The sequence below is a fragment of the Gossypium hirsutum genome, chromosome A04 (genome assembly GCF_007990345.1).
Source record: "Gossypium hirsutum isolate 1008001.06 chromosome A04, Gossypium_hirsutum_v2.1, whole genome shotgun sequence".
NCBI classification, from domain to species: domain Eukaryota; kingdom Viridiplantae; phylum Streptophyta; class Magnoliopsida; order Malvales; family Malvaceae; genus Gossypium; species Gossypium hirsutum.
In genome coordinates this window covers 968,426-1,040,514 of record NC_053427.1, presented here as the reverse complement: position 1 = coordinate 1,040,514, position 72,089 = coordinate 968,426, and the positions used below count along the sequence as shown (strand labels likewise).

Here is a 72,089-nt window from a genome sequence, read left to right as displayed (position 1 = left end):
TTGTATTTCGGTCAATCCTATGAGATATAACTCATTTGATATTAAAGATGCTTAAGGCTTAGAGGTGATGGTGCAGATGCATCTCAAAAGTGGATCACCATTTCTTGAGTTATATGTGGAATTTTCAAGACCAAATGAAGGATTTGTGACTTCAACATCTCTTTCTGTTCGAGAGGCAAGAACAATCGAAAATGTTGATAGTACAATCATTCTGTTAGAAACTTCTCATTATGATATCTAAGAATCATCAATAGGAAGACACTCATCCGTCTTAGCCTTAGATTTTAACCGTTGAAGGCAGAACATCGAACCATCGGGTTTTGGTGGTAGAACAGAATACATGACCCCTGCACGATACTCAGTTGATGGATGGGACATGCACTTCGGTAGGTTGATGTTCAACGCTAGGAATACTTATTCTGGTGGTTGGCAATTGATATGTGATTTTGGACGTTCCAAAACGTACACGAGAAGGGATGATGTACTCCCTACGATGTCCATTAGCGAGGGGACCTCCAAAATGGCAGATGCTGATGGGTCAAAGAATGAAGATGGTAATGAATCCAATGTAGATCTACCCCGGGAGCCCGATGTCAACAGTTTAGAAGTTGTATTATTTTTTGAACTAGAGGTTGTTCCAATTGAACCTGAAAATGATGAAAGGTGTGAAAATAAAGAAGAAAAAGATCCACGATTCATGACGTACTCACCGTCAGCCCACATGCATAATGTCGATCTTTTGACTAAGAATGCATTTGATTTTACAGAACTACCACACAGGAGGCCTGGCCACAGAAGTGCATTATTGGATTCGGGTGATTTGGAAGTGGGCATGAAGTTTTCCAGTAAAGATAGTTTTCTCATAGCATTGAAGCGATACAACATCAAAAACAGAGTTAACTTCTATGTGGTTAAATCCAAATTTGAGAAGTTTGAAGGGAAGTGTATAATGCGAACGACAGCTACTCATGGAAAATCATGGCTTCTGTTAGGAAGAAGATGGGGTTATGGATGATTAAAAAGTTCACTAGTCCGCATACATATGTTGCCTCTAGTACATTATTACCGGGTTATTAGGGTTTTATTTATGGTTTAAGGGTATTTCGAATTAATTTGATGTACTCGTAGGGTTGCAGGTGTTTCACGGGATTATCTGCAGTTGGATTCAGATATGATCGTGGGCCTAATACTACCGTTGGTGAAAGCAGATCTAAGGATTAACGTGTTGATTTTAATTTCCAATATTCATAGCCAATTCAACTACACACCTTAGTATTGCAAGGCATGGATAGCTAAGCTGAAGGCCTTGGAGAATATGCATAACAGGTGGGACATGTCATACAACGAGGTATAGCAGTGGTGTCAAGTGCTAGAGTTGCATAACAGATCTTGAAACAGGTTTTGCGTACTACAACGATCGCTTGCTCTGTAGGTGTTTGATAATACTCTAAAATGACATACTTTTATATATTAATTACATATATATATTAAGTATGACCCTACTAATTTGGGATTTTTATGGTTTTTTATCTTGTAGGGATTAAATTGAAGGCAAAAGGAAATTTGGGGCAAAAAGAGTAAAATTAAAGACAAAATGGGTCAGCATGCGAAATAGGAAAGAAGTTGTGCTGAAAATACAAAGTGCGAAATACTTGGACCAAAAATTCAAAGAAGAGATTTATGAACAGAAGAGTTTATTTAAATTTTAATTTTAATTTTAGGATTATTGTTAGGATTATTATGATATTGTTTAGATTTAATTTCAAATTATATCTTTTAATTATCTTTTAGAGTTTAAATAGGAACAAGAACAAACTAGGTTTTCTATGTACTATAAATAGAGGATAGAATAACATAAATATTCACTCATCACTTTTGTAAAAAACTCCTTCCCCTGAAGGTTTTAGCCTTTTTGCTTCTTTTCTTCTCCAATAGAATTTCATTCCATTACACTTATGTTCTTTTCCCAAAAAGCATGAGCCATTAAATGCATCTAACTAAAGGTTATCAAGACTCTTCCAAAAGATTTCATGAGGCTTAGAATCCGCACATAGCCTTCTCAATGAGTATTCATCATTTGTCCACATTATGGGACTGACGCTTCTGTCCATGTCCTTCCAAAAGTGATCTTTTCATCTTGTGCAAGGAACGGCCACTTTGTATGTTTTGGGAAGGTTGCACAACCGGTTCGTTAACGTACTATGTCAGAGGTTGTCAAGCCCACTAGACATAATGGCGTGGCATTCACCAATGAAAAATGAGGATCTAGTGTAAGACGGTCCCACAAAAGTGACAGTTGGCGAGAGTTAGGTTCCTCTAAATCGTAAGGCTAAAATCTAAGTGAAGCTGGTGGTCGTAGGTGTCCTATTCCACTATAACTGGCTTATTCTATCATGAGAAGGATCACCTAAAAGCTTAGGATTGAATGCAAGAAGGATCGAGATAACCGAAAGCTAGGATCTCTCAATCGGAAAACCCCTTTTTCTCAAATTTTATTTTTTTCACAATTGCAATTTCTATTTATTTAATTTTGATTCATCAATATTTTTAATTTTATTTTATTTATTTACGATTATGCCCAGATTTCGAGGAACAAGAAGTTGTAGCAATCTAGTCGCTGAGGATTTGACCTTAGTTGTAGCAATCCAATCTTTGAGGATTTGACCCTACTTTCCTTAAAATATTATCTTCGTTATTTCATAGGGATAGGTTATTTTTTGTGCTTTCAATAACACACCAGTGTTGAGTGTTCAAACGTTTGTTTTGGACTTTCAAGTAATACTGGGATATATTTTAGTACTACAAGTCGTTGGTACAAATAGATGGTACCTTCATATTTGGTAGATATACCCATCGACTGTTGTTGGCTTTGGCACAGGATGGTAATTAAAGGATCCTTCAAATTGCATTTGCAATACCACCGGAGAAGAAAGCAGACAATTGAGATTTCTTTCTGTTTAGGTTAAGGAGGCATGCCTGCCCTTAACCTGATATTTATGTGTCATCTCAAATTGGGGAAATAGAATACTGTCCGCAATTAAGTAACAGGGAAACCTTTGGGATTGCACAGACCATCAGTATTATTTACAGCACATTACATCCAACTACTACTAGCAATATAGGTTTACCACTGAGCAACGACAAGTGACCAACATGGGTATCTAATTGCCACCAATATTATTTGGTTTGTATTATTCCATTTCTATTTTTATATTTTTTATAGTATGTAATCGTCACTATGCATTTATATTGATAGGGTATGTAGTCGCCCAAGATGACTATAAACCTACTGTAGGGTTGGTAAGTGTACTTAGACCCCTGATTGACTGAAATGACTGTTATACCCTTATATGATATAAACATCTATATTACTGTATATCAAGATATACTGAATGCATGTATAACATCATGTTTTGGCATGACATGTTTGTATGTTGCATTGCATTGGGTTGGGGGTTTATATTATTCAGAGGAAGTGCACTGAAAGGCCTCGAGCCTGATGTACTGGCAGCTCAGCTGCATATTACTGTATAGTGCCGCATTCGGTACTACTTGGAGTGTAGGGTTGGGTGGGTTGATTCTATCCCCACATGGAGTGTAATGTTGGACGGAGATGGTGTGTAAAGGCTGGTTGGGTAGGATTTATTTTATGACTATATAAATATGACTATTACTATACTGAGATGGGCTAAGGCCCAAACTGGACTAACACTATTATTGAAAAAGGGCTTGCGCCTAGACTGTGATTATCTGTATGCTATCTGTTTTTGTACATGGGGATTACACATTGAGTTTTCGTAAACTCACCCCTTTTGTTTGACTGTACTGGTAATCCCCAATCATAGGCGGATCGGTGCAGTGAGGGACTCAGAGGTGGTCATACGATCGCATATATTTTCGTACTAGATTATGATTTTAAGTATTATTGTTTGGGGTATTTTTACTGTAATAAGGTCATTATAGATTTTTACTTTAATTCGGGATTTGTTTATCGTTGCTTATGATTTATAATCACTAGTGGTAAGGAAACATAGGTTTTCAAAAGTTACAAATGTTTTTTTCCAAAACACTCACCACTACGTAAATCGTTTTAAAAGCTTCCACAAATTATAACGACTGAGGGATAAATGTATAATGTTTTGGAAACAATAACTTGATTTAGAGATACTATAAGATAACGAAAATTGTTTAAAAGGGGAAAAGGTTTACCAATGACTTATTTTTCAAAAGCACTTTCATGTGACATCGCCAAATTCGGCCATAATGTCTAGGCTGGGTTTGGGGTGTTACATCTCCGGTACTGCACCCAAAAGTTCGTAATATATGCTTCCCCAATCAGCAGACCCCAGTGACTACTGATTCGTCCATGGGTAACCACAATTGTAATTGCACGTCCTCTAGAGTGATAGTATACTCACAGCATGGAAGATGGAATGTGTGCGTATCAAGTTTCCACATCTTCACCAACGTACATATGAGTTTTGAGTCCAACTTACACCATCAGCCTAAGTGGGCCACATGCAAAAAACAAGCTTCCATCAGGTATGTTTCAATCAACGGTGATGGAGGATCGGGTAGATTATGAATATAGCATTGTAAAATTTGATATTCTGCCTATTTACATAAAAATTATAAAAAATATTAAGTTCAATTATAACTATGAAATAAAAAATTTAAAAAATTAAAAATTTATTCTTACCATTTGCAATTGATTGACGGAGATGTGCTTGCCATCGAGACAGATTAGAGACTCGACCATTGCTAAATATATAATTGAACATGAACAAATTTTTAATAAAAATATAATTTCTTGATAATAATTTAGATAAAAAACAATAAAATTTGAATTTAGGAAAAAATGATATTTTTAATAAAAATAATAAAAAATAATAATTTAGATAAAAATAATATTTAGGAAAATAATTTGAGAGGCTTTTGAGAATTGTGAAAAATGTGAGAATTTAAGAATGAATTGTGAGAAATGTGAGAAATTTAGGAGAGAATTATGTGAAAAATTTGCGTGCAGGAGGGGTTTATACTTTTTTTATATCATTGGGGTATTTTTTTACCGTTGGATTCCAACGGCTAATTCAAATAATTGTTGGAGTTGACCGTTGTTGGAGCACGAGTAAAAACACGCATACATAAACCTGATGTGAAAACATTTAACTGGTCGTCAGGAAAAAAAAAGGGTAAATTACACCAACAGTCACCTAACTTTGGGGTGGCTGACAAAACAGTTACCTAGGTTTCATTTTAATCACTCAACTTTCGAAAAGTTACAAAACAGTCCTTTTTGCCGTTTTCCGTCACAGACGTCACGGCAAAGTGATGTGGCAGGTGACGGCGTCATTGCTGTCAAAAAATCATCTAGCTGGCCGGTGACTCACTTTAACAACCCTCCCAGCACCATTTTAGGGCTAGAGAAAAAGAAAAAGAAAGAGAAGAAGAAGAAGAAAATTACTGGCTTCGGGAAATGGGTTAGATGATTGTAGAAAGGGACGACGCGAACCATAAAGAGAATGGTTACCTGAAATGAGACAATGAAAAGGAGCAGCCCTAGAATGAAAAAGGTTGAAGATGAAGAGAGGTGGAGGAGCTATTTTTTTTTAGGAGAGTATATAGCGGCGCTGCTGGAGTTTGGAGGCATTAAGACAGGGTTTCTCAGCTTGTTGAAGAGCATTCTCCATTACAAAATATGTAAAGCAAGCAAAAAGTTTGATGTAGAGTCGAGGCTTTGGTAATGGGAACACCCGATAAAAGATTAGCTAATATCTTAGAAACCCCATTTTATTAGGAATCTTTCTTGCATTACAATTCAGTCGATTGAGCTAATATCTAATTTCTTGGGCATATAGTACCAATGTTGCTGCTTTTGGTGTATAAAACCCTACTGTACAGAGAAACCTCCAAATGATCCATTGACTTGATGAGAAATCCTTCTCTAGCTATGGGGGAGAAACAGATTCAAAGAAATTGGTGGGTCGTTCTTGTGAATGCAGAAGAATTAGATGAGTTCTCGAACAACCGCAGACATCTCCTTCAAGCCATTGGTACTGCAGACAGTTCCATAGTTTTCAGTAGTCCAAAGTTGCAGTTCTAGAATACCCGTAGTAAGAGTTAATATTGGGAGGATTGGCGACCGACTTTCGTGTTTCTAAAATTGCTGTTCCCTCCATTGATAGTATTTATGTTGTATTGTTTGTGTTCTTTGTAAATGGCAAAGGTCTGCCTGTTTGTTTGTAAGCAGCTGTATCATTGTGTTGGTAAAACGACTGTAAACCTATCTTGTTCTTTTTTGTTCAATGAGCTTATGTACTTAATTTACGTGAAAAGGGCGGATTCAGTAACTGTTCTTCTTCTTCTTCTTCTTTTTCTTCTTCTTCTTCCTCTGTTAAAGGGTTTTTTTTAAGTTTTTTTTTACTTTTTTCATCCAACGTGGCAAGTTAACTGGCCACATCAGCTAGTTAACTTGCCACATTAGTTGTTCTGTTAACACACTAACGGAAATTGTTAGTCAGTGACTGTTTTGTCACTTTTTTATAACGTTAGTGACTGTTTTGTTATTTTTCAAAAGTTGAGTGACTGAAATGAAACCTAGGTGACTATTTTGTCAGCTACCTTAAAGTTAGGTGACTTTGGTGCAATTTACCCAAAAAAAAAATGTTGAACTAAACGCGTTTTTCTGTACTTCCCCAAAAAACAATGCCGGCTGAAAACGTTTTAGTTTTTTCGTACCACTCTCGTAAATTTTAAACAAAACGTCCCATATAATTGATTTTGGAAATGGGACTTTTCCGGTGAATTAGTCGTAAGAGAAACTACAAAACAATTTCTGAGAACGGAAGTAGACGCGTCTTTGACGGTTTGGCTGGACACCCCGACGACAAGTCAACTACGAAAGCTAAACATATTGGTCGATCAACAACCACAAGATTTTCTCGAAAAGATAAAAAGGAAATAATTTTTGAGTGCTTCAGTACCTTGTCTATCTCTAAAAATAATCGCATTTCTTTATTTTTCTTTGCCGTTAATTAAGAGTTCAAACATGGCAGAAGCTTTCTTGTCCGCTATTGCAGCAACGGTACTGGAGCAAATAGCCACCGTTGTGTCAGAAGAAATTCGCATGGCCTATAATGTCCGAAACGATATCGAAAAGCTCAAGGAGACCATGAGCCGCATTCAAGCTGTGCTTTTGGATGCTGAGCGGCAGCAACACGAAAATGAAAGCTTACGCCGCTGTATGTGGAAGCTTAAAGAAATCTTTTACGATGCTGAAGATGTAATTGATGATTTCAAGTGTATATCTCTTCGAGATCAGGTCGCCCATGATCACAACATCAGCAAAAAGGTGCGAGCTTTAACTAAAGTACCTGGTCGTCCGTCCTCTTTAAAACTGCCTGGGAAACTGAAAGATATCAATAATAGGCTAAATGAACTTGCTACTGAGTGGGACAGCTTTAATCTGCAACAATGTAGGGAAAACCGACATGATTTTTACACAGAGACCCACTCTTCTGTTAATTCTTGGGATGTTTGTGGTAGAGATGAAGATAAAGAGAAAATTGTTCGTCTTTTGATGAAACCAAGTGAGGATCAAAATTTCCCTGTTGTCTGCATTGTTGGAATTGGTGGACTAGGGAAAACTACGGTGGCTAAATTGGTATACAATGATGATAGAGTTATTTGTTATTTCGATGTGAAGATATGGGTGAGTGTTTCAGGGGAGGAATTTGATCTTCCCAGGTTGCTCAAATTGATGATTCGCTCAATAAGTAAAGAAGAAAAATGTGATACTTCCACGGTTGAAGCCTTGCAACACTGCTTGAGAGATATTTTGATTTATAAGAGCTTTTTGCTTGTTCTTGACGGTGTATGGAGTGAAAATCAAGCAAGTTGGATTCATTTAAGAGATTTATTGAGTTCAATGGGTGGTTTGCCTAAAAGCAGAATCATTGTAACCACCCGGAGTATGAAGGTTGCTTCCATAATGAGTTCAGTTGAACCTTATGAGTTGAAAGGTCTCCTTTTCGAAGATTGTTTGATTTTGTTCAAAAAATGGGCTTTTAGAGATGATGATGAGCAGCAACATCCAAATCTCATGAGAATCGGGATGGAAATAGTGGAAAAATGCGAAGGGGTTCCTTTGGCAGTGAAAACATTGGGAAAGCAACTATTTACGAACACTAGAGAATTTGATTGGCAATTTATAAGAGAGTGTGAAATATGGAGGCTGGAGCAAAGTAAAGATGATATTTTACCAGTGTTGAAGCTCAGTTATGATCATTTGTCATCTCATTTGCAACAATGTTTTACTTTATTGTCATTGTACAAAAAGAACGAGATTTATCATAGTCATGAAGTCATCCAACTTTGGATGGCAAATGGACTGCTTGAGCAGCCAAAGGAAGAGCAAGAGTGGGAGGACGTTGGTGATCGGTATTTGAATGAATTGCTGTGGAGGTGCCTTATTCAGAAGGAGAAGGATTATGGCAATTATTTTACCTTCAAAATGCACAACCTGATCCATGATCTTGCATTATATGTGTCTCAAAAACAGTGTATAACAGTGAAATGCGATCCAAAAGCTGTTGACAAAAATGTTCGGCATTTATCCTTTTGTGGTAGCAAGCTGCTAAGAGTTCCAGAAGCCTTGAAGGATTTCAAAAATGTTCGAACCGTACTCGTCCAAGAAGTTTCAGAGGAATCAAAGAGAATTCATGAATCCATTATAGATCTTTGTGTCTCCAATTTCAAGTACCTACGAGCACTTCGTCTACGTTGTTATTCACCATTGACAACTCTACCCAATTCCATTTGTTCCTTGAAGCACTTAAGAGACCTCGACTTGACTGGCTGTCGGAGTATGGGGAAACTTCCGTTTTCTTTCTACAAGCTTCGTTGTTTACAAAAGCTGAAAATATCAGGTATTCCTTTGAAGTACTTACCTGATAGAATGGAAAGCTTGATTGAGCTTAGACATCTAGAAATAACTATTAAAGCTAAGCATTTGAAAGAAATCCGGGAAGGATGTTGGACTCGTCTTCAACACTTGGGCTTGATTGAGTGTGATAACTTAGAATGTTTACCTAAAGGATTGCAATATCTCACATCACTTCGAAGACTTGATCTCGTTAGTTGTTCTAAACTAGTCTCATTACCACGAAGCTTGATATTTCTAACCAGATTAGAAGACCTACATGTATCTTCGTGCAAAAAAATCAATTTACAAATGGAACCAACGGAGTTTGATGTTAAACGCCCTCAGTTGAGCCTCAAAACTTTATCCCTCTGGGATTCCGATGAGTTGAAAGATTTTCCACGATTGCTTCTTCAAGGATCTTCTTCCACTTTACAACAAATACAAATCAGAATTTGCAACAATTTCGAAGTGCTTCCGACATGGCTAAGGAATCTCACTTCACTTCGTAAACTTGAGATTCTTAATTGCCCGAAATTATCGGCTCTACCGGAGGGAATGGAACGGCTTACCGGGCTTAGGCAACTAACAATTAAACAATGTCCAAACTTGAGCATAAGATGTCGACCATATGTTGGTGCAGATTGGCGCAAAATCGCTCACGTACAAGATCGTGATACTCCAGAATATTAAATAAAATGATGTTTGAGGTAAAGTAGTAAAGTTTTAATTTCTCTAACATATTTTTTTTCATGGTAGCTCACAACCAAGCATCATGGAGAAATACTTAAGATGCCTATTTACGGATGTTTTACTTAGACTTGCATTTAAATATGCATCTCTTTCTGTCAATATATATATATACACATATATACCTCTCAATTTGTTGATACTTATTTTAGTTTTAAAACATTGCATGTATCAAATGTCAAGATGGATGAATCAGTCGAAGGTTGAGGTAGGATGGAAGACTTCTACTTTATCTCAATTTAGATTTCAAGTTGTGAAGATTGGAACTTTTAATTTGTAATGTTTGTTTGATGCATTGAATTCAAAAGTCTAAGTATACTATATATTATACTAATAATACTCTAAAATGGCATACTTTTATGTGTTAATTACATATATATTTTGAGTATGATCCTACTATTGGGCTATTTATGATTTTTTTTATCTTGTAGGGACTAAATTGAAGGCAAAAGGAAATTTGGGGGCAAAAAGCGTAAATTTAAAGACAAAACGGGTCAGCATGCAAAATAGGGAAGAAGTGGTGCCGAAAATATAAAGTGTGAAAGACTTGGAGCAAAAATTCAAAGAAGAGATTTATGAACATAAGACTTTATTTAAATTTGAATTTTATTTTTAGGATTATTATGATATTGTTTAGATTTAATTTCAAATTATATATTTTATTATCTTCTAGAGTTTAAATAGGAATAAACAAGGTTTTTTTTGTACTATAAATAGGGGATAGAGTGACATGAATACTCACTCATCATTCCTGTAAAAAAAACTCATTCCCCCTATGGCTTTTAGCCTTTTTGTTCTTTTTATTTTCCAATAAAAATTCATTCTATTAAACTTGTGTTTTTTTTCCCGAAAAGCATGAGTCACTAAACTCATCTAGCCAAAAGTTATCAAGGCTCCTCCAAAAAAGTTCATGAGGCTTAGAACCTGCACTTAACCCTTCTCAACGGGTATTCATCATTTCTCCGAATTATGAGACTGACGCTTCCGTCCATATACTTCCAAAAGTAATCATTTCATCTTGTACAAAGGTGATCGCTTTGTATGTTTTGAAAAGGTTGCATAGTCGGTTCGGTAACTTACTGCGTCAGAGGTTGCCAAGCACAATAGACGAAATGGCGTGGCATTTTCCATTTAGAAATGATGATCTAGTGTAAGACGGTCCCACAAAAGTGACGATTGGCTAGAGTCAGATTCCTCTAGATTGTAAGGTTATAACCTGAGTGGAGCTGATGGTCCTAAGCGTCCTCTTCCACTATAACTAGTTTATTAGTCATGAGAAGGATCACCTAAAAGCCTCTGATTGAACCAAAGGAGAATCGAGATAACCAGAGGCTGAAATACCTCAAATCGAAAAACCCATCCCCTTAACTCTGTTTCTTTTTACAATGGCAATTGCAATTTCAATTTGTTCAATTTCAACTTGTCAATATTTTTAATTCTGTTTTTTTTTTTATTTTCGCAGGTGAACGTTTTTCTTGGGCACCACTTCGCCCAGGATTTGACCCTACTAATTGATTACCCTATTAATTGTTTTTGGGTAAAGTTGGATATAGTTGGCATTCTATAGGATAGATTGTGTACAAATTACTTTGACTATATGCATATTAGCTTTCGACACATTTTTCTTTGAACGTTTCGATGAGTGTTGGGTACACCTTTTACATTAGTTATACCGATGAACGTTAGGCGCAATTTATATACTTCTAATGTTTCAATGAGGTATTGGATGCCAAATTGGTATGTTGGTTGGAATTTGTGTATCCGTTTGAGTCTAAGTTAGATTAATAAGTATTTAAAATGTAAATTGGATCAATAATGTTTGAATTGAATTGATAATATGATTTGGTGATACAAATGAATATTGTGATATACAAATAATGATAGCATGTGCAAGACCATACAAACTAGTTATACGAGCCCAGAGGGCTGATACGAAAATAATATGAATCAATAAATTTGAGAATGAGTTGAATTGAAGAAATGAGAAATTGGTATATTGTGAAATGAAGATATTTGAACCTTATAGTTGAATGTTATAATATGATATGTTTAAATGTAAGCTTTTGGTATGAAAGTTTATGTGTAATAGTTAGATATTGATCTTGAATTGATAGTATGCAATTGGTTAATGTTTTCATTATATTGACTTGAATCATGAAAGTACCACAGAGCTTTATTGCTCAGCTTACGGTTTGTTTATTTCGTGCGCAGTTGTAGGTGGACCTCAAAGTCGCGGGAGGTGAATTCAACATCTAGTTGCAGCTCTCAACTCAATAAATTTTGTATAGTTTTTACATTTTGATAAATAGAATATACCTAGGGGTGAACCGATTTTTAGGTTGTAAATGGTCCATTTTTACGTAATTGAGTAATGAATTGATGATAATGTAATGGTTCACACATGGCTAAGGTCTTTTTGGTCTTGAGATGTATAATTAAACTTGTTGATTGTGTTGAATTGCGATTTTGGGGTCAGAAGACCAATTATATTTTATTAAATGATAGGTTAAATAAAAAGAGATAAGACTTGAAGGAATCTGTTTCCATTGTCGCGGCACCACTCTTTGGATGTGCAACACTATCCTTCATCATTTCAGTGCCTCATGTTTGATGTCACAATGTCTACTTACTATCTTCAAGGTCATGACACCTCACCATAGGAGTTGCAACTGCAACTCGAAACATTTTGTAAACTTTGCATTTTAATCCCCAAATGGTCTCGAGTTATCAAAATAGCTTTTGTAAGCTTAGATAAACCTTGAACAAGATTATGTACTATAATACGATGATGTAATGAACATGTTTGTCACATCTCAAAAATCTAGTTTGTAGAATCGGGTTAGTAAATCGGGGGCTGAGTTAGGTATCGAAAATTAGGGTCATAAGTGGGTAATTAAATAATTAAAATTACATATTTGGGTTTTATTTTATTAACTACTCAAAACAAAATGCAATTTTGAGGTCTAATTTGAAAAAAATGAATTTTAATTTATTTAGGACCTATTTGGACAAAAGGGAAGAATTACGACTGGCCTAAAGGGCAAATTGCCCAATTTTTGAAAATTGGTCTTCTACATAAAGCCATTCACGTCTTCCCCTTCTTCTCAGAAACCCCAAATCATTCAAAAAAAATTTCAAAACCTAAAATTAGGGAGTTCTTTCAAAACCAATTCATTAGTCATGAACTCGTCTTTAAATGTTAATTGTAATAGTTTACATGTGTATAACTTTCGATAGTTGTTGTAGCATCCTATTACTTGGGTCTGGCGACCGGACCGGGGTAAGGGTGTTACATTTACTGTTACATTTGATTTTAATGCCATTCCACCACTGATTGACATTTTAAAATGGGTCCAATTGTTTAATTGGTCCCTCAATTAATTAACAATCTATAAAAATTAAATTTTACAACTTTTACAATTTAATCTTTGTACTATAATTAACTATCAAATTAACAAAATTAAGAGACCAAACTTCAATTAACCTTATGCTAACCTCATAAATAAAAACAAAAATATTTATAGGCTCAAACATTGAAAATGGGGTTCCAAAATCCTTATTTCCAATACAACTAAGAAATAGGCTGTTACAATTTAATTAACTTTAACTTATTTAGTTTATCCACTGTTAACATCACCAACCACTAACACCCACCTTGACATGATCTAATTGCTATTTTAGATCTTAAACCATTTTTTAATTAAAAATCTATAGCGATTGAACTTTACAATTTAGTCTTTGAACCTTAATTAATCACTAAATCGACTAAATTACCTATTCAAAATTCAATTCACCTATTTAATAAGTCCGTGATTACCTTTATTTAATATTTATGGACTCGATTCACAGAAATGGGATCCTGAACATGCAATTTTCAACACCGCTAAAAGCTAGGTCGTTACAATTTCAATCAGTTTGCTCATTTCTAATTAGATTAGGGAAATGTTTAGATTATATACTAATATAAGTTATCTTTCTGTATTACGATCTGACCATGTAATATCGCTTAGTATTAGTTAAATGCTAGATAATTATTGAGTTAATATTTGCTTTCATTTTGTTTTTCATGCAAAAACCATTGAGTACAAGATACAAAGAATATTAATGTAACTGATGAATATTTTAGTAAACCAATTTGTTCAAAAAAAACAAGTACCTATAGACAAAAATGCTACATTAAGGGCACTATATCCCAACAGTTTTAAGTCCGTTAGAACGTTGGTGGTGGAGCTCTCTTATCGACGACGGCTAGGGTTAGAAGAAGAAAGGAGAAAAAAAAAAGGAAATAGGGAGAAAAAAAGAGATAAAAAGAAACTAAAAACAAAGAAAAATGAATAAAGAATAAAAGAATAAAAGTAATACTCCATGGGAAAAAAAATTAAAAGAAAATGTCACTTTAGATTTTCATTTGAGATTTTAATAGAAGTGAGCAAAATAATTGAATCATGTAGCGTAAGTGCTTAAATTGCAAATTTATTATTTTAGGTGCCTAAAATAAAATTTTTTCATAGTTGAATGATTATCTATGTAATTTATCTGTTTAGTTTTTCTAAATAAATTTTGGAAAATTTTCATTTCTTCCTTGAAATTTTTAGAAAATCTTAACTAAGCTCTCCAAAATATTTGAAAATTCTTATTAATTAGATAAAAATTTTAATTAGACCCCAAATTTTTTTTAAAAAAATTCTGTTAAACTCCTAAAGAATTTGAAAACTTTACCAATCTCTCAAAACTTAGTCCTACGATCCGTCACTTTGAAGGAGTATAAAAAACCATAAAAGGATATAAAAAATTATGAAAAATACTAAAATTATTTTAAAAAAACCAAAAATTATGAAACAATTTGTTTTTATGAATTATTATTTTATATACAGTCAGTTAAGTACAATTTATTTTTAGGATATAATAAAATAATAATTAAAAAATATATTTAGTATCATTCTACATCTATACTTATAGTGTGCACAGAAAAATTTCTATTTTTTTTAAAAAGAAAATCTAAAACATTATTTTTTTCAATATTCCAAAACGTCTCGTGAGATTGCAGTCAGCGAGAGAAAATAACCGTAAAAGTCAAACCGTTAAGCTCCGTTGGCGCGTGGCAAAGAGAAGAAGAGTGTGAAGACGCCACGTGACGTGAGGAGCCAGCTAAGCAAGGTGGGCAAAAATTAGTACGGAAGTAGTACAATGGAGTAGCACCACATCCGTGTATTTGTTGAGGCGCCAAGGGAAGGAGGAGAGGGATATCATGGGGTCGGGCAGTCGGGGGGCTTTAGGAATTTATTTATGGGTAAATTGCTTTAGTAGTGAATAAACTATTAATAATTTTTTTATCACTTAACTATTAATCTAATTATTTAATTTTTTTTCTTTTTAGTTATAATCTTAGTAGTTTTAAAAATTGCTATAATAATAATTTTAACTTTTGAAATTTATATATTATATTAATTTAATCTTAATTTTAAAAAATTATATCTGTCAACATTTACACGTAAAAAGTTAAAATAATATTAGTTAAATTTGATTGAAAATATAAAAAAAAGAAAGAACTTAAAAATTAAAGATAATACTTTTCATATTTTTTAACTATTTTAAAATTAACCTTCAATATGATTAAAAAAACAAAAAATCAAATTACGCGATTGTGTAAATGTTTTTTTTAAATGAAAACTAAATTGATATAATTTATAAATATTGAGGTTAAATTTATTATTATACAAAATTTTCATATTGTAGTTGACCCTTTATTTATGTTAAGAAATGGCTTAAAATTGGTAGTGGATTGTTGTTGTTGGTAGTGGGTTGTTGGTGGTAGTGGATTAGTGGATGGTTGTTGGTGTCCATTTTCAACCACAAATCTTTGCCAAAGTTTTGGACAATTATGTCCTTGAACTCTCTTATAAATAGAGAGGTTCATTAGCCATATTCATCATCCCAAACCAAGAGAGAGCAAAGCTTGTTCTTTGAAAGCTAGGATTTTAGCTTTCGGGTTTTCTATAGGGGTTGAGAGTTGTGAGGTTCTCGGGTTGTGTCTTGAGTGTAAAACACTTGTAATCTTCATCTTGTTATAGTGAAATTTCTTTTCGCCTCTGCCCGTGGACGTAGGCATTAAAGCCGAACCACGTAAATCCTTGTGTTCACTTTATTTTTCGTTCCGGTCAATTTACTTGTAGTCATATCGGAGTTCTCGAATCGATCCTTTCCGCAACAAATTGGTATCAGAGCGTAGTTGAAGGAGTGATAATATTTTCTGAATTGCCCTGTGACTGCAGCTTTGTCTGATCTTTCACATCAGGAAGAAAATATTATCATTCATTCAAAGGTTCCAAATTATGGCTACAAGTGTTTCATCGACAAAGTATGATGTCGAGAAATTTACCGGGAAAAATAGTTTCAGTTTATGGCGCATCAAGATGCGGGCAGTGCTGGTTCAACAAGGATTGCTAAAAGCATTGTCTGGTAAAGATAAATTACCAAGCACGCTTTCGGAAGAGCAAAAGGATGACATGCTAGAAAGAGCACATAGTGCTATTCTGCTATGTCTAGGAGATGAAGTGCTACGAGAAGTAGCGGATGAGAAAACCGCGTCCGGTTTGTGGCTCCGGTTAGAGAGCAAGTACATGACGAAGTCATTGACGAACCGGCTCTACCTCAAGCAAAGACTCTATGCCCTGAAGATGGAGGAAGGTACACCTGTTTCCCAGCACCTGGATAAATTCAATTCCATTATCATGGATTTGAATAATATCGATAACAAAATCGATGATGAGGACCAAGCAATAATTGTTTTGTGTTCTTTGCCTCCCTCGTATGAGAATTTTGTTGATACAATGATGTACGGTCGTGATGACCTGACTCTAGAGGAGGTGAAAAATGCCTTAAGTTCCAGTGAGTTGAGGAAGAAAATCACTGGTAAGGTGGTCGAAAACAATGAAGGCGAAGGCTTGGTTGCTCGAGGAAGATCCAAGGCAAAGGGTGGAAGTTCAAGTAAAAGCCATCCTAGATCGCAGTCCAAGAAGAGAATACAGTGCTACTACTGTAAGAAGTACGGGCACATGAAGGTAGATTGTCCGAAAAGGAAGGAGAAATCAGAATCACAGGAGCAACAAAATGATCGTGCGAATGTAGCTGATGCAGATTCTTCAAGTGATGCCGAGATCGTTCTTGCAGTATCCGACTCTTACGCTGGTGGGAGATGGATTCTTGATACGGGAGCTACATTTCATATAAGTACTTCGAAAGATGCATTCTCAACATACGAGAAGCATTCTGGTTCAGTACTAATGGGAAATGACCACGCATGTCAAGTCATGGGGATTGGCACAGTTCGTATAAAGATGTTTGACGGTATTGTTAGAACTCTAACTGATGTTCGGCACATTCCAGAAATGAAGAAAAATTTGATCTCTTTGAGTACGTTGGACAAGAAAGGCTTTCGGTACTCTGCTGAAGGTGGAGTTCTCAAGGTATTCTCGGGTGCTTTGACTGTGATACGTGGTAATTTGGAGCGGGGCCTTTACTTCCTCGATGGTTCCTCGGTTACAGGTGTTGCGGGAGTGTCATCATCAGATGATCTAGATTCTGACACCACGAAGTTATGGCATATGCGGCTCGGGCATATGAGCGAGAGAGGCTTATCGGTGCTAAGCAAACGAGGATTATTGTCTGGGCAGTGTACAGGAAAGTTGAATTTCTGTGAGCACTGCGTCTTCGGTAAGCAGACTTGGGTAAAGTTCAGCACTGGGATTCACAAGACAAAAGGCACAGTGGATTACTTCCATTCTGACCTTTGGGGGCCTTCTCCGACAATTTCTAAAGGTGGTTACAGATATCTGCTTACCTTTATCGATGATTACTCGAGAAAGGTTTGGGTGTATTTTCTGAAGAGCAAGTATGAGGTTCTCATCAACTTCAAGCAATTTAAAGCTTTGATCGAAAATCAAACAGGAAAGAAGATCAAGCGATTCCGGACGGATAATGGCTTGGAGTTTTGCTCAGGTGAATTCAATGAGTTCTGCAAAAATGAAGGAATAGTGAGACACCGCACTGTTCGTCGAACACCACAACAAAATGGAGTTGCAGAACGCATGAATAGAACTCTCTTGGAGCGAGCTCGTTGCATGCGATCAAATGCTGGGCTCGGTGAAGAATTTTGGGCTGAAGCTGTTAATACTGCTTGTTATTTGGTTAACAGATCTCCGTCAACAGCTATTGAGCTGAAGACTCCTGAGGAAGTATGGTCTGGTTCTCCTGCTGATTACTCTGGTTTAAGAGTGTTTGGCTGCCCTGCGTATGCTCATGTAAATGAGGGAAAACTCAAACCGAGGGCGAAGAAATGCATATTTCTTGGATACGGCCAAGGGGTGAAAGGATACAGGTTGTGGTGTCCTGATCCGGTTTCGTCCAAGTTCATCATCAGCAGATATGTGACTTTTGATGAGTCATCCATGCTTCGATCCACCACAAATTCCCGGGAAAAGGAGGAGTCAGATAGAATGGGAGATCACGGTGTTGATAAGCAGGTGGAGTGTCAGGTGGACGCTCCAATTCCTACGGAAGGTACTTCAGTCCAGGATGATCAAGTTGAGGTGCAAGATTCCGATGAAGATGAGTCACCTCAAGAAAAACCATATAGCATTGCCACTGGAAGAACGAAGAGACAAATCAAACCAAATCCGCGTTACGCTAATCTGGTGTCTTTCGCGCTCAGTGTGGCGGAGTCCATTGGTATAGAACCTTCCAGTTATAATGAGGCTGTCACGTGTGATGAGTCGGCACAGTGGGCAATTGCTATGAGTGAGGAGATAGAATCTCTTCACAAGAACCATACTTGGGAGTTGGTTAAGCCGCCAAGTAACCAGAAGATAGTTGGTTGCAAATGGGTCTTCAAGAAAAAGGAAGGCATCCTAGGGGTTGAAGCAACTAGATTCAAGGCACGATTGGTTGCTAAAGGCTTCACTCAGAAAGAGGGGATTGACTACAATGAAGTTTTCTCCCCAGTCGTAAAGCATTCTTCCATTCGTGTATTACTTGCCATGGTGGCCAAGTCTGATCTAGAACTTGAGCAGCTTGACGTAAAAACGGCGTTCTTGCATGGTGAGCTCGAGGAAACAATCTACATGCGTCAACCAGAGGGTTTTACAGTTCCTGGTAAAGAAGACCATGTCTGTCTATTAAAGAAGTCTTTATATGGATTGAAACAATCCCCAAGGCAGTGGTACAAGCGGTTTGATAGCTTCATGATTCAGCATGGTTACACAAGATGTGACTATGATGCTTGTGTCTATCATCGGAAGCTCTCAGATGGTTCGCACATTTATTTGTTGCTGTATGTTGATGACATGTTAATTGCTTCCAAAAACATGTCGGAAATCAACAAGTTAAAGTCGCAGTTGAGTGGTGAGTTCGAGATGAAGGATCTGGGTGCTGCCAAGAAAATTTTGGGCATGGATATTCACAGAGATCGCAAGGCGGGCAAGCTTCGTGTGTCGCAGAAGAACTACATTGAAAAGGTTCTTCAACGCTTCGGCATGGATAAAGCGAAAACTGTGAGTACTCCGTTGGCACCACATTTCAAACTCTCTGCAGAGTTGTCACCACAATCTGATGAAGAAAAGCAGCAAATGTCTCACATTCCATACTCGAGTGCAGTTGGAAGCGTGATGTATGCAATGGTTTGCACTCGTCCAGACATTTCACATGCAGTTAGTGTGGTCAGCAGATACATGAGTTGTCCTGGCAAGGAACACTGGCAGGCCGTGAAATGGATTCTCAGGTACTTGAGAGGTTCTGCAGATTTATGCTTGGTATATGATCAGAGTGACTGCACTAGCAGTGTCACGGGCTATGTGGACTCTGATTATGCTGGAGATCTGGACAAAAGAAGATCTCTGACGGGTTATGTTTTCACTTATTCTGGAGGAGCCATTAGTTGGAAAGCTGTGTTACAGTCTACCGTAGCCTTATCTACGACTGAGGCGGAATATATGGCGTTAGCAGAAGCAGTGAAAGAAGCATTGTGGATGAAAGGTCTAGTAAGCAGTTTGGGTTTACAACAGGATTTCACTGTTGTATTTTGCGATAGCCAGAGTGCCATACATCTGACTAAAAATCAGATGTTTCATGAACGGACCAAACACATTGATGTCAGATATCATTTTGTTCGGGAACATGTTACGCAAGGTGACATTGTTATCAGCAAGGTTGCTACCGAGAAGAATCCTGCAGATATGTTAACTAAGGTGATCCCTGCATATAAGTTCAAGCATTGCTTGGACTTGATAGGTATTCGGGATTGATTAGCGCCAGAGAGGCGTTTGGAAGAGGTGATCCAGTTCGAGGAATTCACTATGATGTTCAGCTTGGTAAATTTCAAGCCAAGGTGGAGATTTGTTAAGAAATGGCTTAAAATTGGTAGTGGATTGTTGTTGTTGGTAGTGGGTTGTTGGTGGTAGTGGATTAGTGGATGGTTGTTGGTGTCCATTTTCAACCACAAATCTTTGCCAAAGTTTTGGACAATTATGTCCTTGAACTCTCTTATAAATAGAGAGGTTCATTAGCCATATTCATCATCCCAAACCAAGAGAGAGCAAAGCTTGTTCTTTGAAAGCTAGGATTTTAGCTTTCGGGTTTTCTATAGGGGTTGAGAGTTGTGAGGTTCTCGGGTTGTGTCTTGAGTGTAAAACACTTGTAATCTTCATCTTGTTATAGTGAAATTTCTTTTCGCCTCTGCCCGTGGACGTAGGCATTAAAGCCGAACCACGTAAATCCTTGTGTTCACTTTATTTTTCGTTCCGGTCAATTTACTTGTAGTCATATCGGAGTTCTCGAATCGATCCTTTCCGCAACAATTTATATAGATTAAGAGGGTTAATTATTGGTTAACTAATTAATCAAACACTATATATAATAAGACGATTCCACTTTCAACCACTTGGTTTTCATTTTTCTCTGCTCAAAATGGAGGATATTCAAGACTGAAGGAGTTGAGTGAGTACGGCCTTCCCTTTTCTTCTTCTTTTTCTTTTCATTTTATACTATAAAATTTGCATTTAACTTACGTTATTGTTAAATATTATCAGACGGTGAGCGGTTTTCCGAAGGCGGTTTTCAGGTTAAACTTGTATGTCTTTGAACTTATCTTTTCATTATATGCAGATTTGCTTTTCAGGCTTAGCTTCTGTAGCTTTTATTTGCTTAGTTTTTTGTACGGATATTTCTTCACTACCTTGTATTTTCTTTACATTTTCTTTTATCTTCTTCATCTACTTTCTCTAAGTAGGATTTAACGTCATCTCGTCATTTTTGAATGCTATTCTTGATCTTCTTTATTTGTTTTACTTAATTATTTTATAATAAACAATAGGTTAATGACAACGTTAGTTATACTTAATCGGAACTTACATAGGATTTCTGGTAACAGAGTTCTTGATATATATAGACACACAAATGAGGTCTATTTTCCTGTCTCAGTTTATTTGCTTTGTTAGGGTTGTTGATGCCAGGGCTTCTCGTTTTGCTTCTTTAGACTTATACATGAACCCATAACTTTTTCCTTTCTGCAATTGTAAGTAGTCGGTGTTAGATTTTAGTTCCATTTTTTCCGTGGAAAACGCTCTTCGCTTTCTTTCCCATTTTTATGGTATTAATCTCATTGTTGCTTTTTTCTCCTGTTACAGTTATCGTCATGGTTCGAAAGAAGGGAACTGATTCTGCTGGAGGCGAGAGCTCTAAGTCCCATGATACTGGAGTTGGCAGTGGTCGTGGTTCCCAAGGTCCTCCACAACAACTAGGCAGAGGTGAAGGTGGAGGAGGATACTCCGTTGGTGGTAGAGGTTGGGTTCCACAGTTACAGCAACCGAGTCGTGGAGGTTATGGTGCTGGTGGACCCTTTGAATACCAATCTAGAGGAAGGGGAGGGCCTTCCCAGCGAAGAGGTTATCGTGGTGTTCGGGGACATGGTGGCTATGGTCGTGGTTGATCAAGACATGGCAGTCGTGGAGTACCTTTTCCTAGTGGACCATCTCGGCAGCATGTTCCTGAGCAGCACCAAGCGACTGAACCTTTTGAAACTGCGGTAACTCCTCAGCTTAATCCATCTGAGGCAGGTTTGTCATCCAGACCACCTGTGTAATGGCCTAAATTCAAAGTTATCGGAACAGTGGTTTCGTAACCACAAATCCGATTTAAAGATAAATTTATTTCAATATTTTTGCATGAAAATTGATATGATAGGAATATCATATAAAAATATTAATAGAAAAATTTTACCAATTTAGTGGTTAGTTAGAAAAAGAAATTATTGAAGAAATTGAGTAAAAACAAGGTATCGAGACCTCTATCTCGTAAAACCAAGTCAAAAATAATTTTATAAATATTTATGAAATGTTAGTGATGTGGTATTAAAATTTCGTTAGGAAATTTTAATGTTTGGGTAGTCAATTAAATGAAAAGGACTAAATTGTAATAGGTGTAAAAGTTGCTAGAATGATTAAATACCTTAAGAGTCTAATGAAAAAGTATTTAAGAGGCAATTAGACCCAAAAGTTATTTGGGCTGGACGGCAAGGGTATGAAATTAGTAGAAAAATTGATAAATTAAGGGTAAAATTAGAATATTGCAAAATTAACTAAATAAAGCTAGGACTAAATAGAAAATATCTAGATTTCTCTTCATTTCTTTTCAACTCCAGCAGCTAAAAACGCCATAGGAGGGTTATCTAAGCTGGTATTTCATAATTTTTGCACCAAGTGAGTTAATCCTTGCCTTTTTCTTGTAATTTTTGTGTTTCTAAGACTTTTACAACGAGGTCCTACTATTAAATTCATTAGTTTTTGATTTCATGGATGAAATTAAGTCACCATGGTTGAGTGCTGTAATTTTATGATGAAATAGAATGAAATTAAAGCTTTAATCTGTTTATGAGATGATTTTATTAGGTAATTTCAATAGAAATTGATTTTTAAGACCTAATTGTGAAAATGCTTGGAATTAAAGTCTATTGTTGAAATTATGATTCTTAAAGGTTGTAAACTAGTTTAAGGTGATAGAATAAAATATTAATTGAGAAAAATCAGTTCAATTGAGAGGCTAATTGAGTAGGGACGAAATTATTATTTATTAAAAGCTTAGGGGAAAAATGGTAATAAACAGCTTGCACAAAAACAGTTTGAACAGCAGCAGTAGACTAATTTTGAAAAATCACCATAAATTGTAGAAATCTAATTAGAAGATGAAAAAATATGGAATTAAAGTTTATTGAGTCTAGTTTCTCATAGAAGAAATAGTGTAAGCAATGGATTTGTAAATTTTGAGATATAATGAATTTTGTGAGACAATGTCAGAATGAATTCAGGTTCCCCTGTTCTGACTTTGAAAATTCATAAAAAAATTGAATAAAAACAATTAGGGGCTTAAATTTATATGTTTAGAATCCTTAATGAGTCTATTTTTAAGAGAAACAAACGAGAACATCATTTGAATTCTGTATGAAGAGATAATTAATTTTTAGTGAAGAAGGGTAAGAACTATCGACAACAGAACAGGGGTGACTTTAAAGAATAAACTGTACTGATTGGATAAACCAAAAATTCTGAAAATTTTATGGTAAGAAGATATGTGAGTCTAGTTGCAGGGAAATTTATCGGATCCTAATTTGGAGTTCTGTATCTCAAGATAAAAATAATTTAGTGACTTTGACTCAAGTAGACAGCTTTGAATGAACTATAAATAATAGTTGAATTATAGAGAATGTTGCATATGAACATGAAATGTATTAAATTGATAATTAAATTTATTTATTTAGATCCAGAAGATTCAAATACGAAGCTAGATCGAAGAAAGGAAAAAGTTCGGGATTAGTAGATTTTTTTGTTTACAAACAAGAATCAAGGTAAGTTCATATAACTTGAATTATATTCTTAAATGCTTGAGATTGTATATTATTGATTTGAATATCATTTGAATGTTCGTTTATGAAAATTTATGAAACATTGATATATTTGATAAAAGGAGAAGAAATCCCGGTTGAATGAAAGGAAAATTCGATGGATCTCTGAAAAGATATTGACGGTAAAAAGGATCTAGCCCGGACGGGTGATCCTATCCTGATATAGCCCTATTGAAGAATATGTGTAAAATGGATTTAGCCCGGACGGGTAATCTGAATTAGGGTTTGAATTTAGCCTGGACTTGTAATTCAGATCCAAGCTCATTAGAGTAATTGTCGTTGCAGGGGATTTAGCCTGGACTGGTAATCCCGACAATACTCTATGAGTTTATATTGCAGGGGATTTAGCCTGGACTGGTAATGCCACTGCAAGGTTGAGGTTCGCAGGAGTGTGCTCTCTGAAATGGATATGTGCACATATGAATATTAATTGACGGACCCAGAAATGTACACTAAAAGTGTATCTCTGAAAATCCATCGAAAATTCCAAGAAATTCAACGGGATAAATATGGAAAAATAACAAGGAAATGGAAATTATGATATTGATGAACTCATCAATCATAGTATATATTATTAGTACATGGAAATTATTGTACTAACTTGAATGTTGAGTTTGTGCATATTAGGGTAATAACGCATTGAATGGATATATGGATGTTTATTGTATTGAAAATATTAGGTAAGTATAATTCTTGTTACATGAGCTTACTAAGCACAAAGTGCTTACCCCGTTTCCTTTTTCCCTGTTTTGTAGTGTTAAGAACTCGGAGGTCGGATTTAGTCGAAGACACATCACACTATCAACCTCAGGACTTCGGTATATAAAGAAACTTTATTTTGGAAATCAATGGCATGTATAAGCTAATAAAGTAAATGATTCTGTGAAATGAATGTAGAGTTAGCCATTGGTATGGTTAACAAACCTGGTTTTGGATATGTGATGACGTTATTTTATAAATATGCATGAATTTATCTTGAAAATATGCTGAATTGGATTGGTTGATTTGGATTGGTCTCTATATAATATTGCAGGGAAGGTTAGATATCTGTAAAGGGATTATATTGAGTTTTTCTATAAAAAAAATTAATTCGTAAACTCCGGTAATACCTCGTACCCTATTCCGGCAATAAATACGGGTAGGGGGTATTACAGCCTGAGCATGTACCATTGACAGAGCAGTTTCAGCATCTTTCCGTCAACCAAGAAGCTAGCCAAGCAATTCAGCCAGCCCCACCTCCGAGCAAGCCATTGAGGTTTCCTCGTCGGCCAGGATTGGGATGCGAGGGAACAAAGTTCGTAGTCAAGGCGAATCATTTTTTTGCTGAATTTCCAAATAAAGTTTTGTACCAGTATGACGTGTACTTACCTACTTCATTGTAAAACTATATTACAACCTAACTCGATACTTGCGAACACCGCCTCAATTCCATAATTTTAGTATCAGTATTCACACTTTGAACATTAGTACGTCCGAAGGTTGCCAGTCAGCAAACAACAACACCAGGATTCACCACTAGATACGTTAAATGTCTACTTTAATACCAATTATTGCTACCTACAGTTGTTGTTTTCTTAATATGAAAACTTCTTGACTTCAGTGGCCACTATGGCTTGACACTGTGAAAAAATGTGCAAACAAAAACAAAAAACACCAAGGATTTATTTACGTAGTTCGATTTCCCTATGTCTATGGGGCTTAGCTCAATTAGTAATCCCACTATCTTTAATCCACAATACATCAAATGGTCACACTTTATCACTCCCCAAGTATATATAGAGAACTTACCTTTGAACATAAATACTAAAACACTCACCTCCAAATCTTGCCCTTGAGAACTTGGGCAATAAACACTCAATAATGTTTACAATATAGTTTGCACTCTCTCAAAAAATAGTTCCTCAATGAATAGATTCAATTGCTCTCAATAAATACTCTTACATAACCTAGCCAAGCCTCAAGTATAATAATCAATCTGAACTACAAACATAAAATCTAAGTGAATACAAAATATAATAACACCTTCAAAACAGCTATTACAACATCAATATTCAAAGCACAATCAATTAAATATATGCTTTTCAAATTCAACAACACAATCTTGATTTGATCTCCACATTCCAAGGGTTGGATAGATTCAGTCGAATCCAGTCCAATATTCAAAGTTCAAATTTTGGTTTCCATAGATTGACCATAATATCTTCAATATAACAACACGTTAACATGTCCTAAGATTTTCTTTATTAAATTGAAAACTCAAATAAGACAAATAATCAACTAACTTAGTGACAACATATAATGGGCATTGTCGAATGCCACTCAATTTCATTCTTCACATCTTGCCTAATCATCATATATTAATTTATTGTGTTTTGTTCTTGTTTCTAATAAATTTCTTAATTGGATGTTAATTTAGTGAGGAGATTTAAAGGAAAAAAAAAGACTTCATATCAAAAAGACTTTTCTTAGTAGAAGATAGAATAATTTATAAAATCAACACATCAATCACATATAATATATGATATCAAATAAATTAAAGTCAATGGACAATATTCATACGAAAATAAAAACGCAGGGGGAGGAAGCTTCCAATCAGTTTATTTATAGATAGAATGGTGTTTACAACCTTCACCATTCTAATTATTAAGTGGAGACGTTCTTATTTATTCAAGTATTCGTATTTATATGTATAAAAAAGGTATTCCTATTTAAAAATCAAGCAGCTAATTAATTAGACCAAGTTGCTGTTGCGTGGTCAAGATTTTTTTTTTGTTTTTAATATTATTAGGGAGAAACCAACCAGGTATTACATAATATGTTTTCGACAATAAATTATTTCCAAGTCTGCTGGATTTCTCAGCATAAATGTTTGTGTTTTGTTAATGAAAATGAAGCAACAATTCTACTAGCTTTCATCTACATTTCGCCCCAGAAATTATAGTAAAGCAGAGACAATGAGAGGATTATCGGTGTTGTGTTGGATTCTGATCATCTGCGTCTGCCAAGTAGCAGTGCGAAGCCAATACTACTCGGACACCCTACCATATCAACCCAGGCGAGTTGTGGTCACCAATCTTCACTTCTATATGCACGAATTTACGGGCACTACAGCAGTCGTGCTAACCCAAGCTAACATCACAAGCAATAACTCATCAGTGCCATTTGCTACCCTAGTTGCCGTTAATGATCCCTCAGGACTGGTCCTGAGCCTGACTCAGAGCTGATTGGAAATGTTCAGGGTATTTCCCTCCTAGCCGGATCAAATGCATCGAGCACGCAGTACATAGAATTTGGATTCAATACCGGTAAGTTTAACGGCAGCTCTCTAAGCGTATTTTCAAGGGGAGACCCTGGGCTTGCGGTGGTCGGAGGAAGAGGACAATTCGCGATGGCAACAGGGACTGCACAATTTAACCCTATCCTTATAAATGCCACCAATGTCATTATTGAATTTAACTTTACTGTAGTTCATTACTAAGATGTTATTTACAGATACAATCCTCTTGGATTGTGAAGAATCATATGATTCTGCTCCACTTGATTAGAATAAATGTATGAGAAATACATAAGATTATATTATTAAAAATTAAAATTCTCATACTTCATCATTGTACTTTATCATTATATTAGAAATAAATATTAGTTTCTTAGCTACAAAAAGGACACCAATAAATGTATCTACTCAGTATTTATCTTCATATCTAATAGAGGTTGGTTTATGCAAAAATTTGGAAATTTTATTGATAACGAAACAATTATTATATGGTGTCAAATTCAAATATTACAACAAAAGCAAGTTTCTGGACTATTTGGCGTTGACTGCAACAAAGCAATCATGAAAAGTTAAAAGTACTTAATATGGGCATTGGTGTGTTTGATTCTTTTGCCCTTGACATGTTTACTTTGCTCTATATATCATAATAAATATATTCTTATGTTGAGATGAAATAATCTTGAGACTTCAATTCCCAAAAAAATGATCCAGATAACCAAAGTTTGATCAAAGCCAGAGAGAAAAGTTTTATTATTTTTATTGATACCAAATTTTGTCCAAGTCGATAAATCCAGATTAGGCCTCTAACAGATCAACAAATCATGGCATAATGCCAAATTTTGCAATCGATATTAGATTTTTTTTCAAATTATGCTGTTATTATTTTCTTTTCCCTAAATTAACTCTCAACCTTTTGTAAAAATCAAATTTGACCATCAACCTTTTAAAAATAGTTAAATTATTGTGTTTTTAATGTAAATATTAATTAAAATGTTAAATTTTTAAACATGATAGCGATCATAGCAATCCATATGTTTTTCATGCTAATTTTATGAAATTTTCTGAATTTTTTTCTAACTTTTATTTTAATTTATTTTGAATATTTTATAACTATGAAATTATTAGTTGACTTGGCATATTAAACAAAAAAATGCCCATGTCATACATGGATTCCCACACCAACATTATTAAAAAAATTAATGTTTTAGTCAACATTTTCATTAAAAAATAATTTAACACTTTTTAAAAGGTTAGTGACACAATTTAGCTCAAGAAAAAGAGCCCTATTGAGAAAAATTAAACGTCAAGTCTAATTTTGACATTATATTATAAATCAACATTTCGAACTTAATTCAAGTCTCAATTAAATATTTGGGGTTAAATTGAAATTTCAAATTAAACTAAGCCTTTGATTAAATTTTTCAAAAGTTAAATCACAGCAAAAGTTAAATTTGACTTCCTAATCTCCAACCATAGACCAAATTTGTTGAAATGTTCAGCTTATTACAATTTCTTTCATATAAAATTTCACTTTTAGTTTTATAACAGATTCATAAAAATACTCTTAACTTGTAAACTCAAACAGTCAACTATACTATTTTAGTGTAAAATATTTTTCTTGTTTTGAAGATATTGTTTAGCAATTGACATTTATATTATTTAAAATAATTTTATGTACATGAATAAGATTATTTATTTGATGTATTATGCGTTCTTCTTATACAATTTTATAATTGTTAGACATAGTCACTCCACCCTTGCAACAAGTAAAACCCACCTACCCTCTAAGATCACTCTGTTGAACAAAGCTCACTCACATCGGATTATAGAAAGGAGCAAAGTTGCCTATATAGGAACTCGTCTAGTTGACCTGATGAAAGCCACGATCATATCATGTTGCATCTCACCACACTGCAGCTAAAATGATGTTTAGCGGCAATCCCTTGCGGTGTTTACAGAAAAAAGGCCATCATATGAGCATGATATAGTGGTGTTTGCCCAGAAAACACCGTTAATTCACTCACATCAGCCAGCGATTTTCAACATTGCAGCCGGTAACACATTCGCACTAAATATTATATATGTCACTGTTTCTCGAACAATCGCCAGACATATGGTGGCGACCAAGTCTCAAACGCTGTAATTTATACAATTGAAAAATATAATTAACTTTTAAATTTTAATTTGTATATATTAGGGGCGTTTTAGTGAATGAATTGTGACTAATTTTGTTGCTACCGCTGTTTTTAATGTCATGGGAGACAATCTCATCACCTGTAAAAAAGGAGCCCAGGTGTAGTCGAATAAATTATATTAAGCTCTAATTACATATTTTATTGATATAAGAGAGAGATTAAATGCTAACTATAGACTAATTAAAATAGATTAAAATGGTTTCCCAAAATAAAATGGTACATTTTGAATATAGAAACAAGCATAAAAAAGTAATAGGGAATTATAGTATTTTAGTAAGGATTAAATATAAAATTGGTACTTGAACTTGTTCACTTCTCTCAGATTGGTATTTACTGTTTTTTTTGTCCTAAATTGGTACCCGAATTTTTTTCCGTTAACTAAATCGATACCAGAATTTAATGCCATTAAGTTTAGGACATGTGATAGAATAAGATTGTGATACGTGGCATAAATGACATCATGGTGATGTCATAATTTTAAAAAACTCTTTTTAAAACTTTTATCCCTTTTTTTTATGTTTCATTTTTTTTTCATTTCTTTCTTCTTCTTCTTCCCTCAACCCAAGTTTCTTCTTCTTGTTTGGCAGTGACAATCAACAATTTTTTTTCCACCAGTCTTTTCCTTCCTCAAACTTAAAATCTCTTCTATTTATTTTTTTTTCTATTGGTTTCTCGAGAAAAAAAACCCAGATTTTTTATTTTTATTTTCTGCAGATACACTTGAAGAGATTGGAGGGAACTTTTTGCTGGTTCTGATAACTAATTGTGAAGATTTCTTTTTATTTTGTTGAAGTTTTGAGAATATGTAAGAAAAATGGTGAACAAAGTTCAAGATATTTTGAACTAGTTATGTTTTGATTCTTTTTTGGAAATAATTTTGTCTTTCTTCAAAATTTCTTATATGAAATACATTTGGAAGACAAAAGAGCTATGCAAGAAATTTCAATTGGTCAACTTTTTCCTCCACTTTTTCATTTGCTCTGATTTGTTTTCACAAACATTAATGCCTAATATTCACCTCTTTTCTCTCCCCATTATACCCTCAAACCCCAACACCAAAACCCCCAAATTCACCCATTAGCTTCCATTACAGCACCCTGCAACAACCTTCAAAATCAAACTTAGTCCCCACTCAACTATTCAATTTAAACCCTCAAAAACCTTTTTGAAACAAGTTCCATGTTTGCCCAAAACAAAACCTATCATCGTTCTCTATAAACCCAAAATGCCTCTTTTTCCAAACATATATTGAAAAGGGTTTTGATTAAACAGAAAGAACAAACAGAGAATAATTAGGAAGAAGAAACAAAGAAGATTTTGATTAAAAAAATTCAAAGTTTTTTAAATTTGAAAATCCAAGAAAAAGAGAAATGAAAGGAAATGAAGGAGATGAAGTTGGAGAAGCCAAAAAATCGTTGACTGTCACTCTAGTGCCATTTTTAGGCCGAAAAGGCGGCCAACCACTGGCTACGACGAGGCAGCAACTTGGGTTGACGGAGAAAAGTCAAAAGAAAAAAAGTTTTTTTAAATTTTTTTAAAATTATGACATCACCATGATGTCATTTATGTCACGTATCATAATCTTATTCTGCCACATGTCCTAAACTTAATGATATTAGACTCAAATACCGATTTAGTTGACAGAAACAAAAAAAAACCCCATAAGTACTAATCTGAGAGAAGTGGAGAAATTCAAGTACCAATTTTATATTTAACCATTTTAATAAATTTACTTCTTTATCTAAGACACCCATTTAACTAATTAAAATCATTGCATATTTTATTGTGTGGTTAAATAATGAAAAATATTATTTATTTTTCTCATAAAATGTTCTAGTAAAAATAGAGGCAAATTCATATTTTTTTTTGTTAAAAATGACGGATTGTGTGTCCACAAAGAAACTAGGGAGCATTTTGATATAATCCCAATACAACTCTCGCTTAATTGCCAAAAGTTTTTAGAAGGCTTCCAAATTGGCAAAAGAGTAAAATTTGTTTTAGTCTTGTCAAACTACATAGGGAAGAGTCTACATTTGTCACGGGTTGCAGTTCAAAGCCCGTGACCATCACACCAAATGCATCCAATGGAAGTCTATTGGTTAAGCGGGGATCATTTGACCCACAAAGACAAGCCCGATTCAGTAAGCTGTTGGAGAAGCCTGTTAGATTGAAGCCTGGATAGCCCAATGATGAAGATATGACAACATAGGCTATCTTGGTAAATATGGGAACTAATCTTAGAAGATTGATAGGAATCATATCTTGTAAAGCTTAGATTAGATTTGATATTATGTAATCCTGTAAATCTCTAAATTTAAGGGATAGGCTAATCTCGTCCATCAATGTAATTTGATCTAGTCCGTCAGTTTTGGGGGAGTTGAACTATAAATAGAGATCCTCCCCCCCACTTATAGGCTTTCAGTTATTCTTTTGTGGCTTCTTTTGACATAATTGCTTCCGCTATACAAATTGGTGTCTTGGAGGAATTCTAAAGAAATCCTCACTTGTGGTGGTTAGGCTGACTTAAGTGAGTTTGGAACGAACGGATCGCCTAAGGCTGCATAGATCTCATGACGAAAGATCTAGCCCTGTGACACATGCACCTTGCTCCGGGTGTACCTTGAAAACGATGGCTTGCATCCAAGGTCATTCCTTGAGCATGATGGCCAACCAAAGTTTTTCAAAGGGCCATCCCCAAGCGCAATTGTTACCCAAAGTCGTTAGAAGGCCTCCAAGGGCCATGTCTCTGCCCTTTGAGTATCCGACGACAAATTTACCTAAGTTGTCAAGCTACGTTAGGAAGAGGCTAGACAACCTTTGCTCCTAGTATAATAAAATCATTTCTTATTTTGTGTTGGTTGCCATTGCTTGAGCCCACACTCAGCACAATTTGAGGGTACGAGGATAGTACAGAATGTCGTTAGGATGAAATTCTTGAACGATTCAAATCCGTCTCGCTTAAAGCACATATACTTTTCAGAAAAAGTTTATTGCTATATCTCAGTCTAGATCGAAAAAGAACCGTTATGTTGTTTACTATTCTTCCAAAATACTAGATCCAACCCAATGCAATTAATGCACCAAATAAAAAAACACTTTTGTGAATTTTGTTTGCTTCAGATAAATTTCATTCATGTTTATTGGGCACTAAAGATATATTTTTTTTCTGATCTTGCAACCTTGAAATTTTTACTAAGCAAAACCGAGACTAATCAGATGGATCCTTCTTCTTCAAGAAATTGATCTCGAAATTAGAGATAAAAGTGGTTGTGAAAACTCAATGGCTGACCACCTGCGATTGCCAATTTTGAAAGATCGTTCACCTTTAAAGGACAAATTCCTGGTTGAAAACCTCTTCTCCGTTCACAAAATCTATCCGTGGTTTGCAGAAATGATAAATTGCCTAGTAACAGGTACACTCCTCACTAAATTAATTCGATCTGAAAAAGATAAAATTAAGTGAGAGGCTAGATATTATATCTGAGATTATCCATACTTGTGGAAACACTATTCAGATAAGGTAATTAGAAGGTTTGTGCCTGAAACTAAGCTAAACTCCATCTTATCATTCTGTGATTCTTATGCATGTGGCGACCATTTTAGTCCTAAATGAACTACTCATAAAATTTTAGAATGTGGTTTATTTTGGTCTGTGTTATTTCGTGATGCTTATACATTCTGCAAAACTTGCGAGAAATGCCGAAGGTTAGGTAACTTAAGTCGCAGAAATCTAATTCCATTAACCTCGATTTATTTTTGGAAAATCTTTAACGTATGGGGAATAGAATATTTCATGAGCCCTTTTATGTCCCATCCTTCTCCTTAATAGCCTCTACTCGTCTACATGGGAGTATTCCTAACTCCCTTACTTTTCAATATTTTCATTTCTACTTACATTGAGGACAATGTGGGCTAAGTAAGGGGGATGTGGTTGCTTATTTTTTACTGTCAATTTTTTCTTTTTTGCTGCTATTCTTGCATATCTACCATTGAATGGGCTGGGTTTTTTTTAATCATTTCGTGCCGATCGACCATTTCGTGCCCACGACTAGGCCTATAATCGTTACATGCCTTATATTCCACTTCTTCGTTCATGTTTATATCATTTGACATTGGTTTGAATTTCTACTATCTTTACTTCTTAGTCATGTAGATGTATTGTAAATGAATACTCTTGTTTTGCACTTGAAATTTGGTGATTGATGGAATGACGTTTAGATACTTTTTGTGTGCTAATGATCACTCCATGGATATTGGTGTTTATTAAAACTATTTTGGACACTGCTATGTGACAAATGTTGCTCAAATTTCTTTCTTCTTGAAACAAAAAGAAAAAAAAATTGAGAAAGAGAGGTTAAATAATGATGTTGGTGTCTTAACAAGTTTGGTAATTGTTGATTTTCATGGAAATTAATTAAACATTGGATGAAACGATTGTGTGTGCTTAATTGGAAAATATTCACATCTATTGCTTGGATTGGAAGTCTTAAGGGCTATAATTTTATATACATTCCTATTCTAACGAAATGGCTTTTGAAAGGCAATAGCAGGGGTTAAGCATTCGGATACCTTTAAAGTATGGTGGTGAGAGTGTTGAAGAGAACGAGAGTATTGGCCTTTATTTGATTAGTTGTTTTATTTCTGCTGTTATGTATTCAGTTAAAAGGGATTTTGCAGAGTTAATTTTATTGACTTTGGTAGAGTTTATTGTATGCTGCAAGTTTTTGAAACTGAAATAGCTTGGATTCTCCATGGCCTTTTTCTGTAATTGTTAATGATTGAGAGAAAAATACTAAGTGTTAATTTCATTTTAAAAAGGTCGAAAACGTGGATCATAGACGGCTTGAATTTCAATTTCAGTATAGACTCTTTGGTTTTCTTCTTCATCTTGTGCGCCATTGACCTTGCTACTATTCTGCCAACTTTCTTTTTGTTTATTAAATCCTATTTATTTTTATTTCGTATATTTACTTAAGGTTGATCAATTCCGGTGATTGAGTTGTGAGATACGAATTTATATTTAATCCTTTTTGCTTTAGCATTCGGGTTTTTTTTTTTTTTGCATTAAAGATAGATAGGATCATCTCACAATATTCTTTTTGGCATTATTTCGAGAAAGGCCCTTGTACGGTGTTGAAAATAATAGGTAATTGGTAAAAATTAGTTTGATTTGTAATTGTCGAATTAATTTATCAAAGAACAAGTTGAAGTGATTCAATTAAGAGTGTAGTTTGGTGACACCACGGGAATTAGTAATCTTATTTAAATGATTCACACAATTTAGATAATTAATTATAGTTGAGTTCTTCTGTTGTACGGAAGCGTGTGAAAGAGTAAAATTATTGTACTAAAAAATCACACTAAGTTCAATTCCCAGGAAAGAGAGGTGGATCACGAGGATCACTTAATTACCAAGTCTTTCCTAGCTAGAATATCCCTCTATCGTAATTTAATAGCACAATAAATCACTACAATCACACTCACAAAATATGAACAATAAATAGTAAAGTACACCAGAATTTTAACGAGGTTCAGCAAATCTTGCTTATGTCCTCGGGCACTACCAAATATATTTCACTCCAAAACACAAGTGAAACTTTACAAATAGGGAGAGAGAACAATGCCTTAAGTAGAGAATCGCAAATGTGGGATGATGAGAATGAGCAATGGTTGGCCTATTTACAGTTGAGGTTCAAGGGCCACCTTGCAAAGTCCTTATTCACTTAGGGACCAAAAATTTCTATTATCCTATGCCCAACACTAAATAAATATTTGGTGCCCATAACTTTGACCTTTCCAAGGTATGGGTAGGTATGGGAAAGGTATGGGCAAGGTATGGGCAAGGAATGGGGTATATTCTAATAATCTCCACCTTGAAGATTTGATTAGGATAATCTTATCTTCACACAATTCTTTCTGCCTTTGACAACAATACTTGATAGTGCCTTCTTCAACTGTTAAACTTGCAGGATATTGATCAAGTTCAAACAATGTTCGAACTTGGTTGCTGTTACTACCTTGGTCATCATATCTGCGGGATTATCTGCAGTCTTGATCTTCTGAAGACAAATTTGCCCTTCTTCAATAATTTCCCGCACAAAATGGAATCGTAAGTCGATATGCTTTGTACGTGCATGATAGACTTGATTCTTTGCTAAATGAATAGCACTTTGACTATCACAATACACGTTAATATGCTCCTGAACCAACCGCAAGGTTTTAGCCATACCTTGCAACCAAATAGCCTCCTTTACAGCCTCTGTTACAGCCATGTACTCGGCTTCTGTGGTTGACAACGCAACTGTAGACTGTAATGTAGACTTCCAACTTATTGGTCCTCCAGCAAGTGTAAATACATAACCGGTGGTTGATCTTCGCTTGTCCAAATCACCGGCATAGTCAGAATCAACGTACCCAATAACACCTTTACCAAGTGTATTATCCTGCTTGAACAGTAATCCAACATCTACGGTCTTCTGAATATACTGTAGAATCCATTTCACAGCTTGCCAATGTCCTTTTCCAGGATTATGCATATACTTGCTCACTATACTAACTGCCTGTGAAATGTCGGGTCTTGTACACACCATTGCATACATCAAGCTACCCACTGCATTAGAATACGGAACTTGCAACATGTATTCTCGTTCCATATTCGTCGAAGGAGATAGTTGTGCAGAAAGCTTGAAATGAGAAGCCAACGGGGTACTTACAGGTTTTGTCTGCTCGTTCATGCCAAACTGCTGTAGTACCTTCTTCAAATACTGCTTCTGAGACAAGCTAACTCTATCATGAGCTCTATCTCTCCATATTTCCATGCCGAGAATCCTTTTAGCTTCTCCTAGATCTTTCATCTCAAACTCGAGATTGAGTTGAGTCTTCAATCTTTCAATCTCAACTTTGCTCTTAGATGCTATTAGCATATCATCAACATATAAGAGCAAGTATATGAAAGTTCCTTCTTGTAGCTTCTGAAAATACACGCAATGATCAAATTTACTTCTTGTGTACCTTTGCCCTTTCATGAACTGATCAAATCGCTTGTACCACTGCCTCGGAGATTGCTTCAATCCATAAAGTGACTTTGTCAGTTTGTAAACCCAATTTTCTTTTCCAGCAACCTTGAATCCATCTGGCTAAGTCATATAGATTTCCTCTTCCAAATCACCGTGTAAAAACGCGGTCTTCACATCAAGCTGAACTAGTTCAAGATCATATTGCGCAACCAAGGCTAGCAAAATCCGAATAGACGAATGCTTCACAACTGGAGAAAACACTTCATTGTAGTCTATTCCTTCTTTTTGAGCATAACCCTTTGCTACCAATCTAGCCTTGTATCGAATTTCATTTTTACCAGGAAATCCTTCCTTCTTTGCATATACCCATTTGCATCCAATTGCCTTCTTTCCCTTGGGCAGTGTCACCAACTCTCAGGTCCTATTTTTATGAAGAGACTGCATTTCTTCATTCATTGCTTGCTTCCACTTTACACCATCAGGGTTACTTATTGCTTCTGTGTAAGTAGAAGGAACATCATCATCTGCAATTGGAAGTGCATAGGCCACTATATCATCAAAGCGAGCAGGCTTACGAATCTTTCTTCTTGGCCTCCTATATGCAATTGAATATTATTGTTGTAGAGGTTCTTGGGTAGGAACCTCTTCATCATTTGTCCCTCCAATATTAGCTGGATCTCATTAACCTTTTCAAGCTCCACCTGCTGCAAAGTACTACTGGTTTTGTCATCCTTTTGTGAATTCTTGTACTTTAACATGGTTGATTCATCAAAAGTCACATCTCTACTGAAAACAATCTTCCTTGTATCAGGACACCAGAGACGATATCCTTTTACTCCATCAGTTATACCCAAGAATAATGCTTTCTTTGCTCTTGGGTCTAACTTAGATTCTTTTACATGATAATATGCAGTGGAACCAAATACATGTAAAGAATCATAATCAGTAGCAGATTTACCAGTCCACATCTTCATAGAAGTTTTTTCATTTATTGTAGCTGATGGCAAACGGTTAATTAGATGGCACGCATATATAACTGCCTCAGCCCAAAATTCCTTGCTCAATCCAGCATTGGACAACATACATCGAACTTTCTCCAGTATAGTTTGATTCATGCGTTCTGCCACCCCATTCTGCTGTAGTGTATCCCGAACAGTGAAGTGTCGCACAATGCCCTCATCTTGGCATACTTGTAGAAATAGATCATTTTTGTACTCAGTACCATTATCTGATCGAAGTCGTTTGACCTTTCGACCAGTCTGAGTCTTCACCATCTTCTTCCATTTCAGAAATGCATCCAAAACTTCACTTTTTATTTTCATTAGATACACCCATACTTTTCTTGAATAATCATCAACAAAAGTAACAAAATAGTGCATACCTCCCAAAGAAGCCACTTTGGTAGGTCCCCGCACATCACTGTGAATGTAGTCCAGAATTCCTTTCGTATTGTGAATTGCTAGACCAAATTTTACCCTCTTTTGCTTTCCCAGAACACAATGTTCACAGAATTCCATTTTGCAAGAATTTGCACCTTTCAACAAGCCTTGCTTCGCCAATGTCTGCAAAGCTTTTTCACCAGCATGTCCCAATCGCATATGCCATAATCTGGTAGCCTCTGAATCTACATCTTTTGTAGAAACTGTTGATGTTGATCCAATAACTGTACTTCTATTTAAAAAATACAAGTTATTTCTTCTTGTGCCTTTCATCACCGTCAGTTGCCCAGCTACTACTTTTAGTAATCCATCTCTCAAAGTGATTGTGAGCCCTTTAGATTCTAGGGCCCCTAATGAGATGAGATTTTTCTTCAGGCTAGGTACATAGCGAACATCTGTCAAGACTTGGATTGAGCCGTCGTGATTCTTCAATTGGACTGTACCTACTCCCATTGTCTTACAAGTACTATCATTGCCCATAAGAACAATTCCACATTCTAGCTCTTAAGACTAGAAAACCAGTCCTTATTAGGACACATATGGTAAGTACATCCTGAATCCAAAATCCACTTATCCGTTTGACATGCCATTGCCATGCCAACCAAGCTAAAGTCTGACTCCTCATCATGCTCCGCTACACATGCATTAGAAATAGTCTTGCCCTTTTGTAGCTTAGGACAATTCTTTTTCCAATGTCCTTTTTCACGGCAAAAGGCACATTCATCTTTGGCGGGTCTCCCTTTGGACTTTCCACTTCTACCAGATTTGCTGCTGTGTGAACGACCTCTTACTGTTAAGACTTCTGCAGTTGCATCTCTATGATCTCTTTTATCTTTCTTTCGAGTCTCAGATCTATAGAACGCACTACAGACTGCATTAAATGTGATCGTGTCTTTCCCATTAAGCAATGTGGTGGTAAGATGATCATATTCATCAGGAAGGTAATTCAACAACAATAATGCCTTGTCTTCATCTTCAAATTTCTCATCCAAATTTAGCAAGTCTGCTAAAATTTTATTGAATGAGTTTACATGGTCATTCATCGACATACCGGGTGCATACGTGAATCGATAAAGTTTCTTTTTCATATAAAGCCTATTTTCAAGACTTTTCGTTGGAAACTTTTCTTCCAGTGTATCCCATAGCTTCTTCGCTGATGTCTCCCTCATGACAGAGTTCTTCTGCTCTTTGGCCAAACATAGGCGGATTGTACCACACGCCTGTCTATTGATCTTGGCCCACTCCTTGTCATCCATCTTGTCAGGTTTTTCTTCAAGGGCTATATCTAGCTCTTGCTGACATAAGACATCTAGGATCTCACATTGCCACATACCAAAATTATTGGTACCGTCAAATTTCTCTACTTCAAATTTTGCATTGTCATAGTAGTCCTTGCTGATGACGATGCTGCTGCCATCTTTCTCCTCAATCCCAACTACTGTATACGTGAACAGTACCGTATACGTGAATAGTATCGTATATGTGAATAGTACCGTAAATGGTCGTATTCCCTAAGTACGAAGCTGGCTCTGATACCAATTGTTGTGCGGAAGCGTGTGAAAGAGTAAAATTATTGTACTAAAAAATCACACTAAGTTCAATTCCCAGGAAAGAGAGGTGGATCACGAGGATCACTTAAGTACCAAGTCTTTCCTAGCCAGAATATCCCTCTATCGTAATTTAATAGCACAATAAATCACTACAATCACACTCACAAAATATGAACAATAAATAGTAAAGTACACCAGAATTTTAACGAGGTTCAGCAAATCTTACTTACGTCCTCGGGCACTACCAAATATATTTCACTCCAAAACACAAGTGAAACTTTACAAATAGGGAGAGAGAATAATGCCTTAAGTAGAGAATGGCAAATGTGGGATGATGAGAATGAGAAATGGTTGGCCTATTTATAGTTGAGGTTCAAGGGCCACCTTGCAAAGTCCTTATTCACTTAGGGACCAAAAATTGCTATTATCCTATGCCCAACACTAAATAAATATTTGGTGCCCATAACTTTGACCTTTCCAAGGTATGGGTAGGTATGGGAAAGGTATGGGCAAAGAATGGGGTATATTCTAATATCTTCTAATTTGTAAGGCTACCAAGGAATTAAATCCTGGAAGATAATTTCTGAGTTATTTACTCAATAAAAGTTAATTGTCGGGTTGTTCTCATCATTAATTTACAATTAAAACTAAATTGATGATTTAATATGTGAGAAGACATTGGTAGTATGTGATCCATTTTGAAACCCAAGTTTATTTTATTTAATTTCATGTTCACTCTTTATTTACTATTTTATTTCTAGAGATATTAATTATATCAAACAAACATTTGTTTGCAGACGATAAAATAATTTATAAAATCAACACATCAATCACATGTAATATATAATATCAAATAAATTGATATTAAAGTCAATGGTCAATATTCACACGAAAACAGAAACGCTGGGGGAGGAAACTTCCAGTCTTAAATAATTAGACCAAGATTCTGTTGCGTGATCAAGATTTGTGTTCTTTTTAATATTACCACGGAGAAATCAATCATGTATTGGGACAATAAATTATTTCCAAGTCTGCGGGATTTCTTAGTATAAATGTTTGTGTTTTGATAATGAAAATGAAGCAACAATTCTGCTAGCTTTCATCTACATTTCGCCCCAGAAATTATAGTAAAGCAGAGACAATGAGAGGAACATCGGTGTTGAGTTGGATTCTGATCATTTGCCTCTCCCAAGTAGCAGTGCGGAGCCAATACTACTCAGATACACTACCATATCATCCCAGGCCACCTAAGGTCACCAATCTTCACTTCTTTATGCACGAACATACGGGTGTTACAGCAGTCGTGCTAACCCAAGCTAACATCACAAGCAATAATTCATCAATGCCATTTGCCACCCTAGTTGCCGTTAATGATCCCCTCAGGACTGGTCCTGAGCCTGACTCAGAGGTGATTGGAAATGTTCAGGGTATTTCCCTCTTAGCCGGATCAAATGCATCGAGCACGCAGTACATAGAATTTGGATTTAATACCGGTAAGTTTAACGGCAGCTCTCTAAGCGTATTTTCAAGGGGAGAACCAGGGCTTGCGGTGGTCGGAGGAAGAGGACGATTCATGATGGCAACAGGGACTGCACTATTTAACCCTATCCTTATAAATGCCACCAATGTCATTATGGAATTTAACTTTACTGTAGTTCATTACTAAGATGTTATTTACAGACTCAGTTCTCTTGTATTGTGAAAAAGTCATATGATTCTGCTCCACTTGGATAGAATAAATGTATGAGATTAACATTCTTATACTTCATCATTGTACTTTATTATTTTATCACAAATCAAGTTTAAATTCTTAGCTACAAAGAAAGACATGCAAATATATTTATTCAGGATTTAACTTCATCTCTGATAAAGGTTGGTTTACGCAAAAGATGAGAAAACTTAAATTTGCTCAATATATCAACCAAACAATTATGAAATGGTGTCGAAGTCAAATATTACAAGGAAGCAGCAAGTTTACTTTGCTCATGAGTTGAGATGAATAAATCTTGAGACGTTGGAATGACTTCAATTCCCAAGAAATGATTCAAATCACCAACACCTTTACTGGAAAATCTCTCCACCAAAGTTTGAGCAAAGTTAAAAAGAAAACTTTTATTATTTATATTGATACAAAATTTTGTTTGAATCAATAAATTTGGATTTAACTATACTTAAGCCTCTAATTATCAATATATCCAAGCATAATGTCAAATTTAACTCTTAATATTTATATTTTTTTTTACTCATTTTGGTTTTTATTCTTTTTTTTAAGTTAAATTTTAGCCTCAACCTTTTTAAAAGGGTCAAATTTGACCACCAACATTTAAAAAAGAGTTGAATTTTTATTTTTTTAATAGAAATACTTATTAAAACATTAAACTTTTAAACATGACACCCGCTTAGCAATCTACATGTAGTTAATGCTAATTTTATGAATTTTGATGAGCTCTTTTTTATAATTTATAATTTATATTTTATACTTTGAATATTTTATAAATTTTAAATCATTTGGTGAGGTGACATACAAAAAACAAATTGTCATGTTTGTATAAAGTAAACATCATTAAAAAAATTAATGATCTTACCTGCACCAGTATATGGGACACTATTTGTCACACTGAAAGCATCCCGAGTGAGATGAGAAGTGGCCCTTGAATCAAGAAACCTGACATGCTTTCCAACAATAGCAGCATTCACAGAAGCAGAAGAACCATTAGTAGAAACAAAAGCACCTGCTACATTCTATTTGTTGTCATCATCAACATCACCCATTGAGCAAAGATTAGCACTTGTACCTCTATGGCCTGCATTAGGCTCAAGAAAACCAATAAAAGAAGTATCAAAACAATAATAGCACTTTTGTATACTGTGCCTAATTTTTCCACACAAATGGCACTAACATCTGTTTGAAAAATGGCCTCTGCCTTGACCTCGATGAAATGAACCTCCTCTGCCTTGATATCTAACTGAATCAGACACACCTTCTGTGGGTTGCCGATAACCCTGTGCACCATGAGAATTGGACTAACTTGTGACAAGATTAACAGTGAAGAGTCCAGCCATAGCACCTGACTTCTGCCTAGCTTCATGATCAATCAGCATCGAAGACAAAGCAGGTACATCATAGGCTTGCCTGCTACTGGTGATTAAGGTGACCATCGAATCAAATTCACTAGGTAAACCATTAAGAATAGCTGCAATATGCTTTGCATCAGATATCTTTTCTCCACATATACCAAGATTACCCTTAATCAATTTAAGTTGTCTCAAATAATCACGCATGTTTTGATCCCCCTTCTTTTGAGAGTATAAAGAATACCAAAGATTCATAATCTTGGTAATTGTTTTAGCAGAATACAACTGACCAATGACTTCCCAAATTTCAGCAACCAATTAACACATGACCAAATCTGGTAAAATCTCAGGACTGACAACAGAAAGTAACGAAGATGCTATGACTTTATCTTGTTTATTAAATGAAACTCTTTTCGGATTTTTAACTAGATTACCAGACTCATCAGAAACAAACTCAAGAGGTATAGCCTGAGTACCATCAATGTAAGACTCCAAACCATAACTCTCCAAAGCAAAAGATACCTACTATTTCCACAAAGGATAATTGATTTCATCAAGCTGAATATTGATATTCTTGTTAGTGAAGTTCTTGGAAACATTGGTGGAACTGCTACAAGCAACTTCTTGATCTTCTGCCATCACGAATTTCAAGGAAAAAAACTTTGTTGAAGTTGGTCAGTATGTCGCACTAGGATCAACAAGTAGCAGGCCATGCAGCCCTAGCCTAGCAGATCCAGTTGAAGAAACTGTTTCATTTTGTTTATTTTATTACTCTAAGTTGCTGATATGTAATTTAGTTCAATTTTAACTTGTTGCTGATGTATTTGATGTAATTAGGTAGTATTGAGCTGATAAATCAGCTTGTCAAAGCTTACGAGCAATGTTCAACAAGTTTCAATGTAACTTAGTGGTGTTAGGTGATAGTTTAGGTGAAATTTGTTCATTTTAACTAGCTTATGTCTAGTATATGTATTGGCATTACGCTAACTTCAATTGTTAATGAAATCATCAGCATTTTCATTCATATATACTCTCTTTTCTGTTCAAAATTTTCTTAAGTTTCTTAAGCAAATTCAGTTGTTTACTGTGCAAGCCTCGAGCCTTGAAGCTCAAGCTTCTGTCAGCTTTGTTACTTCTTCCAGATAAGTTGCTCTCAACACCAAAAATTGGTATCTAAAGCTATATTCTTAGTGGACCTGTCTTATTTCAACTTTTAGAATAATTGCTTCATCAGACTTCTCACCAGCTGCACCACCAGTCTTCAATGGAGAGGGATATCACATATGGGTGGTCAAAATGAAGACCTACCTGCTGGCATTCGACCTATGGAAGGTGGTCAACTCAGATGTTGAACCAGCACTACTCAGAGCCAACACAACAGTGGCTCAAATTAGGCAGCATGCTATGAAAGGACTAAGAGGCACAAGACCATGTCCTGTATTCAAAATTGTGTGTCAAATGTGATTTTCACAAGGATCATGGCATGTAAGACACCAAAACAAGCCTGGGACAGATTGAAGGAAGAGTTTCAAAAGGTAGAGAGGACAAGGCAGCAACAGTTACTGAATTTGAGAAGGGATTTTGAGAATTTGAGCAGTATTCAGATAGAATCATGGCTATGGTTAACAGTATAAGGCTCCTTGGAAAGCAATTTATTAAAGCAATGATAGTGGAGAAAGTAATTTCAACCTTACCTGAAAGGTATGAGGCAAAAATATCCTTCCTCGAAGACTCAAGGGACTTGGCCAGCATCACATTAACAGAGTTGATTAATGCTCTTTATGCACAAGAGCAAAGAAGAGCCAGTAGACTGGAGGAACACCAAGAAGGTGCCTTACAAGCCAAAACTAAAATTGCCTCGAGCACCACTGCTTATAAAGGCAAAAAGACTTGGAGAGACTAGTCTAAGTCAGAAGCTTCAAGAAAATGGGACCAGCCCTGCAGACATTGCAAAAGACCTGGTCATCCAGAAGCCAATTATTGGTTTAAACTAGATGTACAGTGCAAACACTGTAAAAAGATGGGCCATGTTGAAAGGGTTTGCAAAAATAAAAGCAAACCAAGGCACCACCATCCACAACAGCCAAAGGCTAAGGCTCGAATAGCTGAAGAAGGCAGTGATCATGAGGAGCAAGTCTTTGCAGTCTTTTGCTCAGCTGCTCAGGAGAAAGTTTTAAATGGATGGCTCCTAGACAGTGAATGCACCAACCATATGTCACCAGATGTTGCCATTTTGAAGTCATTAGATAGAAGCTATAAAACCAAAGTAAAAGAGGCAATGGGCACTTTATCAAAGCAGAAGGTAAAGGGGATGTGTTGATATGCACTTCCATAGGTAACAAACTCATTTCAAATGTGTTGTTTGTGCCTGATATTGACAGAAACTTACTCAGCATAGCTCAGTTGCTTGAGAAGGGCTATACTATTGTGTTCAAAGGCAAGCAGTGCCAAATTAGTGATCCAAGTGGATCTATGCTTATGACAGTTACTATGGCTGATAAAAGCTTTGTTGTTAATTAGAATGAAGCCTCAAACTCATCATATGCAGCTTCTCTAGATGAATCCAAGCTTTGGCACCAAAGGCTTGGTCATGCCGACAATAGATCATTGGACTAGTTAATCAAAGGAGATCTTGTTGAGAACTTCATCAACTCATTTGAGAAGGAGGATGTTTGTGAAGTATGCCAGCTAGGAAAACAAGCCAGGCTTCCATTTCCTTCAAACAAAGCCTAGAGAGTCTCAGAAAGGCTGCAGCTTTTACACGCTGATATGTATGGCCCCATGAAGACTCAATCATTAAATAGCAGTAAGTATTTCATCTTCTTTATTGATGATCATTCCAGATTTTGCTGGATTTTCTTCTTGAAGCACAAATCAAAGGTCGCCTCAATGTTTTGGAAGTTTAAGGCTGCTGTTGAAACTGAGACATGCTGCAAATTTAAGACCATAAGGTTTGATAATGGAATTGAGTACACCTCAACTCAGTTTCAAGCCTTTTGTGATGAAACAAGTCTCAAACACCAGCTCACCAACACTTACACATCTCAACAGAATGGTGTAAGTGAAAGAAAAAATAGAAGCTCACAAAACACCATTTGAGGCCTGGTTCAGGTTCAAGCCATCACTGGCTCACCTAAAGGTCTTTGGTTGCATATGTTATGAACAAGTACCAGCTGTACAAAGAGGCAAGTTGGATAAGAAAGCTCAAGCAGGCATTTTGGTAGGCTACAGCACAGTCAAGAAGGGCTATAGAATCTTGGATCCTTCAACTAACAAACTGCTTGTCAGCAAAGATGTTGTGTTCAATGAAAAAGCAAGTTGGAATTGGGAGAAGAATGAGCCAGAGGTAGTTACTGAATACCTTGTGGCAGATCAGACTGAGGTTGATCAAAATGGTCCTGAAATGGACATTGATGATGAACCAGTTAGGGGCACAAGACCATTGGCTGATATTTATGAAAGAGCTCAGGTAGCCATAATGAAACCAAGTTGCTTTGAAGAGGCTGAGGGTCATGAAGGCTGGAAACAAGCAATGGCTAATGAAATCAGCATGATTGAGAAGAACCAAACTTAGGAATTGGTTGAAAAACCAGCCAATAGGAAGATCATTGGTGTGAAGTGGGTCTATCGAGCTAAACAGAATGCTGATGGTAGCTTGAACAAACTAAAAGCTAGGCTAGTTGTGAAGGGTTTCAGTCAAAAATATGGTGTAGATTATCTGGAAACCTTTGCACCGGTGGCCAGACTAGACACCATCAGGCTGCTGGTTGCCTTAGCAGCACAAATACAGTGGGAAATCCACCAGCTTGAGGTCAAGTCAGCATTTCTAAATGGATTGCTTGAAGAAGAGATTTATGTTGAGCAACCTCAAGGCTTCAAAGTGGCAGATAAACAAGACATGGTTTACAAATTGAAGAAAGCTTTGTATGGCTTAAAACAGGCACCAAGGGCCTGGTACAGCAGAATCGATGGCTACTTGGTCAGTTTGGGGTTTGAAAGGAGTATTAGCGAGCCAACTCTATATGTCAATAAGGAAAGAATCGAAATTCAGCTCATTGTATCCTTATATGTCGATGATCTATTGTTGATAGGAGGAGACCAAGCAATGTTGGCTAATTTTAAAGCTAAAATATGGAGCTGCAGTTTGAGATGTCTGATCTTGGAAGAATGACCTATTTTCTTGGTATGGAGGTGTCACAAATTGAAAATGGAATATTCCTAAGTCAGAAAACCTTTGCCTCCAAAATTTTAACCAAGTGCACCATGCAAAACAATAAAGCAACAAGCACTCCTATTGCTATGGGAGAAAAGCTGTCGAGCCAAGTTATTTCTAAGCAAGTTAGTGAATTTGTCTATAGGAGTCTAGTTGGTTGTTTACTATTCCTGACTGCCACTAGGCCAGACATCATGTTTGGTGTAAGCTTACTCTCAAGGTTCATGCATTGTTACAATGAGAAGCATTTTCAAATAGAAAAAAGGGTGCTCAAGTACATCAAAGGTACCCTGAGCTATGGAATGCTATATAGCAAGGCTGAAAGCCTAAGATTGGTTGGCTATATTGACAGTGACTGGGCTGGCTCGATGGATGACATGAAGAGCACCTCAGGGTATGCTTTCACCCTTGGTTCAGTCATCTTTTGCTGGAGCACAAAGAAGCAAAGTATAGTAGCTCAATCAACTACTGAAGCTGAATATGTTGTAGCTGCTGGAGCTGTGAATCAAGCAGCATGGCTAAGAAAGATCTTAGCTAACTTGAATCTACATCAAGAGGGAGCAACAGAGATAATGTGTGACAACAAATCTGCTGTTGCAATTGCAAAGAATCTGGTTTTTCACAGAAGAACAAAGCGCTTCAATATTAAGCTTCATGTTGTTAGAGAGATGGAGCAAGCTAGAGAAGTGGAACTGGTTCATTGTAGTTCTGAAGAGCAACTCCCTGACATTTTAACAAAACCTCTTAATGTGTCAAGGTTCAATAATTGAGAAAACAATTAGGAGTATGCAACATGCTAGCCAAGGAGGAGTGTTGAAGTTGGCCAGCATGTTGCACTAAGATCAACAAGCAGCAGGCCATACAGCCCGAGCCTAGTAGATCCAGTTGAAGAAACTGTTTCATTTTGTTTATTTTCTTACTCTAAGTTGTTGATATGTAATTTAGTTCAATTTTAACTTGTTGTTGATGTATTTGATGTAATTAGGTAGTATTGAGCTGATAATCAGCTTGTCAAAGTTTGCAAGCAATGTTCAACAAGTTTCAATGTAACTTAGTGGTGTTAGGTGATAGCTTAGGTGAAATTTGTTCATTTTGACCAGCTTATGTCTAGTATATGTATTGGCATTATGCCAACTTCAATTGTTAATGAAATCATCAGCATTTTCATTCATATATACTCTCTTTTCTTGCTTCTCTTTTCTGTTCAAAAATTTCTTAAGTTTCTTAAGCAAATTTAGTTGTTTGCTGTGCAAGCCTCGAGCCTTGAAGCTCAAGCTTCTGTCAGCTTTGTTACTTCATCCGGATAAGTTGCTCTCAACACCAACAAACTTTCAAAAAACCAGCTCAGATACCATATTAGAAGACTAGAAAAGAGATGAATAGAGAAACCAATATTGTATTTCATATTACAAACTTACACACAAATAAGCAACCATATATTTACAGGAAGAGAATCAAGAAAGTATGACAAAGATGAATAATTGTAGCTAACTAACTAACAGTCTAACAGATCGAGCCAACTATATATTTACTGCTAACACACAGAGACATTTATTTCTTTCTTTTATCTATTTCTTTTTTCTTTTGTTTAAAATGTTGTCGAATCTTCTAACACAATATGAGATGACAACTCAAGCACCCCACCACGGTTACACAATTCAATAAATCTCTAAACAACCATTTTTCTCTACTTATGACACCGTGATTAGAGTAATTTATTGACTTGAAATATCACTCGACCTTTTAACGTGAAGTGAAATGACAATCAAAGCACTCCATGCATCCCGGTTACTCAATCTGTCACAACTCACAAGTTCTTACTCATAATTTAAGCTGTCAGTGAAGTATTCTTTTTTTTTCCTTCTGTTTTCTCTTCTTCTTGATCTTCTTTTTTTTTTTTTGTGTCGTTTTTTCAAATGAGCAATTTGTCTAAGCGAGTACAGAAAATGTCAAATTCCATGAGACATGTATTAGAACACAATTCAGTTCCAAATTTAACAAATTCCAATAGAGAATTGCAAGAGTGTGGAAGATTTAGGCAAGATTGCAAGCCTCACATTCTCTCTCGGATTGATTAGTGTCCCCAAGCCAGAATAGAGTTTTAGTTACTCAAGAAAAAGAGAAAATTTGACAGAACGGTGGTGGTGAATTCCACAAACTGCTTTGCGCAAAAAACCAAGAAAATTGATTAGATCAAGCAGCTAATTAGACCATGTTTCTGATTTCTAATAAATTTCTACATTCGCTGTTAATTTCTGAAGGAGATTTAGAAAAAAAATTTCATATCAAACAAACATTTGTTGGCAAAAGATAAAATAATTTATAAAATCAACACATCAATCACATGTAATATATAATATCAAATAAATTAAATTCAATGGTCAATATTCAAACGAAAACAGAAACGCTGGGGGAGGAAACTTCCAATCTAAAATAATTAGACCAAGTTTCTGTTGAGTGATCAAGGTTTGTGTTCTTTTTAATATTACCACGGGGAAATCAATCATGTATTATATAAAATGTTTGGGACAATAAATTATTTTCATGTCTGCGGGTTTTATCACTATAAATCTTTCTGTTTTCTTAATAAAATTGAAGCAACAATTCTGTAGCTTTCATCTACATTTCGCCCCAGAAATTATAGTAAAACAGAGACAATGAAAGGAACATTGATGTTGAGTTGGATTCTGGTCATCTGCCTCTCCCAAGTAGCAGTGCTGAGCCAATACTACTCAGATACACTACCATATCATCCCAGGCCACCTAAGGTCACCAATCTTCACTTCTTTATGCACGAACATACGGGTGTTACAGCAGTCGTGGTAGCCCAAGCTAACATCACAAGCAATAATTCATCAGTGACATTTGCCACCCTAGTTGCCGTTAATGATCCCCTCAGGACTGGTCCTGAGCCTGACTCAGAGGTGATTGGAAATGTTCAGGGTATTTCGCTCTTGGCTGGATCAAATGCATCGAGCACGCAGTACATAGAATTTGGATTTAATACCGGTAAGTTTAATGGGAGCTCTCTAAGCATATTTTCAAGGGGAGAACCTGGGCTTGCGGTGGTTGGAGGAAGAGGACGATTCATGATGGCAAAAGGGATTGCACTATTTAACCCTATCCTTATAAATGCCACCAATGTCATTATTGAATTTAACGTTACTGTAATTCATTACTAAGATGTTATTTACAGACGCAATCCTTTTGAATTGTGCTCCACTTGATTAGAATAATTGTATGAGAAATATATATATATCTTTATATATATGATCTGATTAAAATTTATAATTCTCATGTTTCATCATTGTACTTTATCATTATAAGAGAAATAAAGGTTAAATTCTTAGCTACTAAAAATGATACATAAATATATCTATTCAGTATTTATCTTCATCTCTGATAGAGGTTGATTTACGCAAAAATTGGGAAAGTTTGTTGATAACGAACAATTATTGTGTTGAGATGAATAAATCTTGAGACTTTATAATTGTTGGTAATGCAAAAACTATTTTCAGAATATTTTCGGTTGAAGCCTTTTTAGGGGCGAAAGCCATAATATTCTTTTAGGGGTCAAAATAAAATTTTAATTTTTAATAGTCTATATCTTTATAATTTTTAAATGATTAAATTCAATTTTTATAATTTTAGGGGATAAAAGTGAAATTTTAGTTTTGCTAATTTAAAATTTTAAAATTTTTTAAAGGGACAAAATAATAATTTTCTATTTTAGAGGGAGCCGGCCCCTGCCAGCCCCCTTGGATTCGCCTCTGGGCCTTTGTTATTTTTGGAAAATAACACTACTATTTTATCATTTTGTCCCTTCAGAAAACAATATAAAAGTTGGTCCTCCTTCTCATTTTACACAACACAAGCAAACAACAGTCCTCCTTTTTCTCTCGTTTGTTTCTTTTAGCAATACCAGTTGTGTTTCACCTTTTTATTCGGGTGTACGAATATTGAAATTCTGCGTTAACATTGGGGGACGATGTTCACTACACGATTACACCGGTCAAAACGAATTTACTTTTAAGACAATGGTTCTTCCATAACACAATGATTATTTTATTTGTTTACACTTAGTTTATTTTCCTTATCAGTGCTAACGATTTTATTTTGTAGTAATATATTTCCAACAAGAATAACTTCAGTTTCCAAGAAATTATTCAAATAACCAAGAGCTTTGCTGAAAAATTCTTGGCCAAAGTTCAAACAAAGTTAGAGAAAAGTTTTATTATTTTTATTTATACCAAATTTCATCCTCAAATCCAGATCCGACAATTTTTAAGCTTTCAATAGATATATAAATTAAGGCATAATACCAAATTTAACCTTGAGCGTGATGGCCAACCAAAGTTGTTCAAACGGCATTGTCGCCCAAAGTTGTTAGAAGGCCTCCAGAGATAATCGGCCTCCAAGTTGCCATATGACCCAAATTTGTGTAAGTTTTCAAGCTACGCCGAGAAGAGGTTAAATGACCCCTGCTCCCGATGTACCCTAACTACTATGGGTTGTCTCCAAGGGCCATTTTGGAGCACGATGGCTGGCCGAAATTTTTAGACGGGCCAATCATGTTAATTATATACTTTAAAAATAATTAAAGGTGTTGTGGCTACTTTTCAATATTTCAAAATTATATTAATTACATGACATCTGATTTTAAGATAAATATCTCTCGAGATAGTAATTACATATAACATATTTTCACCCACATAGTGGGAGTTTACTTGGTAAATAAAATACTAAAACTTATACCTAAATTTATTGATACAATTAGTTATTTATACTTATATTGTCTAAGTAATTACATTTAACCATATTTGACAGGAAAGAAGTGGAAGAACCAAAGAATTAGTAAATATTAGGAATAGCTACTGCTCCACATGATCAAGGACACTACTAGAATGAAGTTATTTGGTCTAAAGGGAATTGCAGTACATACAATTAACAGAAAAGTTTATGAAGGTTGAGGAACACTACAATTAATCTTCATATATCAAGAGAATATAATGTCGATTGATTGTATTCTTCTATTCTTGTTGCTTAGTTCTTATACATAGAATACTATTGTTTGATGTAGCAAATTATTTTCCTTTTCTGAACCAAATCCACAAATGGAGGTATTTGAACTTAAAACCTCAATGTTGAAAGAAAATCATATCAAGTCTATTTAATCCCTTAGACCTAGGAGGTTGGATTAGATTAGAATGTTGAAGACTTAGCTGTCAATAGTCCTTATTTACCTTAGTTGTTATTATTATATGGTATTTTAGCTTATATAGCTATTGTTTAATAGGGTTTCTGATAGATTTTCATAATGATAACATGTCAAGAAATCTTTATGTAATTGAGAGACTTTGCATAAATTGATGTGTTGATATTTTATAGTATTTAATATGTTCAAGTGAGGAACATTATTTGTAAAAGTGCATTTGATTGTAAAAATTTTGTATTGTGGTTTTACATGCAATGTTCTCAAGGGGAGAATTTAGTGGTGAGAAAATTATCTCTTGGGTGTGTTGGGATCTAGTGCCCTTAGTGTAGTATTGTCATCTATGTAGTTGTAATTTTCAAACAAACTGATTTAATAGAATATTCATCAGTTTCATTAACAACTTCATATATTATCCTTAATGATTTTTACACGCAAAGCAAAATAAAACAAATATTAACTCACTGATTATCTAACGCTTAACTAATACTAAGCAATATTACATATGGTCGACTTATAATATGAAAAGACAACTTAAATTAGTAAATAATCTAAACATGTCTTTGATTTTATCTTTGGTAGCAGAGCGGATAACTCCCAAAAGATAGGAAAATAAATGTAACTAATTGAACTGACAATACATTGTATAAGACTCAAGTTGAATAGATCTTAGATCCATTTAAATCAAATATAATTTTCCATTCTGTTCTCTTTTAGTTGAGTGGACCCAATCCAATTTAGACACAATTTTATTAACTAACCAACTTCCAATATTATATACATAGATAATTAATTACGTCAAGGTGGTGGAAAAAAAATTGTTCTGACACAGATTACTCTATAACTACCCACCTCAAACTTCATATCCTTAATTAAATTACCAATATTTAAAAAAAAAACCAAAATTAAACTGCATACCATAATTTATCTCCTTAGAAAAAAAACTGTACAAGCCCAATTTTGGGCTCAAAATCCCTAAACCCACTAAGCAAATAACCCCAAAATCTACTAAACCCAGACCCAAACCCAAGCCCACTAAATACCCACTACACCCAAAACAAATAACCTACCCAAATCACCCCAAAGACCCAAACCTACCCATGCCCACACACACAACAAAAGAAAAAAGCTAAGGAAACCCTAGCCGTTCAGCACCTGCTCCCCATCCCATCCACCACCGACGTCTGCAAGCACTACCACTTGCCACCGCCCCACTTGCGCCTGCAACATTAAAAAAAGGAGAATAGACAGATATTAAAAAAGGGGCATGTAAATGGCTATTTAAAAGCCAAATCAAGGACCATTTTTACAATCGGTTCTTCTTGAAATGAAAAACATTATTAGATCTTAAAGAACACAAAACAAGTAACAGAGATTTCATCAACATCAAAAGCAGAAAAAACGAAGCCCAAGGAAGAAATCAAAACCAGAGATCGAAAGGTGTTTAAAATTTTCTAAGTTTCGAATCGGTTCTTCTTTCTTTTTTTTCTTGTTTACTTTTCTTTTCCTGATTACATGGTTGTGCATATATATATTATTAAAATAAAGAGGAAAATAAAAAATACACCTTTTTCTCGCGATGGCCGGCGACGGTGCCCGCGGCGGAGGACGGTGGCTGTTCGCCGGAGCCTGGACGGGACCAGGAGAACCTGCACAGAGAGAAAAGAAGCATTTTTTGAAAAACAAAATGGAAGAATGAATTTTTTTTAAAAAAAATTAGTTTATATAGAAGTATAAAACGACGTAGTTTTAAGGGGATTATGAAGACCTCAAAACGGCGCCGTTTGGCCCTCGACCCGCGCAGGCGACCCGACCCGCTAGGGGATCCGCGCGTTTTTGTCCTAATGGGATATTTTCTCAATAAGTCCCTCCGCTTTTCCCTGTTCTCGCAATTAAGTTTTATTTATTTATTTCAATTATACCTTAAAATTTACTTTGGTTTCATTTTGGCCCCCATTCGAACGACGTCGTTTAGGAGGGCGGGGATTATTTCATTTTTGGACCCTGTATGCTATTCGCGCCTTCAAATCGGTCCCTTTCTTCTTCGTATATTTTCAAATCGGCCCCAAATTTGTTTGTTTAAGTTCAATTTAGTCCCTAGTTTGGATATTTGACTCCTTTATTATTAAATTAATTAATTTTATTAATTTCTTGTCTTATTATACTTTACTATTATAGTTATTATTATTTTCTTTTTACTTTGGTTACCACTTTATGATTATTACGTTATTGTTATTATTTTCCTTATTATTACCATTAAAGTTACATTTCCTTTTCACACCTCTATTCATACTTAGTTATTTGTATTATTATTTTTATATTACTGTATCATTAATTTTATGCTGTCATTATTACAGTAGTTATTATTATTACTTTTATTGTTTGTTTTTTGTTTTATTACTAATATTATTATTAACATTGTTACTATTAAATTTATTCACTACCATTATCTCTATTTACATATTATTATTATTTTTACTACACTATCATCATCCCCCTTTTTTTTCACTAATATTATTGATAAGAGCATATTTTAATGTATTATTATTCTTATTATCATCATTATTATATTCATACTTGTATTTATTCTAACGTCATTTTTATTATTATTCCCACTATTATTAGTATTGCATATATATATATATATACATATCCTTTTGTTATTATTTTTTTATATACAAACATTTTGAATATTATTACCCTCTTTTTGTTAGACTAATTAATTCCACATAGTCATTATATCATCTTTTACAACTATTCATATTATTGTTTTCGACACTATCGCACTCGTCATTATGTTATTATTCATATTAATTTGCTTTTATGTTTACTATAAATCACATTATGTTTTTACTCAATGCCTCAAAATAATTCTTTCATAAAAGTGATATTCCGTATTTGGTAATTCAAGATAATCGTGCCCTAACTTACTGGGTTTCGATTTTTCTCATTTAATCTAAATAACGAAATACTCTTTTAAATTGCTATACGAGTTTTGAAAATGCTCATTCTCGGAGGTGCGAAGTGTTGTGCCCTAACTTTTCGGGTATGACATTTTGTCACCTCGAAATATGAATTCGTTTTAAAACAAAGGCAATATTCGGTGTTTGAGAATTCGGGAAAATGTACCCTAACTTACTGGGTTTCGATTTTTCTCGTTTACTCTAAATAATCGAATACACTTCTAACAAATTAAAATACGTAAATTTTATATAAAAGGCAAGCTCGCTCTCAAAATTCAAGATGTCGTGTCCTAACTCACTGGATGTGACGTTTCATATTTTGAGACGAGAAGGTCTTTAACACTTGAACTTTTTTATAAAAAAGGGATCGTATTTCAAAAGTCTTTCAAGTTTTTAATCTTCGACACTAAGACACTAATTAATCAACTAGGTACCAATTTTGGACGTATCAATGATGCTAATCCTTCCTCGTGCGTAACCGACTCCCGAACTCATTTTTCTGAATTTCATAGACCAAAAGTTATCGTTTTAGTAAATCTTAATTTTTATTAAAATGATTAATTTAAGATGATCCAATCACACCTCATCAAAAAGGGATTGGTGGCGACTCCCGTTCTTTCATTTTCAAAATCCAAGTCGATTCCCGTTTTACCAAAAAAATGGGTACGACAAAAACTATTAAGTCTGTTATTTTTAATATAATTATTTCTTGATATATTAATTATATACAACATTTTTCTCAACCACATTGCATGTGTTACGAATTTTAGTATTTATTGAAAAAAATTTCCAGGTAGACCAAAATATTAATTACTTTGTAAACCAAAATTTCTTATTTTTGTAAACTAATACTACTGAAGCAAGATGAGTTGATAGTTACTAAGTGACACTCGATAATGCCACTGTAGACTGCTTATGAGGTGGTTAAATACTTACCTTATTTAGTTTGATAATTTAATGAAAAAAAATCTTTAGACCTATTTAATGTAATGTGTTATTAAAGATACTATGGTTTATCTATGGAAACTAGTATATGGCTTTTGAGGATTTGATTGGATATGAGTGAATCAACCCAACCCGTGGAATGTGGAGATTCGATCAAGACTGCATTGCTATTCTGGAAATCATATCTTCGATTGATTATGTTTTGAAAGTTATAATTGTAATAGCTAGTTTCAAGGAGTTAAATTGTGTTCACTTAGATTCCATGTTAGCAAGGAGAAACTGAATATATAGGCTTGTCTAGGTTTTGTATGAGAGTTTATTAAGTATTCTAATCTTCGTGTACAAAAGTGAGATCTCTATATGTGAGGAGTGACAGAGTGTAGTTAAATATAGTGAAATTACTCACTGAGTTAGACTCTGCAGACATAAAAAAACCGATCTACGTAAAGAAACATTGATGTTCTTTATAGTTCTGTTTCCACAGTATTGGCATTTGGAAGTGCCAAGCCGTAGTGGCCACTACAATCTAGCACTACCATTTCAATTTTGTATTTTAGCAAGTAAACAATTTAAAGTAGCAACAGATACAGTTAATCATTTATACTTATATTGTGTTGGAAAATTACATTTCACCAAATTTGACAGGAAAGAAGTAGAAGGATAAACGAAATAGGAAAATATTAGAAGTAGTTCTATATGACCAAGGACACTATCGGACTGAAGTTATTATCATGACTCAATGCTCAATCCAATTAATTTTATTTCGTCCCCCCACTTATACCAAACAGTTCTCACGAAAAAGCTATAACGCAGACAGAACGTGAGCTTGCGATGATCGGAGGAAAAGCAAAATTTAGGATGTCGAAAGGATTGGCACAGCCTCAAAGTCACTTGGTAGATTTCATATTCGTCACCAAGTTTAGGATAAGGATGGCAAAAAAAAAGAAGAAGAAAAAACCCCGAATCCAATGAGTTTCGACCCAACCAGGATCTCATTAGAAAAAAATGTATTAAATCTTTTTATTTTTAATATTATTATTTCTCGAGATATTAATTATATATAACAATCTTCCACCAACACTGCATGTGTCACATTACTGAAAATTTTATCGACGGTCATGGGAGTTTATTTGGAAAATAAAATACTAAAAATTATTTTGTAAACCGATACAATTAGTTATTTATACTTATATTGTTGAGGTAATTCACATTTCACCAAATTTGGGAGGAAAGAAGAGGAAGGACCAAAGAAATAGGAGTAGCTGCTGCTCCATATGACCAAGGACACTATGAAAATGAAGTTATTTGAAGGCTGGGGAGTTCTAGAACTAATGGAATATAATATTGATCGATTGTATTATTGTATTCTTGTTGTTTAGTTCTTATACACAGAACATTGTTGGAATATAATAATTTAGTACGTAGATATAAAGAAAAAGAAAAAGAAGACTTCATATCAAACAGACTTTTCTTAGGAGAAGATAGAATAATTTATAAAACCAACACATCGATCACATGTAATATATGATATCAAATAAATTAAAGTCGATGGAAAATATTGAGACAAAAATAAAAACGCAGGGCAGGAAGCTTCCAAACATTATATTTATGGATAGAATGGTATTTACAACCTTCACCATTCTAATTATGAAGTGAAGATATTCGTATTTATACGTATATAAATTATAAAAAAGGTATATTCCTATTCAAAAATCAAGCAGCTAATTAGACCAAGTTGCCGTTGCGTGGTCAAGATTTGTTTTCTTTTTAATATTACTAGGGAAAGATTAACCAGGAATTATATCAAATGTTTTGGGCAATAAATTATTTCCAAAGTCCACAGGATTTCTCAGTATAAATGTCTGTGTTTTGTTCATAAAAATGAAGCAACAATTGGCCACTAGCTTTCATCAACATTTCGCCTTCACCCCAGAAATTATAGTAAAGCAGAGACAATGAGAGGAACATCGGTGTTAAGTTGGATTCTGATCATCTGCGTCTGCCAAGTAGCAGTGCGGAGCCAATACTACTCGGACACCCTACCATATCAACCCAGGCCAGTTTTGGTCACCAATCTTCACTTCTATATGCACGAATTTACGGGCACTACAGCAGTCGTGCTAACCCAAGCTAACATCACAAGCAATAATTCATCAGTGCCATTTGCTACCCTAGTTGCCGTTAATGATCCCCTCAGGACTGGTCCTGAGCCTGACTCAGAGCTGATTGGAAATGTTCAGGGTATTTCCCTCCTAGCCGGATCAAATGCATCGAGCACGCAGTACATAGAATTTGGATTCAATACCGGTAAGTTTAACGGCAGCTCTCTAAGCGTATTTTCCAGGGGAGACCCTGGGCTTGCGGTGGTCGGAGGAAGAGGACAATTCGCGATGGCAACAGGGACTGCACTATTTAACCCTATCCTTATAAATGCCACCAATGTCATTATTGAGTTTAATTTTACTGTAATTCATTACTGAGATGTTATTTACAGAGTCAATCCTCTTGGATTAGTGTGAAAGTCATATGATTATGCTCCACCTGTTAGAATAAATGTATGAGAAATATATAGGTTTGTAGTATTAAAAATTAAAATTGTCATACTTGGTCATTGTACTTTATCATTATACGATAAATAAATATTAAATTCATAGCTACAAAAATATATCTATTCCGCACTTATCTTCATCTCTAATAGAGGTTGGTTTATGCACAAATTTGGAAAGTTTGTTGACAACGAAACAATTATTGCTTAGTGTCAAAGTCAAATATTACTACGAAGCAACAAAGTTTTTGGCCTCTTAATTTGGCGTCGACTGCAGCAAAGCCACCATGAAAACTTAAAAGAAACTAAAGTGGACATTCAGGGGCGAAGCCAGAAAAAAATTTTGGGGGCCGAAGGAAATTTTAATTTTTTATAGTCTATATATTTATAATTTTTAAAGGATTAAATTGAATTTTTATAATTTTAGGAGGGGCCAAAGTGAAATTTTACCTTTACTAATTTAAAATTTTAAAAAAATCTAAAGGGCCTAAATGAAAATTTCTCATTTTAGGGGGGGCCGGGCCCATGCCTGCCCCCCCCCCCCCGGTTTCGCCCCTGTGGACATTGGTGTTTACTTTGCTCAATATATCATAACAAATATATTCTTGTGTTAGAGATGAATAAATCTTGAGATTCCCATGAAATGATTCAAATCACTGGAAAATCTCTCTGCCAAAATTTGGATAAAGTCAGAAAAAGAAGCTTTATCATTATTTTGAGTCAATAAATCCGGATTCAGCAATACTTAGGCCTCTAATAGATCCATAAATCAAAGCATAGTTGTGAAGGTTTACATTTTTTTCAATCAATTTGGCTTCTATTCTCTCTCTCTCTCTCTCTCTTTTGTTAAGTTCGAGCCTCAATCTTTTAAAAGGAGACGAATTTGACAACTAATCTTTTAAAAAGAATCAAATTGGTTTTTTTTAAACTTAAATACGGACTAAAATGTTAAATTTTTTAAACATGATAACTTTCATGAAAATCCACATATACTTCATATATACTAAATTTTTTCTATGTTTTTATGAGCTTTTTATAATCTTATATAATTTAAAATTTATTTTTTTGAATATTTTTAATTGTTAAATTATTTGTGGACATGGTATATAAAACAAAAATGTGTCATGTTAGCATAAAGTAGACGCAGATTGCTATGCCAACATCGTTAAAGAAAATAAATATTAGTCATCATCACCGCTAAAAAAAGGATTTCAAAGGTTAATGGCCAACTCAATTAAAAAAAGAATAAGGGTTAAATTGATAAAATTTAAACATTCAAGGCTAAATTTGACATTATGCAATAAGTCAACCTTTTGAACTTAATTCTAGATTTAGTTAAATTTTTTGGATTAAATTGAAAATTCAAATTAAATTCTGCCTTACGTTAAATTTGACAAAAGTTTAATCACAATATTGAAAAGTTAACAGAAGTTGAATTTGACTTTCTAATCTCCAACCGCAGGCCAAATGTGTTGAATTTTTCAGCTTACTACAATTTTTTTCTTTCATATGGAATAAAACATTAATAAAAATACTCTTAAACTTATAAACTCAAACATTCAACTATATTATTTTGGTGTAATATCATTTTCTTGTTTTGAAGATATAGTTTAGCAATTGACATTTATACTATTTTAAAAGAAAATTGTTCATGATCTTAAACCATTTTTTATTTTATGTTTTATGAACAAGATTATTTCTTTGATGTTGTTGAGACAAGATGTGAAGAATAAAGTTGAGTGCACTTGAAAGTGCCCACTGTAGGCTGACATTGAGGCAATTAATTACTTACCTTATTTGAGTTGGCAATCTACTAAATAAAATCTTTGGCCCTATTGATGTGTTGTTATATTGAAGATACTATGGTTCATCTATAACAAAGAATCCTTGGCTATTGATGATTGGATTGGATTCGAGTGAACCAATTCAACCCTTGGAATGTAGAGATTCGATCAAGATTGTATTGTTGATTTTGGAGAGCATGCCTTCAATTAATTGTGCTTCGATTATTGATGTTGTGATAGCTATTTTCAAGTAGTTACTTTGTATTAAATTAGACTTGATGCTAGCAAACTGAAATTGATTTATACTTTGAGGCTTGTCTAGGTTATGTATGAAAGCTGATTAAGAGAACTTGAATATATTCATTAAGGAATTGTTTTGTGAGGAAGTGCAAACTAAATTGTAAACATTGTTGAGTGTTTACTTCCCAAGTTCTCAGGGGGAGATTTGAGGTGAGTGTTCTAGTTTTTAAGTACAAAGGTGAGATCTCTATACTCGGGGAGTGATAGAGTGTGAATCACTTGTATTGTGGATTACAGATAGTGGAATTGGTCGTTGAGCTAGGCTTCACAGATGTAAGGAAATGAAACTATGGAAACAAGGTCTTTGTGTTCTTTGTTTTTTATTCCACATATTTCGTAGTGCTAAGCCATAGTGGCCACTGCATTCAAGCACTTCCATTAACTATTTTCATATTAAGCAAACAAAAACTATAGGTAGAAACTATTGGTATCAGAGTTTAATGTCTCTAGTGATGAATCCCAGTGTTTTTGTTTGCTAACAAAGGAAGGTTTTTCAATTACTCGTCGCCCTATGCTTTAGAATGGTAACTATCCCGACTAAAAGGCTAGGATGAAAGCCTACATTAAGTCTGTTGATGAAAGGGTAAGGGGTTCTGTACTAACAGGACGGCAAGCTCCGACTGTCGATTCTAATGTTGGAAAGGTTTTTAAACCTAAACTTGAGTGGACTACTAAACAAGAGAGAGTTATTAATACAAAATTTAAGGCCTTATATGCCATAATTTATGGTATTGATGTGAAAGAGTTCAAGCATATTTCCAAGTGCACTATTGCAAAGGAAGCTTGAGAAATTCTCCAAATAGCTTATGAGAAAACTAGTACTATCAAGCAATCCAAGATGTACATATTGACTATCAAAGTTGAAACATTGAGAATGAAAAATTCTAAGACAATTGGTGAATTTTATGCTAAGTTGTGTGACTTGCCTAATGAGGCATTCACCCTTGCTAAAGTGTAATCCAACTCTAAATTGGTAAGAAAGGTCTTGACGTCACTACCTAGAAGGTTTTCAATTAAAGTGGTTGTTGTTGAAGAGACCAAATATCTAGAGAGCTTGAAGATTGATTAGTGGGTAGGGTCCTTACAAACTTTCGAGCTGAACTTGGATGAATCCAGGAGGGTTAAATCAAAAGGAGAAAGAAACATTGGAATCCAAGTTGTTGATGAAGTGCCAATTACCAATGCCTCTGCAATAGAAGAACTTCAAGAGTAGGTTGCTCTAGTTACTCAGAACTTTAATAAAGTTTTTAAGAAGCAAACTAGGAGGCTCAAGAAGTTTGAGACACCAAAAACCACTCAAAGATCAAGAGAAAAGGTGATGTTGTCAGGGAGGAAAATGAGAAAGAAAAGATGAAATGCATCCAGTGTCATGAATGCCTTGGCTATGGTCATATTTAGGCTGAGTGTCCAACGTCGTCTTTAGTTACGTACAAGAAATTCGATAATAGAATAATATCAGTTTCACACAACTCATGAAATTACAATAATTTAATATAATTTACATTTTATTTATTTTAGTCCCTATATTCAAAGTGCCCATATCTTTCGATATTTAGTATTGCATCAAAATCTAATTTCATATTCTTTCATTAGGGACCCCAAGCTTTCCGTCTATAAAATAATTTTTAACATCTTTCAATTTATTCAATTTAGTCCCTAATGTTAAAATTAACTAAATAATTTACTTAAATTTCTAATTAAATCCACCATCTTCTTACTAATTAACAAACAACACCATGCATGAACTTGAACTTTTAAAAACTAATTTTTCTCAGCTTTTTAACCATGAAATTTCACTCAAAACATCAATAATTCATTAATCTAAACATTGGATTGGTTTAAATCCAACCTATTAAAGCTTGAATCTTTAAGAAATTGTCAAAATAAATCTCATACCTTAGTTAATTTGTTGGACAACAACCAAGAAACGAAAAAGGAAAATTTTCATCCTAATGGTTTCAGTGATGAGGGAAGAAGGTTTGAAACTTTGCTCATCCACTAATATGTTTAATAACCTTTGAACTTTTAATTAACGTATTTATATTAATATTTAAAAGTTCAAAGTTAACTTAAAGATTCTTAATAGTAATGGATGATAATAATCATGTTTCTCCACTAACATATTCTAACAATGGTTAAATTACTCCAAAGTCCTTAGTTTAATTACTTATTAAGTCTTTAAGCATTTTCCGAATTAAAACTTAATAGCGATTGTACCCCTGACAACCTCGATCAAAATGAATAAGTCTTTGAAATCCTTTCTAGCGCACATGACCAACTTTCTCATGCCACAATTCTAACTCAGAAACACTTACCTTATTACACTTCACAGATTGTAGGACCTTATAACAATTATCAACCATTGACAAATCTCCCTAAACCAAATAAAAAAAAAACTCATGCTTACGAGTCTCCATATACTGTTCACCCATAAATTTCCTCTTAAAAACCTCGAGAAAGTAATTCTAAGTCAATCTATCAGAACAGTACCTCTTAAAAACAAGAAAATGATATTAGACCAAAATAATATAGTTGAATGTTTGAGTTTATAAGTTCAAGAGTATTTTTTATTAATGTTTTATTCCATATGAAAGAAAGAAATTGTAGTAAGCCGAAAAATTCAACACATTTGGCCTACGGTTGGAGATTAGAAAGTCAAATTTAACTTTTTGTTAGCTTTTTCAAGATTGTGATTAAACTTCCGTTAAATTTGACGTAAGGCTGAATTTAATTTGAATTTTCAAGTTAATCCAAAAAATTTAACTAAATCTAGAATTAAGTTCAAAAGGTTAACTTATGGTATAATGTCAAATTTAGCCTTCAATGTTTAAAATTTATCAATTTAGCCCTTATTCTTTTTATTAATTCAGTTGGCCATTAACCTTTGAAAAAATATCAAATCATTTTTTAACGACGATGATGACTAATATTTATTTTCTTTAATGATGTTGGTGCAGCAATCTACGTCTATTTTATGCTAACATGACACCTTTTTGTTTTATATACCATGTTCGCAAATAATTTAAAAACTAAAAATATTCAAAAAAATAAATTATAAATTTATAAAATTATAAAATGTTCATTAAAAATACAGAAAAATTTAGCATGAAGTATATGTGAATTTTCATGCAAGCTATTATGTTTAAAAAATCTAACATTTTAGATCAGTATATAAGTTTAAAAAAAAACAATTCGACTCTTTTTTAAATATTAGTTGTCATATTTTTCTCCTTTTAAAAGATTGAGGCTCGAATTTAACAAAGAAAGAAAAAGAATAGAAACCAAATTGCGTGAAAAAATATATCCTTTGATAACTAAACTTGACATTATGCTTTGATTTATGGATCTATATTAGAGGCCTAAGTATTGCTGAATCCGGATTTATTGACTCATAAAAATAATAAAGCTTCTTTTTCTGACTTTATCCAAACTTTGGCAGAGAGATTGATTTTCCAGTGATTTGAATCATTTCATGGGAATCTCAAGATTTATTCATCTCTAACACAAGAATATATTTGTTATGATATATCGAGCAAAGTAAACATGTCAAACGCGAAGGAATCAAACACACCAATGTCCACTTTAGTTTCTTTTAAGTTTTCATGGTGGCTTTGCTGCAGTCGACGCCAAATTAAGAGGCCAAAAACTTTGTTGCTTCGTAGTAATATTTGACTTTGACACTAAGCAATAATTGTTTCGTTGTCAACAAACTTTCCAAATTTGTGCATAAACCAACCTCTATTAGAGATGAAGATAAGTGCGGAATAGATATATTTTTGTAGCTATGAATTTAATATTTATTTATCGTATAATGATAAAGTACAATGACCAAGTATGACAATTTTAATTTTTAATACTACAAACCTATATATTTCTCATACATTTATTCTAACAGGTGGAGCATAATCATATGACTTTCACACTAATCCAAGAGGATTGACTCTGTAAATAACATCTCAGTAATGAATTACAGTAAAATTAAACTCAATAATGACATTGGTGGCATTTATAAGGATAGGGTTAAATAGTGCAGTCCCTGTTGCCATCGCGAATTGTCCTCTTCCTCCGACCACCGCAAGCCCAGGGTCTCCCCTGGAAAATACGCTTAGAGAGCTGCCGTTAAACTTACCGGTATTGAATCCAAATTCTATGTACTGCGTGCTCGATGCATTTGATCCGGCTAGGAGGGAAATACCCTGAACATTTCCAATCAGCTCTGAGTCAGGCTCAGGACCAGTCCTGAGGGGATCATTAACGGCAACTAGGGTAGCAAATGGCACTGATGAATTATTGCTTGTGATGTTAGCTTGGGTTAGCACGACTGCTGTAGTGCCCGTAAATTCGTGCATATAGAAGTGAAGATTGGTGACCAAAACTGGCCTGGGTTGATATGGTAGGGTGTCCGAGTAGTATTGGCTCCGCACTGCTACTTGGCAGACGCAGATGATCAGAATCCAACTTAACACCGATGTTCCTCTCATTGTCTCTGCTTTACTATAATTTCTGGGGTGAAGGCGAAATGTTGATAAAAGCTAGTGGAATAGTTGCTTCATTTTTATGAACAAAACACAGACATTTATACTGAGAAATCCTGCGGAATTTGGAAATAATTTATTGCCCAAAACATTTGATATAATACCTGGTTGATTTTTCCCTAGTAATATTAAAAAGAAAACAAATCTTGACCACGCAACGGCAACTTGGTCTAATTAGCTGCTTGATTTTTGAATAGGAATGTACCTTTTTTATAATTTATATACGTATAAATACGAATATCTTCACTTCATAATTAGAATGGTGAAGGTTGTAAATACCATTCTATCCATAAATATAATGTTTGGAAGCTTCCTGCCCTGCGTTTTTATTTTTGTCTCAATATTTTCCATTGACTTTAATTTATTTGATATCATATATTACATGTGATCGATGTGTTGGTTTTATAAATTATTCTATCTTCTCCTAAGAAAAGTCTGTTTGATATGAAGTCTTCTTTTTCTTTTTCTTTATATCTACGTACTAAATTATTATATTCCAACGCTGCTCTGTGTATAAGAACTAAACAACAAGAATACAATAATACAATCGATCAATATTATATTCCATTAGTTCTAGAACTCCCCAACCTTCAAATAACTTCATTTTCATAGTGTCCTTGGTCATATGGAGCAGCAGCTACTCCTATTTCTTTGGTCCTTCCTCTTCTTTCCTCTCAAATTTGGTGAAATGTTAATTACCTAAACAATATAAGTATAAATAACTAATTGTAGCGGTTTACAAAATAATTTTTAGTATTTTATTTTCTAAATAAACTCCGATGACCGTCGATAAAATTTTCAGTAATGTGACACATGCAGTGTTGGTGGAAAATTGTTATATATAATTAATATCTCGAGAAATAATAATATTAAAAATAAAAAACACTTAATACATTTTTTCTAATGAGATCCCGGTTGGGCCGAAACTCATTCGATTCGGAGTTTTTTTTTTTTTTTTTGCCATCCTTATCCTAAACTTAGTGACGAAAAGTGAAATCTACCAAGTGACTTTGAAGCTGTGCCAACCCTTTCGACATCCTAAATTTTGCTTTTCCTCCGACCATCGCAAGCTCACGTTCTGTCAGCGTTATAGCGTTTTCGTGAGAACTGTTTGGTATACGTGGGGGGACAAAATAAAATTAAGTGGATTGAGCATTGAGTCATGATAATAACTTCAATACGATAGTGTCCTTGGTCATATAGAACTACTAATATTTTCCTATTTCGTTTATCCTTCTGCTTCTTTCCTGTCAAATTTGGTGAAATGTAATTTTCCAACACAATATAAGTATAAATGACTAACTGTTTCTGTTGCTACTTTAAATTGTTTACTTGCTAAAATACAAAATTGAAATGGAAGTGTTACATTGCAGTGGCCACTACGACTTGGCACTTCCAAATGTCAATACTGTGCAAACAAAATTATAAAGAACATCAAGGTTTTTTTACATAGTTCGATTTTCTTACGTCTGTAGAGTCTAATTCAGTGAGTCATTTCACTATCTTTAACTATACTCTATCATTTCTCAAGTATAGAGATACCTGAAGATTAGAACACTCTCATACAAAACCTAGACAAGCCTATATATTTAATTTCGGCTTGCTAACATGGAATCTAAGTTAACACAATTTAACTCCTTGAAACTAGCTATTACAATTACAACTTTCAAAGCAGAATCAATTGAAGATATGAGTTTCAGAATAGCAATACAATCTTGATCGAATCTCTACATTCCATGGGTTGAATTGATTCACTCATATCCAATTAAATCCTCAAAAGCCAAAGGCTAGTTTCCATAGATAGACCATAGTATCTTCAATAACACGTCACATTGAACAGGCCCAAACATTTTTTTCTTTAAATTATCAAACTAAATAAGGTAAGTATTTAACCACCTTAGAAGTAGTCTGCAGCGACATTATCGAGTGCCAGTTAATTATCAACTCATCTTGCCTCAGTAGTATCAATTTACAAAAATAAGAAATTTTGGTCTACAAAGTAATTAATATTTTATTTTCCAAGTAAAGTCCCACGACCTGGAATTTTGTTCAATAAATACTAAAATTTTTAACACATGCAATGTGGTTGAAAAAAATGTTGTATATAATTAATATCTAGAGAAATAATTATATTAAAAACAAAAGATTTAATAGTTTTTTCACTAAAGAGATAAATTATGGTATTTAATTTAATTTTGTTTTGAAACTATTGGTAATTTAATTAAGGATATGAAATTTGAGGGGGGTAGTTATAGAGTAATCGGTGTTAGAACAAATTTTTGCCACCACCTTGACGTTTTTAATTATCTATGTATACATTGGAAGTTGATTAGTTAATAAAATTGTGTCTAAATTGTATTGGGTCGACTTAACTAAAGGCCAAACACAATTAAAAATTATATTTCATTTAAATGAATATAGAATTTATTCAATTTGGGTCTTGTACGATGTACTATCAGTCTAGTCAGTTACATCTATATTCTTATCATTTGGGAGTCATCCCTTCTGATATTAAAGATATGGTATGTCACCAATTAGGCTAGATAGACAACATATTAGTATTCTAATCGATTTTCTCAATTCTGATTAGACTAATGACGTGTTTAGATTATCTACTAATATAAGTTGGTTTTTCATATTATAAGTCGACTACGTAATATCGCTTAGTATTAGTTAAGCGTTGGATAATCAGTGAGTTAATATTTGTTTTCATTTTGATTTGCATGCAAAAACCATGAAGGATAATATATGAAGATGTTAATGAAACTAATGAATATTTTATTAAACCAATTTGTTCAAAAATTACAACTACATATAGACAACAATACTACGCCAAGGGCACTAGATCTCAGCACACCCAAGAGACAATTTTCTCACCACTAAATTCTCTCCTTGAGAACATAGCATGTAAAATCACAATACAAAGTTCTTACAATCATATGCACTCTTACAAATAATGTTTCTCACTTGAATATATTAAATGCTATAAAAAATCAACACATGAACCTATACAAGTCTATCAATTACATAAAGATTTCAAGACATGCTATCATAATGAAAATATGTCACAATAGGTATATAAGCTAAAATACTATATATATAATAATAACAACCAAGGTAAATAGGGACTGTTGATAGCTAAGTCTTCAACCGTCTAATTTGATCCAACCTCCTTGTTCTAAGGGATTAGATAGACTTGATCTAATCCGATCTGATTCTTCAAATAAGCCACTCCAAGTAATATGATTTTCTTTGATATGCTAGATGGCAATAGTGAAGGAAGTAGGCACTTCCTCAAGAACATCTTAGCGACTCCAAATATTTCAACAATATTTTTATAATATTTCAAGTAATATGATATTCTTTCAACATTGAGGTTTTAATTTCAATACCTCAATTTGTGGATTTGGTTCAGAAAAGCAAAATAATTTGCTACATCAAACAATAATATTCTATGTGTAAGAACTAAGCAACAAGAGTAGAAGAATACAATCAATCGACATTATATTCTCCCGATATGAATTTTGATTCTAGAGTTCCTTAACCTTCATAAACTTTTCTGTTAATTGTGTGTACTACAATTCCCTTTAGACCAAATAACTTCATTCTAGTAGTGTCCTTGATCATGTGGAGCAGTAGCTACTCCTAATATATTACTAATTCTTTTGTCCTTTCACTTCTTTCCTGTCAAATATGGTGAAATGTAATTACTTAGACAATATAAGTAAAAACAACTAATTGTATCGGTAAATTTAGTTATAAGTTTTAGTATTTTATTTACCAAGTAAACTCTGGTAAAAAAAATTTTTTCAACAAATACTAAAAATTGATGACACCCACAATGTGATGAATATAATTTTAAAATATTAAAGAGTAGCCTCAACGTCTTTAATTATTTTTAAAATATATAATTAACATGTATGGCCCTTCTAACAACTTTGGCCAGCCATCATGCTCCGAAATGGCCGTTGGAGACAACCATAGTTGTTAAGGTACATGGGGAGCTAGGGCCATTTAGCCTCTTCTCGGCATTGCTTGACAACTTACACAAATTTGGGTCATCTGGCAACTTGGAGGCTGACAATCTCTGGTGGTCTTCTAACAACTTTGGTCAACAATTACGCTCGCAGATGCCATTTGAACAACTTTGGCTGGCCATCATGCTTAAGATTAAATTTAACATTATGCCTTGATTTATTAATCAGGCCTAAGAATAAAATTTGAACAAAAATTATTGATTTCAACAAAATTTTGTATCACTAAAAATAATAAAGCTTTTCTCTTTGACTTAGTCGAAACTTTTGTGGAGAGATTTTCGATTAAAGATCTTGATGATTTGAATCATTTCTTGAGAATTGAAGTCATTCCAACGTCTCAAGATTTATTCATCGCAACACAAGAATATATCTGTTATGATATATTGAGCAAAGTAAACTTGCTGCTTCGTTGTAATATTTGACTTTTACACCATATAATAATTGTTTGGTTGATATATTGAGCAAAGTAAACTTTCTCATTTTTTTCGTAAACCAACCTCTATCAGAGATGAAATAAAAACTGAATAGATATATTTATGTCTTTTTTGTAGCAAACAATTTAATCTTTATTTGTAATAAAATAAGAAAGTACAATGATGAAGTATGAGATTCTCATACATTTATTGCAATCAAGTGGAGCAGAATCATATGACTTTTTCACAGTTCAAGAGAATTGAGTCAGTAGATGACATCTTAGTGATGAATTACAGTAAAGTTAAATTCAATAATGACATTGGTGGCATTTATAAGGATAGGGTTAAATAGTGCAATCCCTTTTGCCATCATGAATCTTCCTCTTCCTCCAACCACCGCAAGCCCAGGTTCTCCCCTTGAAAACACGCTTAGAGAGCTGCCATTAAACTTACCGGTATTAAATCCAAATTCTATGTTCTGCGACTCGATGCATTTGATCCAGCCAGGAGCGAAATACCCTGAACATTTCCAATCACCTCTGAGTCAGGCTCAGGACCAGTCCTGAGGGGATCATTAACGGCAACTAGGGTGGCAAATGGCACTGATGAATTATTGCTTGTGATGTTAGCTTGGGCTACCACGACTGCTGTAACACCCGTATGTTCGTGCATAAAGAAGTGAAGATTGGTGACCTTAGCTGGCCTGGGATGATATGGTCTGCTCTTCGAGTAGTATTGGCTCTGCACTGCTACTTGGGAGAGGCAGATAATCAGAATCCAGCTCAACATCAATGTTCCTCTCATTGTCTCTGCTTTACTATAATTTCTGGGGCGAAATGTAGATGAAAGCTATAGAATTGTTGCTTCATTTTTACGAAGAAAACAGAAATATTTATAGTGATAAAACCTGCAGACATGAAATAATTTATTGTCCCAAACATTTTATATAATACATGATTGATTTCTCCGTAGTAATATTAAAAGGAACACAAATCTTGATCACGGAAAAGAAACTTGGTCTCATTGTCTATGATCCACTTGTAAATTAATTTTAGATTGGAAGTTTCCTCCCCTACGTTTTTAGTTTCGTGTGAATGGTGCATTGTCCATTGACTTTAATTTATTTGATATTATATATTACTTGTGATTGGTTTTATAAATTATTTTATCTTCTGAAAATAAAAGTTTGTTTGATTTTATAAATTATTTATTTGATACTTTCTTTTTTGGGTATTTTAAGATTTATATATAACAAAAATAAAAAAAATAGAAGTAAGCCGTCATAGAATATTTAAGAAAATTTTTGTCATATATACATCTTAAAATACGCGCAAAACCTAAAAAAAGTGGTTTCCTACAATTTAGGGTACAAATTTGCGAAATCGACACGACCTACCACATGGCCGTGTGGAATGTGTTAGCCTGTGTGGCTGATGTAGCTTGCTCTAATTTTTCATTCTTCGCTCATTTTGCTCCCAAATGCTCTATTAAGCATTAAAATATGAATTTAAAAGATTTGGATCATAAAATTCACCATTAACATCAAATAATCACCTAAAAACGAATTAAGAACGAGGGTAAAATATATTTCTTTTAGGACTCATCAAATATCCCCACACTTAAGCGTTTGTTTGTCCTCCACAATCAAGTGCACTTCCCTCAATTTATTGTTTTCATCGATAATGTCTCTGGATAATTCACAGATAATCAAGCATTGGAAATTCGAACTAAAATAACACTAAAGAATACAAGTAATCCAAGCAAAAAATTTCAAGACATAAAAACAAAGGCGTCTCTCCTATCTCAATAATTACATGAAATTCAAACTCAACAAGAATTGACATCTTCACTAAGGATCACTCAAAGCACTCAAAGTGTTTAAGGTTCAAATAATATGCACTCAACAGTTAAACGAGAAATGTTATTACCATAGGCTTACTTGAAAATTAGATCTCTACCACTAAAGAAATGAGATGACACACCTATTACCTCGCATAAATACTAAGAGACCCTTAGTTTAATATGATCAGTAAAATGCATGTTTCACTAAGTAGAAGATCTGAAAGGACTTAATTTGGTTTCTAAACTCATGAAAGATCAAGTGCCATGGAAAGTTTTCCGAACACTATTAAGCATGATGAAAATAAATTAAGTTGATTAATGTAATGATCCTAGTCTATACATGTTATTGGTTGTTGAAGTTGTGTTTCTGTTGCTAAAATCTATTCATACATTTAGATTATTTTGCATACTTAGTTTAAAATTGCATTAGGGATCAATTTTGCATCCAGTTAAATTAATTTAGTTAAATCATCATTACTCACATTATTGTGTTTTTATACCAAATTGTGAATTTATAATTTTGCAAATAATCGATTAGCACACACAGTCCCTATGGAGATGATTACTCATTTTACTTACTTATTACTTGAACAACTGTATACCTTGCACAAAAATCCCATTACAAAGGTTCTTCATCTTCAAAAAGAGTAAGCTTTATGCATGTTATGGATGAGAAAAGTATGGCACTAGGTGTAGAGAAAAGGATAAACTTTTTAAGAGGAGCGACAACAAGAGAATCGATGTAGAGATTATAAGGTTTTGTAAATCTTCTCAAATATATAAAAATTATTTGACAAGAAAACCCTTGTCCTATAATAAATATATAGTGTGGCATACCTTAATCTTGAGTGGATGATGGACTATGTATGTGTGAATTATATACTTTGAGGTAAGTAAAAGTCTGAGTTCCAATAGGTAAGGAACCAAAAGTTGGTGAATTGGATATACAACTTCTACAGTATATAACATCGTTCACAATAGTAGAATTCATTGCCCAACTAATGGGTAAATGATATCATTTCATCGACATTACATGATAGATGAAAATTAAACATGATCATGGATCATTTGTCTTTGTGATAAATGACTTGATTACTATTTGTCCTAGATAAATGATTGTGACCTCGTTACTT

At 34.5% G+C, this 72,089-nt stretch overlaps 5 protein-coding genes, 2 long non-coding RNA genes and 2 pseudogenes across 8 annotated transcripts; 6 read left to right on the top strand and 3 right to left on the bottom strand.

Annotated features, from left to right (window-relative positions):
* The first annotated feature begins 6,759 nt into the window (after nucleotides 1-6,759).
* On the top strand, nucleotides 6,760-10,580 carry LOC107942059 (disease resistance protein RGA2). Of its 2 annotated transcripts, XM_041110678.1 has the most exons (3): nucleotides 6,768-9,630; nucleotides 9,854-9,878; nucleotides 10,102-10,580. In XM_041110678.1, the coding sequence occupies exon 1, from the start codon at nucleotides 7,049-7,051 to the stop codon at nucleotides 9,611-9,613; it is 2,565 nt and encodes an 854-aa protein (XP_040966612.1). In that variant the 5' UTR covers nucleotides 6,768-7,048; the 3' UTR covers nucleotides 9,614-9,630; nucleotides 9,854-9,878; nucleotides 10,102-10,580. The 2 variants fall into 2 exon arrangements, with proteins under 2 accessions (XP_040966611.1, XP_040966612.1); XM_041110677.1 differs by lacking the exon at nucleotides 9,854-9,878 and having other exon boundaries at nucleotides 6,760-9,630; nucleotides 10,102-10,577.
* A 15,881-nt stretch (nucleotides 10,581-26,461) lies between these two features.
* Nucleotides 26,462-27,272, top strand: LOC107942061 (dirigent protein 4-like; annotated as a pseudogene).
* A 12,870-nt stretch (nucleotides 27,273-40,142) lies between these two features.
* Nucleotides 40,143-40,913, top strand: LOC107942062 (dirigent protein 4). Its single transcript, XM_016875704.2, has one exon. The coding sequence runs from the start codon at nucleotides 40,234-40,236 to the stop codon at nucleotides 40,756-40,758; it is 525 nt and encodes a 174-aa protein (XP_016731193.1). The 5' UTR covers nucleotides 40,143-40,233; the 3' UTR covers nucleotides 40,759-40,913.
* An 8,049-nt stretch (nucleotides 40,914-48,962) lies between these two features.
* Nucleotides 48,963-49,740, top strand: LOC107942056 (dirigent protein 4). The gene has a single exon (XM_016875698.2). It carries the CDS (start codon nucleotides 49,038-49,040, stop codon nucleotides 49,560-49,562), a length of 525 nt encoding a protein of 174 aa, XP_016731187.1. The 5' UTR covers nucleotides 48,963-49,037; the 3' UTR covers nucleotides 49,563-49,740.
* Nucleotides 49,741-52,497: 2,757 nt separating this feature from the next.
* Nucleotides 52,498-53,298, bottom strand: LOC121227834 (uncharacterized). Its single transcript, XR_005925357.1, has 2 exons — nucleotides 53,160-53,298; nucleotides 52,498-52,813 (listed from the first exon to the last, which is right to left on the bottom strand). It is a non-coding gene; the product is annotated as an uncharacterized lncRNA (long non-coding RNA).
* On the top strand, nucleotides 52,811-56,548 carry LOC121227835 (uncharacterized). The gene is made up of 2 exons (XR_005925358.1): nucleotides 52,811-53,032; nucleotides 56,314-56,548. It is a non-coding gene; the product is annotated as an uncharacterized lncRNA (long non-coding RNA).
* Nucleotides 56,549-57,387: 839 nt separating this feature from the next.
* Nucleotides 57,388-58,163, top strand: LOC107942055 (dirigent protein 4). The gene has a single exon (XM_016875697.2). The coding sequence runs from the start codon at nucleotides 57,456-57,458 to the stop codon at nucleotides 57,978-57,980; it is 525 nt and encodes a 174-aa protein (XP_016731186.2). The 5' UTR covers nucleotides 57,388-57,455; the 3' UTR covers nucleotides 57,981-58,163.
* A 5,739-nt stretch (nucleotides 58,164-63,902) lies between these two features.
* On the bottom strand, nucleotides 63,903-64,700 carry LOC107942060 (dirigent protein 4). The gene has a single exon (XM_016875702.2). The coding sequence runs from the start codon at nucleotides 64,608-64,610 to the stop codon at nucleotides 64,086-64,088; it is 525 nt and encodes a 174-aa protein (XP_016731191.1). The 5' UTR covers nucleotides 64,611-64,700; the 3' UTR covers nucleotides 63,903-64,085.
* Nucleotides 64,701-69,210: 4,510 nt separating this feature from the next.
* On the bottom strand, nucleotides 69,211-70,007 carry LOC107931134 (dirigent protein 4-like; annotated as a pseudogene).
* Between the last annotated feature and the right edge of the window lie 2,082 nt (nucleotides 70,008-72,089).

What these genes read in the sequence shown, in the direction of transcription:
- LOC107942059 (XM_041110678.1), top strand. Translation starts at nt 7,049, where the DNA reads ATGGCAGAAGCTTTCTTGTCCGCTATTGCAGCAACGGTACTGGAGCAA.
- LOC107942062 (XM_016875704.2), top strand. Translation starts at nt 40,234, where the DNA reads ATGAGAGGAACATCGGTGTTGAGTTGGATTCTGATCATTTGCCTCTCC.
- LOC107942056 (XM_016875698.2), top strand. Translation starts at nt 49,038, where the DNA reads ATGAAAGGAACATTGATGTTGAGTTGGATTCTGGTCATCTGCCTCTCC.
- LOC107942055 (XM_016875697.2), top strand. Translation starts at nt 57,456, where the DNA reads ATGAGAGGAACATCGGTGTTAAGTTGGATTCTGATCATCTGCGTCTGC.
- LOC107942060 (XM_016875702.2), bottom strand. Translation starts at nt 64,610, where the DNA reads ATGAGAGGAACATCGGTGTTAAGTTGGATTCTGATCATCTGCGTCTGC.